This window comes from Centrocercus urophasianus, unplaced genomic scaffold, assembly GCF_019232065.1.
Source record: "Centrocercus urophasianus isolate 14NV4802_14NV808 unplaced genomic scaffold, USGS_Curo_1.0 seq_11, whole genome shotgun sequence".
NCBI classification, from domain to species: Eukaryota; Metazoa; Chordata; class Aves; order Galliformes; family Phasianidae; genus Centrocercus; species Centrocercus urophasianus.
The window spans coordinates 21554868-21618404 of NW_024884253.1; the positions used below are offsets into that span (position 1 = coordinate 21554868).

The 63537-nt window shown below is 43.6% G+C and overlaps 2 protein-coding genes across 6 annotated transcripts; both read right to left on the bottom strand.

Moving 5' to 3' along the window:
- Positions 1-17240: 17240 nt before the first annotated feature.
- On the bottom strand, positions 17241-35106 carry PLEKHF2 (pleckstrin homology and FYVE domain containing 2). 3 transcript variants are annotated; one of them, XM_042808776.1, is made up of 2 exons: positions 35086-35106; positions 17241-20585 (listed from the first exon to the last, which is right to left on the bottom strand). In XM_042808776.1, the coding sequence occupies exon 2, from the start codon at positions 20569-20571 to the stop codon at positions 19822-19824; it is 750 nt and encodes a 249-aa protein (XP_042664710.1). In that variant the 5' UTR covers positions 20572-20585; positions 35086-35106; the 3' UTR covers positions 17241-19821. The 3 variants fall into 3 exon arrangements, with proteins under 3 accessions (XP_042664710.1, XP_042664708.1, XP_042664709.1); XM_042808774.1 differs by lacking the exon at positions 35086-35106 and adding an exon at positions 34442-34529; XM_042808775.1 differs by lacking the exon at positions 35086-35106 and adding an exon at positions 34096-34177.
- Positions 35107-41780: 6674 nt separating this feature from the next.
- On the bottom strand, positions 41781-60732 carry NDUFAF6 (NADH:ubiquinone oxidoreductase complex assembly factor 6). 3 transcript variants are annotated; one of them, XM_042808686.1, is made up of 9 exons: positions 60560-60732; positions 58618-58717; positions 57615-57737; positions 53079-53135; positions 51501-51603; positions 49164-49297; positions 47541-47642; positions 44015-44071; positions 41781-43523 (listed from the first exon to the last, which is right to left on the bottom strand). In XM_042808686.1, exons 1-9 carry the CDS (start codon positions 60730-60732, stop codon positions 43395-43397), a joined length of 978 nt encoding a protein of 325 aa, XP_042664620.1. In that variant the 3' UTR covers positions 41781-43394. The 3 variants fall into 3 exon arrangements, with proteins under 3 accessions (XP_042664620.1, XP_042664621.1, XP_042664622.1); XM_042808687.1 differs by lacking the exon at positions 60560-60732 and having other exon boundaries at positions 58614-58712; XM_042808688.1 differs by lacking the exons at positions 58618-58717; positions 60560-60732 and adding an exon at positions 57969-57993.
- Between the last annotated feature and the right edge of the window lie 2805 nt (positions 60733-63537).

Consider the following 63537-nt stretch of genomic DNA (forward strand, 5'->3'; position numbering starts at 1 on the left):
GAACTCACAGGAAGCACTGTCTCACAAATACCCCCAACTTACCTTACTCATGCTTTGCAGTGTCACAGTGTGTGGTTAGAGGGTAGTTCCTATGCTATACCCTATACCCTAGAGGGTAGTTCCTATGCGTGTTCAATTCACTTTGACAGCTTTAATTCTGCTGTTTTAGACATACTTTAAAAGCGTCTTTGGGAGTAAGATGTGATTACACCATGTCGTCTGTAGAGGGCAGAGCAACACCGCTGAGTGTTGCAGTCCAGGCTTCTGCTTAACTGTACAACCACAGCCTTTTTTTCTAGAGTAATCAAGGTTTACCTATTTTTGTATTTGTCTCCCATTGGTGTAATTATAGACGGGGCAGCCAGATCTGTGGCAACTCCACTTGATTTTTGCATGACTTCATCCAAACTACTCAAGTGGTCCTTGACCTGTACTGAAGCTGATTATCTTTTAGCCCTCAGCTAAAGAATCATAGTAAAAATATGTGTGCATATACATAAACATACACACATACATACATACACACACATGTGTATGTATCTTCTAGCAACATCAGAGGAAGAACTGAGTCTCCTTTGGGATTTACCTTTCACCCTGCCCCAATTAATTTCCTCTGAAAATGCTGTTAAGCAATTCTGGCAAGCAGAGGTTGTGTAATTCAGAATCTCATGATGTCCAGTACAAAGTTGATATAGTTTATATACTCTGGGCCGCCTGGTCTGGTGGTTGGCAACCCTGCTCATGGCAGGGGGGTTGAGACTAGATGATCTTTGAGGTCCTTTTCAAGCTAGGCCGTTCTTTGATTCTATGAAAGCACACTGCCCAAGTTGTGACAAGATGGCAAAACTTACAAAGAAACTGGCATAAGATCAAGGTTCTAGAAATGCCAAAATATTGTTTCTGTCTATGAAGAAAAGCAATATGGAAGATGGGAGCTGCTCCATAGCATGTGACTGCTGGCAGTGAGAATCTTCCAAGGACCTGTATCTTGCAGTACATCAGCCGTTAGCCATGGTTAAGGTTTTGGTGAACAGCAAGATGTAAAATGTTGTATCCACTTGAACTCTCTTCAGTAAATCCTTCAGTCCTTCAGTAAATCAGCAGGTGGAAGTTAAGTACTAAACACAGTCTCTATTAACCTGTGAGGTCGTGCTTCTTTCTGTAGTTTCAAGGCTAACTTCTGCACGCAAAGCAATAACGTGCCTTTAACCAGGAGCACAGATATATCTCACCCATAAAATCAAAAGTTGCTTATTTTGCTGGTGAAGAGTATCATCTGAATTTAGCCTAGTTACACCATAGATGAGTGATCTCAGTAGCTTTTTTTCCTTATTTATTTCCCTTTAATAGGAGAAACAGTTGGCAAGAAGTTTTACTCGGGAACAGAACAGCAAGCAAGGCCAAGTAGTATCCTGCAGAAAACTGATGTAAAAAGGCTTTGTGGATACATTTTTCAGGCGATAAATAAACCTTATCTTTGCTTTGGATTTTGTTTGTTTAGTTCTGAAGTAATGCAGACACACCTAAATAACAGAGATAAAAGCAGCGTGCTGTAGGGGGAAGTTCAGATGTCCTCAAAACATTTATCAAAAGGAAGGACAAAAGGACCACCACAGGAAGTGTCCCCTCTAGGAGATCTTTAGGATGACTGCAATCTCATAGGTCTGGCCCAGAAGACAGGGCTGGATCTGCCTCACATTGCTGCCCCCCAGTCACTTCCACGCTGGGCCCCTGAGCTGCACTGTGAAGTGATGTGCAGAAGAAAGGAGCTGCACCTCCAGAGGGTACCGTTGTGTTTCACAAACATGTCCACAAGGAGAAGTGAGCTGAAGGCAACTCATTTGGGTTGGGGTTTTTCCTCTAATATTTGTGCTATGGGCTTCTTGCAGTACTTTTCAAGCTGTTTCCAGGTGATAGACTTCAGATACATTCATTCAGGTGAAAAGCCTCTAAGCCAGTGGTTTATAACTGTCACTCAAATACAAGAATATCGTTAAAGTTTTTCATGAGCATTTAATGAAACTGAAACGCTTACAGCCTTGGAGCTTACACTGAAGAATTGGGAGAAAGAAGAGATGTTTTCATACTGGACAAACAGACATGATATTTCAGCCTCAGGTACCCTAAATACATCTATTTTAAAATGTGATTGTCTACAGAGGGGGGAAAATGCTAACTAGCTATTGAAAACTGGTGGGATTTATAAGGTGCCTATTGAATTTTTCAGTCTCTAATTGAAGGGGAGCAGTATGGCCTTACTATAAGATAATGCAATGCTTGTGATAGCAAATAGAGTGTATGTTTTTCAGCTAATGCAGAGGAGCATTGGGATAGTCAGCAATCTGTGCTTGGAAGACTGTGTCCTGCCTGCACTGATGTAAACAGCGTTGACAGGAAGGGGGGAAGCAGCTACCCTAGACAGGAAGATTGAATTTAGTATCCAGCTCCTTATCTTGGCAGAGCGGGCTGCTCAGGATGCCGGTAAGGAGTGTACAGATTGCTCCAGCAGACTGCTGCCTGTCCCTTCCTGGGAAGACCTTCATGTCAATGTAATCGGGGTATGATCTCAAGCATGCAGAAGGCTTTAGGAAGAGATTATATCTGGAGGCTGGTTATCCAAAATAATGCTTACTGTAGTATAGTTCAATCTCATTCCGTCCCTGCTACTGACACTTGCAGGAAGAGATTGACTTGCGTGGTGAAGAAGGAGGGTATGCGGCTTTTAACAGGAAAAGCTTTTATCATACTGTTACCATTAATCTTATTGCCTCTAAAGAAATCAGAGACTTTCCTGAATCCTAATGCACAACACAGTATCTAGTTTAATTTTTGGATGAGGGGTTTGGTAAGAGCTGATGCAGACCAGCTCCAGCCCTTCAGAGGTATAAGCAGCATTGCTACAGCATTGTTTTATGTGCTTTGAATCAGGAAGGCACCTGGTTCACAAGTGAAAGATGGATGGCCTCAAAACTCTCTTTACAGTTGCTCAATAATATTTGACATGAGTTTCTTTCTTATTTCTGTGTGTATCTTGGGAAATCCATCTGCCCTGAACCTACAGCAAAGCAAGGCACCATTCAGTCAATGCACTGGTGGATGAAATGAAGAGTTCAACACAAAATCGTAACATCCTCAGCGCTGACTTTTCTATGAATGATGATTTCTGTTCCTCCCTTCTTCCCCCAAGTATGCCCCAAAGTCGTTTCAGATTTTTCTAAAAACTTTATTCAAGCTAAAATTGAGACCTGGAAACACTTCAAGGCAGTTTTTCAGCTGCATCTGCCCACATATGTCTGAAACACCTCTTTTCACATTTTTTTTTCCATGCTAGATATATATTTAGTTCGATTCTGGTGAGGAAGGCTGGAAACAATCAAACTATGAAAAATGAGAGTGGTATAAAAGAGTCTACCAATGCTTGTGAGGAGCAGTGACATATATCTGTCTTGGGGAATCATGAAGAGAACGTTCTGGAACCGAATTACTAAGGCAACTTAAGCCAAGGAGAAACCAGGTCCATCTGCTCAGCACACAGTGGGTTGGGCACATCTCCTGCTGTGCCTGGGATCGCTGCTGACACAGCTGGCAGCAGCCAGCACCCAGTGCCCAGCCAGGTGCTTCACACACAGCTGCTGGGGTAAGCGAAAATCCTTCGTCTCTGTTTTTGCAAAATAGTTCCTTTTCCCCTGCAGTACTTTGGAAATGGCTCCCGAAGCCTGAAGAGCATTAGTTCTTTATAAAGGATGTGTTTGTAAAGCGGATCATTTCCAGATGTCCAATGGTTTTGCAGACCTTGCAATAACAATTCGCTACTGAGTTCTCAGCCAGCTCTGGGCATTTGGTTACCTGGAGTATTTCTAGCGTCCATCACAAGGCAAAGGACACCTTTAAGCAGGGAAAAAGCAAACAGCCTAACAGCACCCGACAGTACCAGCACCTCATCAGGTCCGCCCCAGCACATTCTCACTTCATTGTCCCATACCTGACAGGCCATAAAAGAGCAAAACAGCCACTTTCCTTTTCTGTCTGATGCTGCAAGTTACTCACATTTCCTGTCCTGCTATTTCAAGGACTAAGGTCTCAAAATGGGAGCCCATAGACTTGTCTGAAATGACATATTGTCCTCTTTTCCTACAGCCATATCCAAGTGAACTGTATCAACACTGCCTGAGAGGCATCACCAGAGTTGGGGCACACTATGCTGAGCCCATACAGGTGCCACCAGTTGTGCAGGGGCTCTGGTGGCTGCTGCATGCCATCAGTGGCCAAGGAAAGACAGTGAGGGTTCCTCTGCCTGGAGAAGCACAAGGGATATCCCTCTCTCATGCTACCCAGTGGTTTGGGCTGTATTTTAGCCCAGAGAGGATGGACATGGGAGAAGAGGACAGGAACTCAACACTTTTGACAGTCTTCCCTTAACTTAGCACATTTACACTTAAACCATTTTAACCATTGCTTCCCCTGTGCCCTACCCTGCTGCACTGACCAGTTCTGGCCTGGGAGGTCACACAGCACATCTGAGAGGCTGAGAAGTGGAGCTAATAAAAGTAGATCTGTTGTCAGCAGCCTTGCATTTGCTTTGCAGGTGTATGTGCTGCTGGAAGAAAAACTAGTGCTTGCAGATAGAAAGCAAGATCCGTAAGCAAGGCCATAAGCTGAGCAGCAGCTGACTTCGGCTTTCAAAACCCAGAGGCAAATTCTTACCGAAATGCAAAGTGTGTTTGTAGGGAAATCTTCTCACTCCAACATAGTCTGACTCAGCACTGGTACGTAGATTACAGCTCATTAACACACTCATGTGCAGATATCCTCATTGAGCTCATGCCACTGGGTTACATGCAGGAGTGTGTAAAGGGTTGCATCCCTGCCATGCTCCAGGCAGGATCCCACCAGCTGCCAGCATTGCTTGTACTTCCATGTACAGTGCCTGGGCACAAAGGCAAAGCCAAGGGCTCCAGCAGAGCTTATATTATTGTAAAAGTTTGGGAAATTTCAGACATTTGCATTGCTTGGAGCATCTGAAAAAAAATGAGCCCTGTGTAAAGCATCATATCTTTAAAAACCCCACACATCACAGCCCTAGTGAAGTAAGCACAAAAAGGTAACGCAACTTAGAAGTAGAAAAGCTACAGCCACAGACTTAGAAGTGTAAATAAAATGAGGCCACGGCCCACAGATTTCTACTTCTTATAACCTTGAGAAATTATCTCCACTCGATTTGTAAATTGAATCAATATGACAGTGTTGGGAACGTAGCGGTTTCATGAGCAGCTGATGCTAAAATAAGGTCCACAGGCACCGAAATGTCTCTGCGCTACGCAGTCTGAAGTGTGGTTATGCAACGGGGATAAGCACAGCATTTCTTTGGAGCATTAACCTGAATTAAAGGATGAAACGGTTGTGCAGGGATCAAGCCCCCCCCCGGTCACCACTGAGGGCTCCATCAGTGCTGGTCAGTGCTGCTGCTCAGTAACAGTAAGAAGAGAACAAACATGTGGTAACTCACACAGCTGGGCCCCTGCAAGGGGGTTCTCTTCCCCACAGCGTCCCACTTTATGTCTGGGAAGTGGCACTGCTACCATCAGTGTGCAATCTCTGTGACAAGTGCTGGGTAGGCTCATGCAAAGGACGCTCAGCTGGGTGGTGCCACTTGGCACTAAAGGGAAGAGAAGTCCCTGGGTGTCATCATTAAATGTCTTAGAATTTGAAACTACGGGAGAATGAAAGTCAGAGGCCTTGACCACGAGATGAAGATTTTAAGGCTCTTAAATGTTTGTTCCCTATTTCCTTTCTACAAGTAACCATGGGCATTCCTGGCTCCCTGTGATGCTGACAGTGATGCAGCTCGATGCTTTGGGTGATGTTCATGTTTGTAACTTACTAATGGGATGAACAGGGCTGCAGACACGCACACAAAAGCAGCACTGCTGATGACTTTATGGGGCTTCTGCTCTCAAAGTCAGCTCTCCCTTACAGCAGAACACGTCCCTAGCCAAGTGGTGTTAGCCTCTAATTGCATGCCAACAGTCCTCTTTTGCCACTGATTAAAGGCAAACCGAAGGCAGTTGGCTGATGTATTTCCCTATACTGATTTTGTGTCTGAGCTCTGCAGCATCCTGTAACTAGGCATGGCTGCTGGCTCTAGGACAGCTTCCCAGTAGGACCAGTTTGGTGTTTTGCTGTTACGTCAAACCGGCTGAGGTGGTTTTGTATCATTCCTTTATCTCTGTCCAGGCCTATGAAGCCAGAAATAAGAACAGTCCTCCTGATACTCTCCTAGGGAAACCAGTTTAAAAATCATACCTTAGGAGCTTATCTAACTACGGATTACATCAGTTCAACAGAGCCAATTAAATTCATTTAAGCATTCACAAAACACTGTGTGCGTACTCTCGCTTGCACTTCAAACAGGCTTATTGCATACCTGCTTTTATCATCACTTGCTCAGTGACTTTCGGTGTGTGCTTCCTACACCTGCAGGTAGGTCACAAAAAATGTTTAAGGGATTTGTCACCTCTGAGGAGAACATTGTGTCTCCATTTCTAGTTAGAAAATTTTACATGCCAGACCCACTCTAGGGTGAAATCTAGGGTGGTGACATGCTATGGGAAAGAGGAAGGCTGGGACTTTGTCCCTTTTCATTTTTAACTCAGAGAGCAGTGAAGCACTGACACAAGTTGCCCAGAGCAGCTATGGTACCCCATCCATGGAGCAGTTCAAGGCCAGGTTGGATGGAGCCCTGGGCAGCCTGAGCTGGTGGGGGGCAGCCCTGCCCATGGCAGGGGGTCGGAGCTAGGCAGGCTTTCAGATGCCTTCTAAGCCAAACCACTCTGTGATTCTATGACTTCATGATTTTCTTAAACCACATTTTCAAAATTATAGCAACATTGCACACATAGTTGGCTGCCAGGTTGGCAGAACTATTGCAAACAAAGCTGCTCTCCTTAAAGTGCTTAACATTAGAAACAAATAAAGATACATTACAGTTTGACAAAGCCTTTTTAGGAACACTTTTTGTAGAGGCAGACATGTACAAAAAGAATCGAGTCATTGTCTTTAGTTCCTTGTAAATTCTTAAGTGTTTAACTAACTGCTCAGCAACCATCACTCCTAGATACACCAGTTATTGCTGATATTTAACATAATTGTTAATAATTAACAATTGACATGTTAAATGTTGATAAGGAATATAGGAAATAATAGAAGGAAAAATCTACCAAGGAGGAACTTTAGGAGGGTTGTGTATAGATGCCCTTGTGTATATATGTCCTTTAGCAAACTGTTATTTAGCTAGCACATAGAGACTGGGGCAAGAAGCACAGCTATTTTTGCAGCTGTTTTACATCTATCTAAAGCATAGTGCAAGGGGACCACCTCTCTAATTGCAAACATCAACATGCAGATGTTTCCTCTGGCCAGTGAAAGCAGCTGAACCTCACATGGGCTGGTGCTGTCAGAGCAGGAAGGCGTTAAGGCAGCTGGGAGACTGCTGGCTGACACAGAGCTGATGTTCTCAGAGCTCCATCACTGCCACCCCATGTCACCAACAGGCCTCACTGAGGGAAACGAGGGATGCTGTAGTGACAAGCAGTGACAGGGAGGAGCACAGGACACCATGAGCAGTAGAGAAGTGAGTAGAAGGCTGAAAGTAAGTCATAAAGTGAAGGGCACAGCACAAGATGCCTTTGGCAAGAACAAAATAGGTCTCTCCAGATATGATGCAGAGAGGGATGGGGCTGAAGACATTTGTGCAGAGGAAGCTACACAACCTACACAAGCAAGAGAAAATGTTCATTCTTTTGCTTTCCTTCCTTACTCAAGAAAACTTTTTGCATCTTTCAGGTGTAGCTCCTGAAGTTGCTGATGCACACCATGATAAAACCACAATGCTGGTGGGTGCAGAGGGAATGCATGAAGACTCGAGCTGTTGTTTTCTGGGTGAGGACATGGCCAATAAGAGGCCTTCCTCTGAGCCTGCAAGACAGCAATCTGAGAGCTATGCAGGGGCACATGTGGCATTTCATGTTGCTTATTTTGCCTATGTACTTTATGCAACATGGTACAGCTTAGCATTGGTGTGTTTTGCATGCATCTCAGGGTCTCTGGGAGCTAATATTACTTGGAAAAGGGGATATGCTGCATTTGGAGAGAAGTAAAACTCTCAGAAGTGCCTTTGATCAATAATCAAAGTGAGTATGGTCCAGAGACCTGAAATCCCAAGTTTAATATCATCCCACACGGCTGGCTCAATGGCCAGGCAATGATATTCAAAATGGCAGCAGTCTTCCTACTGAGAGCACAAGACCTTCCCTGAGGCCCAGCAGTGTCCCCTGCCTCCAGCTCCAGCAGGCCTGCATGGTGCCAATTAGTGCTAATTAGTGCTAACTTGTGCTTGCTCTCGCAGCTGTCCCCACCTGCCAGCTTGCAACAGGTTAAAATAAATGAATAATATTTAAATGAAGAGAATGTTTGAGATTCCCAGCCAACTGCCCCAGAGCAGTTATGACCAGCAGGTTACCTGGCAGTGCTCCATCACGCTCCTTGTGATGCCTGTAAACAAATACCTGCGTGCAGCTTTTCTCCCCAGGCAGAAGCCATGAGCAGCTTCAGCAGGCACAGGCACTGGGCAGGAGTGAGGACAAGGTGAACGTGAGGCCAACCTGCTGTGACTAGGCCCAACAGGGCTGGCTGGCTGTGACTCAGCCCCAAGCACCACAAGTAGGATTTCTGGTTCTTCAGAGCGGAGCAAAACCCAGCCAGTGCTGCATCCCATGGACCAAACAGGGCCTGAGGCCTGGGGGGGACCCATGGGCCCTGCCCCACATCTGAGTACACATGCTCAGGGAGCCAGGTGATGACAGGACCTCACTGATGAACATGTTGCTGTTCTAAATCTTGTCAGGCAGCTGTGCAATACAAGCCTCAGACCCTCAGAGGGATGCTGCAGGGCTGGTGTTTGGCCAGACACCAACTTGCCCCTGGAAATCCCAGTTGCCTACCAACATGGCTGAATCAGACCTGGGTGTTAGGAGCTTTGGTTTGATTCCCTGCATGCTTCACTGCACCATCAGAAAACATGCCCTTATTATAAAGAAAAAGTAAAAGCAAACCACAAGCATGACTGCTATGCTTTAATGTGAGTGGAGGTTTTTATCACCCAGCAGTGAGAGCTCAGGTTGGGTCTCTGAAATGCAGCCAACTTCACATTAACCACACTTGGACATCCTCCCCTTTTCAGCTCCATCTGAGGCCCTGTTGTTTTTGTGAGCAGCAGTGCTGAGGAAGATCAGATCCCAGCACATTTCTTTCAAGCTGACTGGAGAGGAAAGAGCTCCTCCAGGCTGGATGTTTGTCTTTTGATATGAGTGACATCAACAGTTGGTTTCACTCAAGTGTTGTGACAGAAAGTTGCATGCCAGAACCAGCATGGCCAGAGCAGGACCAGTGGTGCCAGCAGGGACACACAGGACACAGCAGGGACACGGCAGGGACTGTATCAGCATTAGCACCAAGGGGAGCCCCTGAATTTACCTGCTGGCTCCTGGCAGCACAAATGATGCTCTCCTTGCCCCCATGTAACTGTAAGCACAGCTCTGTTTCAGGCACACGGCTCTTCCCCACTTACACTGGAGCAAGCAGGAGGCAAAAAAAAAAAAAAAAAAAATTCCTAGGCCTCTCCAAAGGCAGATTATGCCCCCTGAGCTGGTACAAAAGCTGCCCTTAAATTATTAAGCAAGAAAAGTGGCCTGCTTTGCTTAAAAGGTTTGTGCTTTCAGGCTATCATGCCATTTACTGCAGAAGCCAAAGGAGAACAGTTGATGCAAGCGAGTGAGAGCATGGAGATGCACCCAGGACTGCAGGATCTGGCTGTGGAAAGAGCTTCGGAGTCCTCAGATACACTGTGGCTTAGCCAGGAGAGGCACCCAAGCTATCAAACAAAGAATGCAAAACAGGAGCACAACAATGCCTTTCTCAGAGCTTCCTTCTCTCAGCAATTCAAAGATAAGAAGTCAGCACTTCCAAAGAAAGAATTTACATATAATACATTCAGGCTCTTTATTTCACTTTCAGATTAGGAACCTTCAGGGTTCATGTTTTCAGTTTTCCTCCAAAAGACCTGCTGCATAATGAAACTTGATGTTTTGATGTTGCTCTGGGGAGGTGGAGCAGTAGGAAAACAGCTGGTGCATCAGCAGCCAGCAGCATTGCTCCAGCAGCCCTCTGCACGGCCCTGGAGCTGAATCAACAAGAGAATGCTGCAGGGCTGCTGGAGCAAACTCAGCATGCCCACTGCTCTGCTGGAAGGAAACTAGCAGCATCACCTGTCCACCTGCAGGAGCTGCTCTGTGGGTTGAAACGCCCTGTGGACTACTTACCAGTGCAAAGTGCACACTGTTTGGGTGCCAGAGGTTCCACGTGATCATAGAATCATGGAATCATAAAATCATAGAATGGCCTGGGTTGAAAAGAACCACAGTGATCATCTAGTTTCAACCCCCAGCTACATGCAGGACTGTCAACCACTAGACGCCCAGACCCAGATCCAGCCTGGCCTTGAATGCCTCTAGGAACTGGGGCATCCACAACCTCCTTGGGCAGTCACCAGTCCAGTGCATCACCACCTTCTGTGTGAAAAACTTCCTCCTAATAGCTAACTTAAATCTCCCCGTCTTAGTTTCCTCAATTTAAAACCATTCTCCCTTGTCCTATCGCTATCCACCCTCATAAACAGCCATTCCTCCTCCTGCTTATACACTTCCCTCAGGTATTGGAAGTCCACAATGAGGTCTCCCCAGAGCTTTCTCTTCTCCAAGCTTAACAAACCCAGTTATCTGAACCTTCCCTCACAGAAAGGTGCTCCAGCCCTCTGATCATCTTAGTAGCTTTCCTCTGAACACGTTCCAAGAGCTCCATGTCCTTTCTGTACTGGGAGCCCCAGGCCTGGATGCAGTACTGCAGATGGGTCCTCCCAAGAGCTGAGTAGAGAGGGACCTCCCTCTCCCTGCTGGTCACCCCTTTTTTAATGCAATCCAGAACACAGTTGGCCTTTCAGGCTACAAGTGCACACTGCTGGCTTGTGTCGAGCTTCTTGTCTACCAGGACCCCCAAGTCCTTCTCCGCAGGGCTGCTCTCAAGGAGATCTTCCCGAGTTTGTATAAATACCTGGGATTGCCGTGACCCAAGTGCAGCACCTTGTAGCTGGCCTTGTTGAACTTCATTAGGTTTTCATGAGCCCACTTCTCTATCCTGTCCAGGTCCCTCTGGATGTCTTCCCTTCCTTCCAGTGTATCAACTGCACCACACAGCATGGTGTCATCTGCAAATTCTCTGAGGATACACTCAGTGCAATTATCTATGTCATTGATGAAGATGTTGAAGAGCACCGGTCCCAAGACTGACCCCTGAGGAACATCGCTTGTGACCAGCCTCCACCCAGGCACAGAACCATTGATCACAACCCTTTGGCCAAGGAAAAAGCATCGTGATCAGGGAGTCCCTACTACCAGGCTCCTCTGTCTCCTCACACCGTGCTCTGCTCAGGGTGCCTGCTCAGTTGGATCATGTTCCTCCTCCCTGATTGCCTCCCACGCCATGGCTCTTGATAACACAGCATGGTAAGTGTTCAGCTGCCTCACAGTGAGATTACAGATCAAATGTCTGCTGTATCTTCAATTTTTTTTCTTTCCTTTTGAAAACAAAAATCCACACTTGCAGCCAGCAGGATTGCTCACTTTGCACCTCTCTCACATCATCAGATAATCGACTACAAATTCTGTGCTTTAAACAAAACAGGGGAGCCAGATACTTCACAGTGTGCCACAGTGACATTGGGCAAGGTGTTGGGTCTGTGCTGGAACCTGGTTCCCTTTCCACGATGGCTTTTGGCCCTGTCTTCCATGCCACACACTGCTGTGCCAGCACATACTGCCATTGCTCCAAAGAAGGCTGATGGTACCCTTGACTGTGTTAGGCAATATGTTGCCATCAGATCAAAGGAGGCAATCCCTCATCTCTCCTCAGCACTGGTGAGGCCACATCTGGAGTGCTGGGTCCAGTTCTCAGTACAAGAAAGACATGGACATACTGGAGAGTCCAGCAGAGGGGCCACGAAAATGATGCTTTGTAGAACAGAAGCTGCACCTTGCATCCACTGCAGGAACAGCCCTGACCCCTCTTCTCCTCTCCACCACCACTCCTTTCCCTGTCGCTCCCTGCAGCTCCAGCGCAGGTGCTCACATGGACTATAGCAGGAAATTCCCATCTGTGATGTTACTTCATATTTTAAACAAAACACTGGTCCAGCTACCAGGAAAATGTGCCTGCAAGTCTGCTTTGGCATCTGCGTGTGTAAACAGAGCCCCAGTTGCTTAGCCACTGATGGCTGTGCTTTACCTGTCACACAGCGTTCTCCCCATCTCCCAGTGCTCACAAAATCCAGCTCTCAGCATCCAGAGCTGCAGCCCCTGACACTCATTGGCTCCAGGAAGAGCAGACAGCAGGAAGGAGCACACCAACCCTGCCCCGAAAGTGTTGTTCCTCTGTGACTCACTTTCCTTTTTCCTTGATCTGAGGTTTTCCCTTTGAAACCTATTGCAGGAGGCAGGTTCAGACATGTCATAGAGTGAAGCAATTGAGAAGCCCTTATTCGAGCAGGGATGCACAACAGTTTCTATAATAACAAGGGTGTTGCCTTATGGAGCCATGGTTGTAACCATATGCTTTCTCTGCATGGTAAACACAGAATGATTTAACGCTGAAGCACACCATAGGACATTCCCAGAGTTACTGTCTGAAGTGCCCTGAACATTGAGGAAAGCATATGCAACACTGAGCAGGAGTCCTATCTTGCTACAGCACAGAGCATTGCCAGTGGAAGCTATGCTGCTTTAGGAGTAGGTAGGCCTGTGGCTGGTGATGCCCAGGGCAGTGTGACTGCTGGAATGATAGCACTACAGGTGTCAGCCCACAGCAAGAGGTTTAAAGCCTGGACGATGGGAAGGAGCACAGCAAAGCAATGTGCTGTGCTGGCATTCCAAACCTAGACAAATGTCAGCACTTATGCTAGGGAGCAGAAAATAAAGTATTGAGGTAGGATAGTTCTCCTCTGAAAGAACTACATATGGGTGAAAATGGGGAACAGAAGAAAGGGATGACAGCAGCAGCAGAAAAACATCTTGTGTGAAACACCTGGATACAAATAAAATACCAACAACTCTTAGATGTTCTTCCATCTTCCTGCTTCAAGAAGAGGCTGGGAAACAAGGCTGAAATAAGGAATCAAGTTCCCAAAAAAATCCAGTACATATACATACACACAGCCCTGTAGTGGACAGGACAAGCAGCAGTGGTTTTAAACTAAAAAGAAAGGAGATTCAGATTGGATATAGGAGAACTCTTGTCACTGTGAGGGCAGTGAGGCTCTGGCACAGGTGGCCCAGAGAAGCTATGGATGCCCCATCCCTAGAGATGCTTAAGGTCAGGTTGGATGGGACCATGAACAGCCTGATCTGGAGGTGCCTATGGTGGAGGGGTTGGAACTGGGTGATCTCTTAGGTTCTTCCAATCCAAGCCATTCTGTGATTCTATGTAAATCCTGCATACCAACCTTCCCTTTACCCGGTGTAGGTTGCACTGCACACTGCAACAAATAGCATCCACCACCAAAACAGCAGGGACAGACACCTCAGACACCTCTGTCCACATGCACTCATGCTCGCACAAGTGGAAGGACAACTAAGGATACTTTTAACACCTCCAAACAGCACAAGATCCAACACAGAAACTGCAGATAAAAGCCACAGGCAGCAGCACTGGAGCCAGGAGCTCATAGCCAAGCCCCACCTGTCAGACCCAAACTAGGCGACACACACCAGGCGTGCTGACGCTTGCTGCCGCCAGCAGATTGCAACCTCTGTGCTTGCTTTGCTCAGGAATTTCCACATTCATTCAACCCTCCCCGCACCCTGAATAAGCATTCAGAGTAAGTGTAGCTCCATCCCCATTCCTGCTTATGGGGTGCCACAGCTGGCAGTACTGGGAGTTACCTCTCCCAACAGCTACACAAGAGGACTCTGCCATCAGTAGCCACTAAGGATCGCACTCTACCCTTGAGCAGGACTCTTCGTTTGTGTGTGCTGAGCAGCTTAGCAGTTAACTGCTTTTCATGGTATCATCCAAGTTGGAAAAGGCCTTCAAGATCACCAGTCCAACCACCAACTGGATCAACCAGTCCAACCACTGACCACATTGCTTAGTGCCATGTCTAAACCTTCCCAAGCAGCTGACCTGTAACACAAAGTGATAAGCATCAGAAAGCAAGCACCTAGAAGGCAACTTCTCTCTGCTTCCAGAGAGCTCGTGCAGGAACTTAAACACCACAAACAGCAAAGTTGAATCAGATTCAAAATGAGCTTGGGGGGCATTCCTCCTTGCATACATTACTCTCAATTCTGATGAACTAAATCAACATGTAGGATCACTACTCAAAAGACTGTGTTATGCATAACAAGGGTCAGGTCAGATGCACACCACGAGTAACACTACTACAGACTTAAATATATATACTACAGACTTATATATATATATATATATATATATATATATATAGTAACTTTCACTTCAGAAAAAGAGCCAAGAGAAGACTAAGCTCCACAGCCTCTTCTCACCACAGCTGGTTTCTTTTCCTACTACAGCAAGCCCCACAGCACTTCAGATGCTCATGATGGACTGAAAGGCTTCCTGACTATGTTAATTTATTAATGCGTTCATTTTCTCAACATAGCCATTACCTCTGTTGCCTTCCTTCTTCCTCACATGCAAACCTCGGAGCTCCCACGGCCCAGCCTAACTGCATTCACATCGCCTGTGTCAGGCAGGAGAGGCGGGCTCAGCCCACAGTTGTTATCTTCATGATAGGACTGGTATGAAGCAAGCCAGGTGGATCAGGAAGGAAGTGGTTGCACATATCTCTGTATCTGTACACAAGGAAGCACGTGCCCATCTCATGCTGGAAAGGGACTTCACAGAAGCCTGCACAGGACCGGGCTGGGGACACACCAATGGAATTGACCAATATTCAGAACAAGCAGCTCCCCATCCCCAGCTGTTTTCTTGGAGATTGCTGTAACTTGGCGTAGAACACTTCCCAAAGGCTAATATTAGATACATTCATATCATTTCATCCAGTTACTCCCTGTATAACCAAGAATAATCTTTTCACTGATGAGGCCATACCTGGAGTGTCAAGTCCAGTTTTGGGGCCCCAGTACAAGAGAGAGACAGCGGACGGAGAGAGTCCAGCAAAGAGCCATGAAGATTCTGCAGGGCCTGGAGCCCCTCACCTGCAAGAAGAGAGCTGGGCCTGCTCAGCATGGAGAAGAGGGGGCTCTGGGTCTACATAAACACCTGAAGGGAAGATGTTAAGAAGACAGAGCCAGGCTCTATTCAGTGGTGCCCAATGCCAGGACAAGAGGCCGCGGGCACAGACTGGAGCACAGGGGCTCCCTCTGAGCAGCAGGCAGCACTGCTGTGCTGTGTGGTGCTGAAGCACCAGAGACCCTGAGGTCTCCTCCCTGGGTCCTGGGCCCTGCTCTGGGTGTCCCTCCTGGAGCAGGGTGGGCCAGAGGGCCGTGCCAGCCTCAGCCATCCTGGGGTTCTGTGGAAGTACAAAAATCCCAAAGCCTGCTTTCATCACATTCTCGGTTCTGTTGCTACCCTGTAATCTCTTAGGCTGCAGGAAGTTGACCTGAGACAGCTTCTTAAAGTACTGGGTACAAGTAACACTAAAAATCCTGCTCCTCGCATACCATCTCATTGTCAAACCAATCCCATCTCACTTTTCTTTGTTTTCATCCTAAATGTGCCAAAACATACATTCAGTGCAGTGTTCCAATTTTTACTCAGGTCACGAGTAGCGTTTTATGGATAATTAAAAAGTAGTTCAGAAAACACTTCTCTGGAGACTGAGATTCAGATTGCTTATTCCCAGGGCTGCTTTAGGACTCTTTCAGACCCATACAGGGTAACAGAGCCATCTCACTGCACGGCAGGCCCATCTGTCACTGCACTGCGCTCCCCAGCAACCCCAAACTTCAGCACAACAAGGGAACAGAGCGGAGATTCTCCGCACCCAGCGCTGCCCAGAAGCACAGCAGTCAGCTCTGGCAAAGGCAGTCCTGAGGCACAAACAAGGATCTCACATTTCATCCAACACAAGGCAGTTCGTAGCCAAGACGATTTCTAATATTTACCACAATAATTTGCTGCTGCTAAAAAAATAAAAATAAAAAAATCAGCGTTCAGACACTGGAAGATCTGTGCCCTTCTGTAGCATTATCTGCTAACAGAACCAGGCGGTCTTCTAGTCTTCTATCAGTCCATAGCAATTAGAGGAAAACACAAAATGACGGTAACACAATCCCTAATCTGCTTCCATTTAAACATTAACCAGTAACAACGATAACCCCTATTTCATTTGCACCGGGAGATTAACTCAAGCCTATTCCCAGGGGAAAGCCCCCTGATAAGCAGAATGTTTCTGCACGTCATCTTCATAATCTGCCTATTAGAGGAGGGACACTAAAAGCCCCTCTCAGCTTTCACTAAATCCACCCACCTGCTTTGGTTTGGTTTTTAAAACTTTCTTTTAAGCAGAGCAGCAGCGCTCAGTCCTTGCAGGTTACTCACTAGATGCAGGAAATTCACATGTATCAGATGCAAAACAGTCTCGCTTACCTCGAGATAACAGCACTGATTAAGAGCACAAGCTGAAGTTGTGGGCTTCAATTAAAAACCTACAGAAGCCACCTCCCTGTCACAGCATCATAGAATGGCCTAGGTTGAAAAGGACCTCAAAGATCAACTAGTTTCAATCCCCCGCATCTATCTTTTAGCATCTCCAACAAATGAAGTACAGGCTCCTGGGCAAGGTGCAGAGCATGCAATATCTGAACTCACAGAAGCAGAGCAGGATTTGTTCCTTCAGTGTGGCTGCCTCTACAGAGCAGATGCTGAATGCAGAGCGTTGCCAAAGAGATGCTGCAGGCAACTGCTGAAGTTGCTTCTAAATCCATAACTGCATTCATTCCAAGAGTAATTGTTCATCTCACCCCACATGCACATTTATCCCCAGTTTTATTAAATGGTCTTGAAAACGAACGCACCTGCTGTTCATCTGGGGGCAGTTGTTTTTTCCTGTCACCTTCCAAGGCCCACAGTTAAAGAAAAGCGACCACGTAGGCTTGAAGCTACACCATATATTTGTAAATAAAACAATCTGACAGAACAAGATTACAAAGAACAAAACAAGCCCTTTCCGGAGTTTGTAAGTAACAAGAGGAGTTGATGGCAAGTCCGTTTGGTGAAGTTTTAAGCAAACTGATGGTTATGGCTATTACCACAGAACACTGCTTTTTTAATACTTCCTCACAAAGTTTGGACCACATACACCAATCTCAAATGAAAAATGAAAAAAAACCCTCCCCCCCAAAAAAGCATTGGTTTGGTTACAGCTTCAGGGATCAGTGCAAGTTTCATTCACAGAGAAAAGGTACTTGAAGTAGACACAAGAACATTCTGCAGAATATAGGATGTGACCCAACTCCTTTTCCCCACAAAGCGCTGGACAGTAAGCACAACATATACGAACACACACACACACAAAAAATACACAGAAAGATTGAACCTTCAACAAGGTCTGATAGCGTAGAAAAGGAAAACAATCGTATCAGGAAGAGCATTTCTGTTAGCCATTAGAACATATGTACAAGGGAAGTTTGCATTCTGAATCCATACAGAAACTGAAGCAAACAAGTCTCTGTTCCTGAAACTTTTTAACATTCCGATTAAGACAGATACAGAAAGTAATCACAAAGTGTCTTCTCAGAATAGCCCATTTTCCCATTCCCCTGCCTTTCAAGGAGTGAACATGTGTAATTATTTATTTCAGTCTTTAAATACATACAGCTGTACATTGCTTATCTGGCAAACTTACATAACCTTTCTGGTCCCCAGCATCTATCAACGTGTTTTCTCCTTTTTGTGTCTATTGCAAAGCAGATCAAATGCTCTTCAGTGCTTTTAAAGAGTTATTTGCAGAAACTGCCCAAGCTAAAACCATCCCTTTACTTTCACCTGAAGTACTGCAGACAATTAACGCAGAGTGCCTCCCTGAAGATGCAGAGCGCATCGTTAGCTACCAGGAATCTCACTGAGTGAGATGGCTTTGAAGAGCTTTGCTAATTTGTTTTTTTAACTGACATACAGTGTACAAAAATGGGAGACTAGTGCAATATGCAGCATTGATTGTTTATTCAATAAATATATAACCCAATTATTGCCAGCCAAGGCAAACAGTGCAGAAACTGTCACTTAAAGATACACAAAAGTTTAACCTTTTTTTTGTATAAAGTCAGTTGCTATTATATTCATACATCTATTTCAAAGATATTTTACCCCTTCAAAATTGACATTACCTTTATAAAAATATAAAAACATAGAATTTGGGGGAGAGGGGCTAACATGTTTTTACAAGTCTAACCTTTACATATACATAGGAACATGACATTTATAATTAAGAATAAAAATGAATACTATGGTAGAGACATTTTCTGCACTATTATAGTTCTTAAATACATCTTTCTTGGTCCTTGGGTACACATTTAGAAGGAAACAACTTGCATCTCACATGTATCCTGAGGTCAGCTGTGTACAAAGGAAAGCCAATTTCATATGCAGATTTGCAGGCTGCTTGTTCAAGATTTGACGTTATTCTTATACAAAGCCAGTAAGATTTGGGAAGAAAGTGGAAAAAAAAAAAAACCCTCTCATCAATGTTTTAAGAAACAAGTTAGTGTCGCATTTGGGAAATAACTCCAAAAATATAAGTTATCACAGCAAAATGCTATATCGCCCCACTAAAATTTCAGTATGCATTTGCCAGATTTTAAACTTCTAACCTGCTCTGAGAAGAAAGAGTGTGGATGTCCCTGTGAAAAGTCACTCTCAGCTTCTCATCCCCAAGTCCCAGCCCACAGCACAGCTCCTATGGAGAGAACCCCATCGAAGCCCACAGGGTTGGGCAGCTTTGGGGCTGCCTGAGCAGTGAGGGCGTGGGGTCCGGTTCCCCTCAGCCAGTTCCGGTTCCCCTCAGGCATGCAGCTGAGAGCTCTGCTTTGAACACAGCAGTTATTCTCTATAGCACCAACAATCTCTCAGACACCAGCATCAGGTGAATACAGACAACACCAAATAGGATTGTTTCTTCCTGAATCAGCACAAGTGTTACAAGGCACTGCTTGGCATAGGAGGTCATAAATAAGAGCAAAACAAGAAAGTTCCCAAGTTCTGTGACACTGAGGTTTGTAATCATGTCACATTTCAACTCATCACATACCATATTTAGAAAGAACAGATGGTTTGCAGGATTAACCAAAACATCACTGTTCTAAGCATGCTTACAGTTTCCCTCTCCATACCAAAAAAAAAAGAAAACCAACCCCACATAACATATTGATATGAAACATTAGGAAGCGTGGGTTGTGAAATTAAGAAAGTACTTTCTATTTTCCAATCTTCCACAGAAGTCTAACCTAGACATAACTCAAGTATAAGAAACTGGAAAACAATCTGATAACATTTACAACAGTCTATCCCTGCAGAGGAGTGAAAAATCTATTGTCTAGAGAACTCATAGATCGAGGCACATCGCAATTGAAGATATTCAGGCATATTTTATGGCTAGAACAGGATTTTTTCAGGGAATCTTGCTACAAGCTTCCCCAAAAGCAGCTCCATACGGTCTGAAACACAAACGTTTGGTCTTTAATCACTACTGTCTTCTTCATCATCATCATCAGATGCATCATTTAAAGAAGACTTAGGCGACTGGCTGTAGGAGTCTGATCTTGTGGACTGACAAGCAGTCATCTCCCCAGTAGAAAGAAGATCATAGCAGAAGTCGCAAATCCTCACGGGCTTGGAAGACTGGCTGGGGAGAAGGAACCTCTTCTCAGAGCAAGGCCCACAGACGACAAAGCCGCACTTGCGACAGTGGTGACGACGGTTGACGGGGGTAAATTTTGCTTTCTGACAGCGCATGCAGACAGTGGCTTCTGAGTCTGGCACCCAGACAGCCGCATGCTCATTGCTAGGAGTCTTCCCACTCTTGGAAAGCAAATCAGAAACGCACTTATTTATATGGTTCATCCATTCAGACTTCTCTGTAGCAGTGGCAGCATAAACTGCAAAAGACTTAGTAGGCGTCTTGATGAGCCACCCATTCCGCAAGTCTCCCTCATCCTGGATGGAATCGATGGTGACATTTTCCAGTGGGATTATGTGCTGTTTATTGTATTTCTTCTTCTGGATGACAATATTACCATAAACAAGAATGTCATTGAACAGGAAGAACTGCCTCGCTTTGGGCTTCTTCCTACACAGCTTCGTTAGTACTCCCTCTCCGATGAGAACGCGACCAGGGATAGTCAAGGGCTGACCAGCTGCTCCAAAGCAGTTTTCCACTATACTTATTCTTCTGGTATTTGCCTCGCTGTTTGCCAAGCGATCCACCATCTTTCACAAGTATCCTAAAAGTAGGAAAAAAACAAGTTTGTAATTAGAACAGAACTGATTCAACAGCAGACTTCCAGAAGGAAGGCACCATTTCTGAAAATATCCAACAGAACCTGGTGGCTCAGAAGTGCCAACTTGGACTAGATTTCAATAAGTGTTAACTCCTGAGAATTTTTAGCAACTGATTAGTCTTTTTTAGAAGCATAAATGTTCCATTCAGCTGACAGCTGCTATCTTTATCATACACACAGCACCTACAGTGCTGTTTCTGAGAGCTTCAGGCAACAGACTAGGAGGCTTCCCCTCTAGTAATGTTATTACATACATCTTGAACACATCTACATCCATCCCAATTACATAATGCACACAGGCACCCCGCCACAGAGGAAAGGTCACACAATTCCCCACTGCTCCTGAGAAACAGTGAATGATCTGCACTGGCTAAAAGTTCAGACAGAAAGGCTTTGCATGTCAGGAAATGCTGATAAAATAACTACAGAATAATATGTTCCAGTTATGGATTAAATCATCCCTTTTTTCTTCTCCTAACAGCAAATAAGATCTTCTCATGAAAGGGCAAGACACTAAAGCACCCGAAGGTTAGCTGAAAATAAGTTCCTGCAGAGATTCACCTGCCTTTAAGTCAGAGCTTCCCATGCAGAGGTCAAAAAAGCAAACTTTGCCAGGCAGTTTCAGACATGCTCCTACCAAGATCTTTGTGAGTATGCCACAAACCCAGCTGTGCACTCCATGGAGCTGTAGGAGAGCTGGCAGGGACAAGCACTAACTCCACACCTTTCCCCATACAGGCAGAAGACCGCTCTCTTGCCATGTGATTTAGCTACCACAGGGGTGATGCTCAGGACACCCTTTTAGCAGGATCCATGTCTTTACACACAGGCTTGAAGGAAAGAGCAGTAGGAAACACCCCAGTATCTATAACCTGTGTTTCCCAGCACAAATCCATTGCAGGGACCTCTATATTCACTTCTCTGTTCTTCCAGATTTACACTGCCTGCTTCCAGTATGGGATCATCCTTTAAATGAAACAGGGCTGGAGCAAGGCCTCACTGCTGCTCAGACCAGCATAAACACTGAGCACACCAATCTGCTTCCTACAAACTCAGATACTTCCCTACAGAACAGCAACAGAACTCCTGTACAGAAGTTCATTTGCAGACACATCTCTCACCAGGCCTCACCTAGACAAGTATGCTGCATTTACTCAGATTACATGAACCCACAGTTAAATGTGACTAAAAAGTTACCTCTAAGTAACTGCTTTAAAAGCTGTACTACTGCAATGAAAAACACTTCCAATGAACATACCAAAACAGTTTCAACAAACAGACTTACTCAACTATAACTAAGTCAACCATTTTAAAACTGTGTACAACATATTCAACTATGTTCATTGTATTTGTTCAAGAGGTGTCAGGATGAGGAGCTATGAGATGCTTTAGTAGCTTAGTGGTAATAATGGTGATAGGAGGATGGCTAGACTAGATGATCTTTGTAGGTCCTTTCCAACCTTGCCATTCTATGATTCTATATGATCTCGTACCTACGCCTCACACTGAAGACAGAAGAATAGTTTCTCAGAGGTACTGTCCAGCATTTCTTCTGAATTCTCATTACATGCCTCATGGCATGAGTTAAGCTATTTCAATACAGCAATAATCAGGTTCACAGCCTGATAGTGGAAGTACAAAGCTCCCCAAAATGAAGTCATTTTGATCCGCAGTCAGTCAGAATAAATCACAAACAGGTTGATAAAAGAATGAAATGAATCAAGAAATGCAACTGTGCTGCATCAACGCACACAGGTAAGTGCACCCAGACTACTTCCACCAGGTATCAGTCAAACCTAAAAACTGAATGAGAGAAAAAAGAAGAGGGGGGGGGAGAAAAAAAAAAAAAAGAAAGAAAAAAAAAAAGCCTGTCCTCCTCTCTGCCTCGCCTACTGCCTTCCTATTTGATCAGATAAAAGTATTTCCCCAGCAGAACGCTTAAGTCAGCTTTGCAGCAAATGATACATTTGTTTCTGGCCTGCAACCAGAATAACCACCACTATCTTCACTAAGTTCCCGAGTGCTTGAAATGCTTGTTGCTTATCTCTGAAGAGAAGACACGGATTCCAAGTGGAAGGAAAAAAAAACAAAAAACTAAAACAAGCAACCCCCATTGATATTCATCCCTTTTCCCTGGCCAGATGTTCCAAACTGGTTTTTCCTGTTCCTATTCTTGCCAAGGTCCGCTAAGTTTTGCCCATCACTCTCTTAAAGAGAGATGCCCAAGAATGGCACTACTGAATACCTACACCACACAGCACCAAACTTAAAAGATAGAGCCCCACCCTCCTCATGCGGCGATGCTCATTTATGGTGAGGAGATGCTCTGCCAGGGCTGGGCACAGAAAGCAGGCTGGCTTCAACCCATGAGCAAACACGAATATTACAGTAAACACTGGGAGATTTTCCTTCCCCCGCCCAGAGAATAGCAACAGATTCAAGTTACATCAACATGACTCATTCTATTGTGTTTCTTTTTTTAATGACATTATTCAGGCATACCCCAAATACACCTACCAACAGAACCTCAGTTCTTTGAAGCACTCCAAGTCCCAAAGCAAACACAAGCACACATGGGTGTGCACACAACCTACATTTACCTGCTTTTTTCAGCATTAACATCTAGGCATGCTGTTATCACTTTTTAAATCTCTACAGCCACCTACCACTGCCTGCACTGGGGAAGAAGCTTAAATGAGGTTTTAGGAGAGCAACCATCTTCACCTCTACTACAGCACGACTGGAAGAAATGCTGCTGGAGGCCCCAGCTCCCTCTACCAAGCCCTCAGCCCCCAGCCCTCCCTCTACCAAGGAGAAAGCACTAAGGAGGGAATGCAGATGAGATTACACAAGGCTTCCCGATTTGTTTGCTGCTGTCCTAGGCTCAAAAAAAATCAAATTCAAAGAGCAAGGCTAGCAGTGAGGGCTAACAGCAACCACTGCTATCTCACAACACACAGGCAGCACACAGCCCTCCTGAGCAACTTGGTGCCACGTCCCAATGAAGGGTGGCCTTGGGCTGCCACAGCGAGGGGTCACTCACAGCATCACCCAGCAACCCCTCATCCTCTGCAAGGAGGGGAAGGAAACTGAGCAGCAGAGCAGAGGGATGCTGAGCGAGCAATGTGCTTCTCTGCTAACCCTACCAGCACGCACTGCTCCTAAGCCTATCACCAATTTGTAAATCACAACAAGCTGAGTGATTCTGCTAGTTCACAGGGCATAAAAAAAATAAAACGAAACTAAAAACTACCCATAACCATACGTGTCAGCGCAGCAAGCTCTTGGTGTGAGATGACAGCAACCCTCAAGCTGCACTCCTGCTCCTGCTGCCAGCAAAGAGCGAACTCGGCCCAAGGTCACTGCGTGAGCTTTCAAAATACAAGTCCCTACCAGGAGAAAAAGGGGGGAGAAGAGGCTAAAGGTTTTAATTAAATTTCTCTAGGGCGACCTAAGAGAAAACAGCTCTAACAGGGAGTTTTTAATCATCACTGGAGCTAAAACTGAGGCACATGACTCCAGAACTTGGGCAAGGCTGTTCTTTCAGCTGGTTGTTAATGCAACTGCTCACGGGACTCCATGCAAGAATTTTGGACAAGTTAAGGACCATCAAGACAGACAAAAAGATAAAAACAGGAATAGCACCTCTTCCACATTGAAGCTTATGTCTGTAATACCCAACAAATCCTTGCTCAGCAGTCTCAGCTAAGGTCATAAAAGCCACAGGCTGCAGATGAATCCCTCCACCTTCTTTCAAGGCAAAACATCTGCTTTTTCACAGTAACAGAACTTGTGAAATAAGCAATCTGATGTTTTTCTCACAATGTCTTTAAATACAAGCTTTTAAATCTTTCTGAACTCCCATGCGATGCTCATTTACTCTGACCAGCATTTTTTGAGAAAGGAAGTCAGTTGAGAAGTAGACAAAAATCCTGAAGGAGAATAACTACTAGAAATAACCGAAGTCAGAAAATATTAGACTAGCAATAGAAAAAGGAGAAGCTATCTGACATTAGAAGCGTTGCCCCCTCTTCTTCCCACAGGAACACAAACCTAAGAGATGTGAAACCAGAAGGCACCACAGACTTTCTATTCTCCTGGTAAGTAAAACAATGGAGCTTTTGACTGCAAGAAGTCACAGTTCAAACCTATGCAAAAATTATCCTTTACCAGCCTTTTGCAATTACTGTCTTCTCTTAACGCATATTCAGATATGTGCCTGCAAAAGATTACAGATTACCCACTGGGGCTGGGTGGCAACACCTCCTACACTTTCTCCTGAGGTTTCCTCTGCTGGTCACTATGAGAAGCAGATACTGGATTACTGCTCTTCAGAAGCTAAATTTCAAGATCCGATCAAACAAAACAATCCCCAAGTGATGGCAAACTGCTGGAAATATTCCCCAAAGCAAACAGGGAATAAGAAAGAACCACGGGTTTCAAAATGGCAGACTAGACAAATGCACTTAAGGAGATCAGAATTGTTTTACACATAGTATCAGTTTGTGGATGCTATGAAATCAAAACTCTCAAGCACAGTTGTTAAGACTTCTATCACGTTTGTCTCATTTCCCACTTCTGGCATCCACACTCCCAGAATCATAGAATCATAGAATGGCCTGGGTTGAAAAGGACCACAGTGATCATCCAGTTTCAACCCCCTGCTGTGTGCAGGGTTACCAACCACCAGACCAGCTGCCCAGAGCCACATCCAGCCTGGCCTTGAATGCCTCCAGGGATGGGGCATCCACAACCTCCTTGGGCAACATGTTCCAGTGCTTCACCACCCTCTGTGTGAAAAACTTCCCCCTAATATCCAACCTAAACCTCCCCATCTCAGTTTAAAACCATTCCCCCTTGTCCTACCACTATCCATCTTCATAAACAGTTGTTCCCAAGCCCCTCTGCAAGAAGGGCTGTTTGTCTGAGAGGACCTCTCAGACCAGCCCATCACATCAGCCCCCATTTCTGCATACAGGGTGCAGCGTGGTGCTAGTTGCTAGTCGGAACAGCACAGAAATAAACAGATCATCATCTGAGAAAGATTAGCTACATACAGCTGCACCACAAGTAAGTCTGCCAGCCTTTCCAAACAAAGAAATAGCAATTCTCAGGATGCTGCAATACTCTCTGTTCCCCCTCCTTCTGACATTTGCTCTCAGGAAACCCATTTCAAGATAGGGATGCTGGGCAAAGGCTTTCTTCCCTGTAGAATAGTAGACAATTTAAAGATGATACATTATTTCATGACACGAAGTCCCCACTCCATTACCCTATGTAGAACTGTCTGACATAAGGTATTTTTACTTTTACTCACAAGAAATTTCACTTATCCACAACAAAACACACATTCAGGAAGTCAGAAACTTCAGCAAACACATGGCACCCCTGGCCACTAGACCGATAACATCCTTGAAGTGACTGCATATGAAACCAGTCACTTGGCACATGAGTGTTTCTTTTTGCTGCAGCATCCTGATGATTAAACTAGCCTTTCCAAACCGAATACCTCTAGAGAAGTTGCTTAAAAGAGAAGAATGCTTATCCTATGTCTCAGTGACGCAGGCTGCATGCAGCTCAGCACAGCCTCGCTTCCTTACCCCGCACAGTGTGCAGCACTTCCATGAGCAGGGCTCCCTGCCAGACAGGCACAGAAGGCATGTATGAGAAGGACACAACCCCAACTCTTTGACTCCTTCAGCAAAGCAACAGCACCAGCACAGCTCTATTACTTTCTGACTGGGCAAGAACCAGCCTCATCCAGTGCACAGCCCCGTCATTGAGTGTCAATTAATAAGCACCTGATTTTTAACATTATTGTGCTTCAGCATTCCTTGAAGGGAGGAAAGTGCTACCAGCCTTGCCTTAATTGCCTGTTCATCCATCATCTTCATCACAATGAGCAATTAAGTTGCTAACAATTATGTTTAACACGTTATATTTACATAGACCAGGCAAGCTGGATTTTTCAGAGTCACAGTATCAGGAAGCAGGCAGCTCATTCATTACCACATGCATTTACAACTCAGGTTAAAAAAAAAAGTGTATCTGAGGTGCTGGAAAGCATACAAAGGCTCAAAATCAACAGCACAAAGGGTCCATCTTGTCCTAAAGCAGCAATGGAGCTTGGATGTTTCCAAGTCAGATTCAATAACACAAGTCCAATAAATAAATGTCAGTAACCACAGTACCTGGTCACACCGCCTGAACGGGTGAAACGGGACCAGCACAAACCTGACTGCAACCTGTGAAGCAAATGAGAACTGGAAAAAAAACAAAACAAAAACAGAAGAATGCTGAAGGAACAGAATGAAGAAAGGAGGTACAAACAGCAGATCTAAGTGAAAGCACATAATATGTCACTGGATTGTCCAAGTGTCATAAACAGCCCTTTTTCTTGCACCTGCATTTGTGCATACAGGCAGCATCAGAACTTACATTCCTGTATGTTCAGAACTAACCTACTTTCCTTCTTGCCTGTGGAGAACATATTTTATAATGAAAGATTATAATGAAAGATTCTGCTTTCTGGAGCCTTTCAATACAAATGAGAGTCAAACAATTTAAAGTTTCATCAAGTCTGATCCCACACCTGAAAGCTTCTGATAAACCAATTTCAAGCAGAACTCCATCCTGCTTTATTACAATTAGTTACACAAGCTGAATACCCATGAAAGGTACAGAAGCTCCATAAGTCCTGTATAAACTCGAAGCAAGTAAACTGTAAAGGCAGACAAGGACCATCTGCAAAGCAGATACCTAATCGGCATTAAGTGACTGATCTGTAAGGGAACTCCTCTCTGGGATCAGAGGAAGAGCTCACCCCTCCCAGAGGACGGCCCATCAGTGCAGCCACTTAGCACACATTCCTGTTACATATGCTTTTTAGTAATAGGCTTCAAGTAATGGTTATACTCCGTATTCTCAGGTCACACGCTTTCAGCTTTCCTCCTGCATTTTGTCTACGCAAGGAGGACACACTAATTTGACTTACTGGGGAATAAACATGAATACAAAGGATTGTTACCCAAAACCCTCATACAACCCTGTGATTTAAGGCTGTGACACAGTAATTCTCTGCCTTTTTGTGGAGGAACTCAGCTATGAAGGCACACATCAGTGCAACAGTACTTTAATCTCTACCAGCATTACAAGTAGCGTTCTTAAGTGCAACACTTGACCTTCCCCATTATTGCCAAACAAAACAGCGTGAATTTTTCATGTGCGATCTCTAATGCTTTAAAAATATTTCCATTGGGGAAAACTGCTGAACTAAACACAAGCACAGCAGATAGTCCACATTTCTGAAGCAGGTTAGGAGATAAATCAGCACAAGTCTTCAATCTCACCAATTCCACCTCCTACACAGGCTCCATCAACACATACAAAAAGGGACGATGCCATCACTTGTCCCAAATGCTTCACCACGTCATCTTTGCTGGCAAAATGAGGCGTGCTGTGCGCTCAGCTCTGAGAGCTGCAAGCAGAAGCCAGGCGCTCGTGCACAAACCAGCACTGCCTGTCATGAGCCACCAAGAGACAACAAGGGCTGGATGAAAGATGAGACAGGACAACTCTACTTGTAAAGCAGTGCAGCCTCCTAACAAGCAGTTCTCCGGTTACTCTGCTTGCAAAATATTCCTTAAAGCGCTTCACAAACTGCCTTGCTATTGGTACTGTAACCAGCTGGTAAGGATGGAGAGGATAACTGCTGACATCCAAAGGATGTTAGTAACAGGAATGACAAAAGGAGACATCATCAAGTGGAGGTGTTCAAGGCCAGGTTGATGGGGCCCTGGGCAGCCTGGTCTAGTATTAAATGTGGAGGCCTTTGGTGGGGGGTTGGAGATTCACGATCCCTGAGGTCCCTTCCAACCCTGACCATTCTGTGATCACGACGCTGCAGATAAATATGAAGCAATAGATTCAAGGTAGACAAAACAGCAGAAGTGAGGCAATGAAATCCTCTGCAGTTCCCCAGCACAATTGTTACCCAGAATTTCTTCTGACCTTCAGAGAGGTGCAGGTAGCAGGACAGAAAGTCAAACTCTCCCACAAATAGCTCTCTGAAAGCCTCACTTCAGGGCGAAGGCCATTGCAGATCCTGTTTTAACGACCTAACATCTTGCAGCTTAAGAATTCTTTGAGTACACTGTAGGGAATTTTAGAATACCCTAACTTAGAAGGAAAGACTGTCATTTCCTTTTCACTCACTGGTTGGGTAAGAATAGCTCAAGGAATGTAAATGTTTTTAAATGAAGAAAAACAAAAGCTTTATTGTCAAACCTGCAAGACAAGCCCATTACCCTTAACATCTCCCAGAGCCATTATCCAAGCCAGATAAAAATGCCTAGAAAGGCCTATTACATTTCCACTACGGAGACTGTTTCTAGGAGGATCTTTCAAACTATGTGACCTTACATTCCCCAGCCCACTCCCAAGTGGGTCTGGATACAGAAGCTATCTTTAGCAGGAGACTCCCCCCACCTGCTTAGCCCAGCAGCATGCAGGCCAGCACAGTGAGAGCAGAGAGATGCTTTTTCGCTGCCCCAGCTGCTCTGCCAGCTCCCATTTTCACAGAATGGCTCGTGTGGATTCTGCACACCGAGTTTAATACAATCAACTTCAGCAGGGAAGAAACACTGATTTAACCTCCTTGTAAACTGACAGACGTGCCAAATGAGTCATAATGCAAACTAATCATAAGGGAGACCGGAGGAAGAAGATGAGGCAAAGGGAAGCAGGCTTCAACCCATTAAAAAAAATAAATAAATAAAAAATGCAGAACTCAGGAGTGCTGACTCCCAAAACTGTTCCCACTGCTTTGTCCCTCTAAGTCACAACAGCTTGCCCCACACTACTCCCAGGAGCTGTTTATCAGCATACTTTGGTCTCAAAAAACAGAGCTTCAGCATTGCTTCTCTGTGAAACCAAGCAAGGTTCCTAGTAAGGGGACACAAAGCCTCACTGGGGAAAGCAGTGAGGCCCAGGCAGCTGGGGACTGTGCAGGATATGTGCAAGGAGCAGGGCACAGGGCCTGCCTCAGCAGCACAGGTACACTCAGCTCACAGAACTACATACCATCATGCTGGGAGAAGGTGTAGAAGCCTAGTAATGAAGTACCTGTAAGAGATCCTGCACATAATGAAATCAGCTGTTTATTGCCTCTGTCAGACTGCTATTTGTACCAAACTTTAGTAACTGATAGTGCTTTTGACTCCTGGCAGGACAAACACCTAGTTTGGAGCAGGAAGGGGAGCAGCTCCCCAAGCCCCAGCCCTCCCTGTTTTCCCTTGCTCAGAATCCTTGGTGCTCTGGAACACACCAGGATACCATTTCAAAACTAAGACATTTACACATATTTGGAGCCCCAAAAGCTCAAGCTCCCTGAAGCAACAGCACAGACAGCCAGAGATGTTTTACTTTTACATGGTGAGCATGTAACACGCCGTGCACAGGTGCTGCTGTGCTCAGATGAGCATGGGATGAGATCCGTGACAAAAGTCAACAGAAAACACCTGAACAACTGTGGCATAAGCTGATGTTGTACCAACACAGCACAGGGACAGGAATTCACAGCATGTCTTTCAAATGGGGAGATAAGTAATTTAAGTGAGTTTTCTGGGAAGGTGTGGGGAAAGAGGCGCAGCATCATTAGTACAGAACGTAACCCATCACCCAGCTACAGCAGTTTGGCATGAAGTGTCGCCAAACCCACTTCACAAGCTTCTCTTCAAAATCACATTGGTTCAGTGGTAAGCACCAATTACTGCGTTTGGAGGCACGTGTGGAGACACTCTCACACGTCACATGTCAATGTTATACACTATACAGAAGTGCTTACTTAAGGAAAAAAAGTTACTATACGCTTCAGGCCAGAAACCAGTTCCAGGGAGGCAGGCTGCCCCTCAGACTGAGCAGAACAGAGAATTTGGTCCTCTGACATAAGCAGGGTCTGCAAGCGTGCTCCCTGCAGCATTGCCAATGAGTATATCAAGCTGCCAGCATTCTCATTACTTCCATCACCATCATGAGGTAAGTTACTCAGTCTTAACAGTGGTCCAGCAAGGGCCGAACTACACATAACTGATTTAAGCATGACCACGCCACAGAAAGAATTACAGATCTCACAGAAAGTGAGAGTGAGAACAAGGCACGAGGCATTAGCTGCTAACAGGTAACTACAACAAAAGAATTTGCTTTTAACCAGCCCTATTTTGAAGCACAGCAAAAGTTTTCCCCTGCAGCCCCACAATTCACAAGTACTGAAGTATAATCACATTATCGCTATTTTGTTATTTGTTTGTTTTAATTATATAAAATATTATTTTCACGTGCATGCATCCTTTAAGAATTCAGATGCCTTATTTGGGAAATAAAGAGGTTTCTTTAAACAGCTTGGTAATAGTGGGCATTCCCACAAAGGGAAGCAGGACCCAGGCCAAGCACCAGCACAGCCTCCTGCCACCCTGACTTCTTGCTGCTCTTGAACTCCAGATAAATTCAGAAATCTCTACTGTGGGAGACATACCAAACACTACGCAGTACTGAAGAATTACAATCAGGAGACCTGTAGCTGGTACATAACACAGTCAGATGCAGCACTTCTTCAATATTATAGTGGGGAAAGCAGAACAGCCAGAATATTTTGGCAGAAGCAAGAGGCTCAGAGGCAGCTGGAACACAGCATGGTGCTCAGAGCCAAGTACACATCCTGTCACACCTTGCTTCAGGACACCTGAAGGCACCCAAGGACTGGAACTGCACACCTCTCTCCTCTGCCTCTAGCAATAATTAAACTGCTTTTCTCCAGCAATATTTAAAATACATAAGCCACGCGTTGCATTGCTCTTTCACAACCAAGTGATGGTCAGAGGGAAAAAAAAGAGAGGAAAAGAAAAATAAAGAGTCAGTTCCTGAAAGAATCCTGTAATCCTGAAAGCTGAACTACGCAGCCTTCTTGGGAAACGCACTCACCAGCCTTTGACAGCCTATCAAATGCACTTGATGCACTTTCGAGGTCTCTGGAAAGCACGTGGAGTGCTGGAGCACCCAGCACAACGCCATCCCTTGGTGCAGGAGGACTGGCAGCCCGCTGCCCCTGCTGAGCACCAAGACCCATCGCATGGCAACAGTGCAGCTCACTGCTTCCCCGGTGTCGTCTCATGTGCAGGAACAGGACTGGGGCAAGCATTACTGCATTTGAAACCCTTAAGATTCAACTGTTTCTCTTTCTTTTCCACTTATACAAGATGCCTAAATGCTGTTGAATATGCAATATGCTGAACACTGTATTACTGTAAAATATCAAAATGCGAAGGGAAAAAAATAAAAACACTTGAAAACAGATTTCAAAATCCTTAAATTATTCATGGTTGCAACAGAAGCAGGCAGAAAGTATCATTACACCCATGGTAGCAGCGTTCCTACTTATTTATGTAACATCGAGAGCCAAAACAAACATATTAGTACATTTTTGACTATGTAAAATATCAGGCTGAAAAAAAGAAATCATGAAACATACTGCTCTGTTCAGTAACACTTGCACACAATGACACTTCCTTCTGTAGAAGGAGAATCTTTGTCCAGCAGTCCAACAATTCTTCATGCACACGGACCCACTCACTGCAGCAGCACTACTGACGTGGGTAGGAATTTGCAGGACTCTACTTGCTAACACAGTTGTCATCAGGGCTTATACTTTACGACAACGCCAAAATAATGGTTTAGGTGTAAGCATGTTCTACCACACCTACCTACAGCAGCTTTAATTCCCCTCTCAACTGTAAGGAGTCCCCCCTAAATCATAAACACAACGTCATTCTACAACAACAAACCCTGTATTTCACAGTATCATAGAATGGCCTGGGTTGAAAAGGACCACAACAATCATCCAGTTTCAATCCTCCTGCTATGTGCAGGATCGCCAACCACCAGACCAGGCTGCCCAGAGCCACAGAGTATTTGCTGCACAAAGTTTTAAATACATGATTCTACTTCAAAAGTCTGCTTTTACACTTGTTTATTTGCTTTCAGCACAATCCCTGGGTCGGCAGATTTCCATCAAATTACTGAATTAATCCCTGTGAGCTGTAACACACGTATACAAGCACCATCCATCATTAAAAAGCCACATAAAGCTAATGGAAAGGTAAGCCTGAATATTAAGAGAGTCTGGAATAAGTCACAAGCATACCTGTAGCACTTAGGCAGTAAGAACAAGCTTTAATTTCTTAATGCAGAAATTAAAAGCAAGCCAACAACTTCCTTGCCTACTAAAATCTAAGCAGCTCACCCACAGTTAACATCCGAGTCTCCTGATTTGACATCTCCTGATAAGTGGTCTTCATATATAAATAATCAGTGCAGTTAATGAAAACTTGTGTCTTGGTGAAAAGACACTGCTCAGTTTCTGGATAAGACGGAGTAAGCCAATCCAGCTCTGAGCTCCCACACTCCGGTTTTCATTTAATGTTTCAGGGATTTCCTCTGTGTGGTTTTCTCTGCAGAGCAGAACTCAACTGCTGCAGAAGCCACACGGGCTATTTACGTGCAGAAGAATTTGGGACTCATGCTTACAGTGCTTCACTTTCGCTGTGTTTTGGACACACAGCCTGGATGTCATTTTGAACATAAGCACAGCCCTAAACACCAGGAAAAGAATTATTTAATGACTTGAGCTGATAGACATATGGATAGGGTTGGAATTCGATGATCCCTGAGGTCCAATCCAAGCTTTCTATATCCCAAACCAGCCCTTCTACGAGCTTGTATTGAGGGATGCAGGGATTCCTCACTGGATTAGTCAACATCATTGGGGTCTCCGCACTGACAGCATTAAGCCTTTAAACGCTTTCCTTCTTTCAGAGAGCCTCAACCAAACCAAAACACACCATTCCGAACCGAAAGCTGGAGCGCTCAATTATGCCGGGAGTGAAAGAGGAACCTTACTCAGGGAGTGAAAGAGGAACAGGCAATCGCGCTTCTGAAATCCGCCCCGGCTTCGGGGTTCGGTATCAGGCCCGCCCTGTGCCGGCACAGCCCGTCCCGGAGCACGGCGGTACTGAGGCAGCCGAGAGAACCTGGGCAGTCTCGAGGGCCGCTCCGCTCGCTGACAACTGCGGCACCCGGGGACAGCCGGCACACAGCGCCGCTGCACAGCCAGCTCCCCGCCGCGCCGCACGCGTTCGCCGCCCGTAAGCCCTCGGACGAGCGGCAGGCAGCGCTCCGCGGGAGGCGCGAGGAGCCGCGCCCCGCCGTCGGGCAGCACGCATCGCAGCGGCGCTCCCCTCGGAAACGCACACCCAACCGACGCGCTGACAGATGCTCCTCTGCAATTCCACCTCCTTCCCGCTGCTGCTTGTTTAATTATTTCTTAATTTGGGATCCAACTCACGCACTCCTCGAACCCGCGGACACCGGAGAACCCCGATCGAGGGTTCCACGCACTTACGTAACGCCCGAGGCTGGCAGCGGCAGGGCTTTTGAGCCCCGTTAAAGCCCAACTGTTCTCGGACTGGACAAACGTGCGCCCGCCGCCGCCCCTTCGCTTCCCGACAGCCGCCCGCTCCCCCCGCAGCGCCTCCCGGCGAGCAGCGGCAGCTCCCGACTCCGCGCCGCGCCCCCTCCCGCGGGGCAGCTCCCCGCCCGCAGCCCCCGGCTCCCAACATGGCCGCGGCAGAGCGGCCGGAGCCCCAACGGGGACGCGCTCCGTCAGAAAAGTTTCTTTCTCTGCCTCCCCGTCCCGCTCCGGCGGCCTGAACGCGAGCGGAAAGCCGCCCGTTTCGCGCTGCCCTCACCGCGCTACTCGCCCGGCGCTCCGCACTCCGGCAGCCGCCCCAACCCCGCCGCGCTCTCCCCGCTCGGCCGCGGTCATGCACCCGCCGGGGCCGGGCTCCGGGACACCGCCCGCGTGGGGCGGGACCGCCGCCATCTTGGGCGGAGCCAGGCGGGCGGGAAGCGCTGAGGGGCGGCGGGGCGCTGGCGGCGCGCGGAGAGGGATTCTCGGTGTTCGGAAACATCGCCTCGGTTTGGGGATTTGTTCGAAAACGCCTTTCCATTCTTTGCACGCCATCCAAAGTCAGCTGTCTGTCGCTTCAAACACCGGTTTCTTGAAGCGAACGAAAAGGACTGTCATGTTCTTTTTTTAAATCAATCTCTGTGTAAACGTTTTGTAGCACACAGAAGGCAGTCACTGACTTGTTTGAGTTTGAATAGCTGCCAGTCAGCTTGGAGAAACACGCCCCGGTCTGATAGTACAAACTGTACCAGAAACGCCGTAGAACTCATAAATACAGAGAGGCAGTAGCACAACTCCAACACTTGGGCATTAATCTGGCCCTCTGTAGAGGAAAGACTCAGGGCCTGCTGTGACATCGCTCCAGTGCAATGCCCGTGCTTTGAAAACCAGCCTAAGGGTCTGCTTGAGGAAAGTCTCACTTACAGGAAACACTGTGGGTTTCGCTTTCCCCACTTCACACTGCAGCCAATTGTTGGGCAACAAGGCAGGATGACAGTTTTTCCCCATTTTCTAAAGGGAAAAAAAAAAATGGTTAGAAAGTGGGGCTTTCCTGTGGTAGCAACAAACCATTGAAATTTCCTAATTTCAACTGAATTTGTAAAACTGGGACTTTTCTCTGCTATTACTTCCTCACCGCCATTTGGAATTTGTTCATTTTGATACAGTCAAAAAAATAGAAGGGAAAATAATAATTTTTTAAAAGTCACGTAATGCCCCAAACAGATTTGCACATTCTTGGATCTTAGGAGCGTAAGGAGTCCTGTTTGGCACCCGTTAACTTCACCCTGTCCCCAGCAGTGACTGCTAGTGGAGACTGAGGAAAAACACATAAAAATAGAGCAATTTCCTATTTATCTCATGAACTGAGCTTCTAAGAGGGTTTTTTTTTTTTTTTTTTGAGGTGTGGACCTCAGTGTTAAAGAGGCTGCTGTTAATGCACTCCTCTAAGAGACACCAACTGATAATATTTCACACAGGATCACAGGGGTTGGAAGGGACCTCTGGAGCTCATCTAGTCCAACCTCCTGCTAAAGCAGGTTCCCTACAGCAGCTCACACAGGGAGGCATCCAGATTGGTTCTTAGTATCTCTAGAGGAGACTCCATAATTTCTTTGGGCTCTCTCACCCTCATGTTTATCTAATTTATTTAATTCCTTTTTTTCACCTTCATAACATCACATGCAAATGTAATTATTCTTTTAAAATTCATTATTTGATGATAGAAGGATTCCATTCAAAATAAAATACATATTATCTAGGAAACATATGCTACTATAATTTTGCTCCCATCTACTTCTGTTCATTCTGTAACAGCCGGCAGTGTTTGTATTGTGAAAACTACCACACTGCTTGCTAACCTTTGATCAGTACTTCATGGCAAACTCACCACGGCCAATTAATGGGCTGACCAGAGCCAGGGATGAACCACGGAAACCTGTGTTAATCAGTGCTGAACACCTTGATCCTCTGAAGATTCAGGTCAGCAAGCATTCTAACTCAGTCAGGTCAAGGTGGGATTAGAATTATACTCTTGCCATTAAAGAAAAAAAAAAGTTCATTGTAAAATAACCACAGGAAATACCTGAGTGATAAATAAGGATGCTCAAACTATTTTAATGGAGCTGTATTTAACATAAAGTTGATAAACAGTGGTTATTTTTTGCATGTAACATTAATGAGAAGAGGCATTTAAAAGAAAATCTGATCTACTTGGATACAATTCTTCTTATACATTCCATCTTTTAAATAAAAGCATGTACATGAATGTATGGGCTCTCTTTTTTCCTGTGAAAAGACACAACTTTCATCTCTTTCGTATGATAAAAAGACCAGTAAAACATGACCATCTGTAATTTTCGATAATTGTAAAATAATTTCTGTGAGGTCACATTAATCACATGGATTTTTCTACATTATAAATCTTCAAGTTTTTTTTCCAAAGCTCTGAGAGTTACATAAGCTACCGTTGCTCAGTGAAGACCTTGTGCCAGTGTATTACTGTGAGAGCCAGTATCTTTATGTGTACAACAGAAACTAAACTTCAGGAATCAAATTCAAGACCTCAGACTGATTCCCAACTTCCCTGTTAAAATTGCTTAAACATGTTTATACATGTAGACCCTAGTCATGGACTATAGCTCAGAAGGTATTTGTAATTTTTGTCTCAGGTTTTTGGTTGAGCTACTGCCATTTATAAACATTACAAGACTTTAACACCTTAGCCTACCCTAAAAGCCAAAAATCGCAAACTGATCTGTTATTTCTCAGCTGAGATCAAGATACACTCAATGCAGGATTCTTCCTTCTTCTCCTGTTGTACTTACCACACAGATGAGACACAGCAAACACTATTTGGCACCAAATCTTAACAAATAACACGAAGGCTCGAGCCATGTTCGTCTTCTGATGTATTGTCTTTCCGGCACTGTTAACAGGAAAGGATCACTGTTTTTGAAAGAATAGTTTCTCACCATTGCTAACCATCTGTATATTCAAAATCTCTTTAGAACCTGAGGACAACTTCCTATCAGCCAAGGGAAAATCCACCATCTGTGCTGCATTTTCGTATGCTGAACAGTCCGTCATAATCAAGAGAACGCCCTCATGTTGAAGGTACGAAAAAATTTGGCAGAGAAGTAGCAATAACAAGCAAGGCCTTTCTCTAAAAATAATATTTATAATAGAAAATAATGTAAACAAAGAACAACCTTTCATTCATTTAGTGTTCATCCCATCTCTTCCGAACAGCGTTCTTTTTCCTCAGTTTACATAGCCAAAGTGCTAGCCAACAGCCTGAGAAGGAAGGGCTCAGGAGCTGAATCAGAAATAACTCTTTGTTTCCTAAGGATCAGCATGTCTCACTGTGACTCTTCAAATATTCACGTTATTCCTGGTGTCCACTTTCATTAGCTAACCCATAATGACTGATTCTAAACTTGCTCTGTTGAAATCAGAATATGATTCTTCATCATTAATTTCTTCCAAGAAATTAATCTGATAAGATAGATTTCTTAAGCAGAAAGCTTCACTGGTCCTGAGTTTTGTACTTTCTGGCTTTCCAAGTCTCCTATAAAAGCAGTGTTTTTACAGTTCAATGTGTATTGTTTTACTAAAAGCTTAAACTATATGATTTGTAAATATACAAATCATATAAATTTGTCAGGAGTCTGGCATTATGAAGCATTCTGCAAAACACTGAAGGAATCTGGTCCCATGTGTTTGTTTCTGAATAAACCATATGCTGAAATCTGGAACTCCATCCTTAAAGTGTTCTGTTCAGGGCTATGGTTTAAGAGGATGAACACTTCTTCGTGTTTCATTTGGACAGAGATGGGCAATAACTCAATTAAAAAAGTGTAGATGGCCTGTAGGGTGCTTTTACATCTCCTGACATTAGAAGACAACAAACAGATGTATTTGCTGTATTTGAACTTTTGGGGGTTTTGAGCAATGATAGCAATGTCTGACTGTGGGTTGGCAGGAAAGGATTTTCAGACCTTTATCCCTCCAGCAACGATTTGCAGTAATGTTTTCCAGCAGACTGAGATCCAGATCTCAGAAGCACATAAACACCCAACTCCCAGTCTCAGAACAGGACACAAGAGCTCCATGCTCTCCTTTCAGAAGTGGCGAATCCAACCACCAGCCCTGTACGCTCATCTCCCTCTTTCCAAATGAGCTGCAAATCCTGTGTTGCACTGTGGAGTAACACCAGTACAAAAAGCTATCATGCTTTTTGAGAGGCCTATTTACATTGCCAACAGCTTCATACTAGCTGTCTCCTGGCAGATATGGCATCCTCTGGCATAGTGAGGGCTTGAAAGGGCTCCAAGCTAGGAGGGAAACTGATGGGGATCTTTGCTGCTGAAATGCCTCTGAAGGAGCGTAGCCACAGCTGTGCGCTGTGCTCTTAGGTCCTCAGTAGTAGTATGCCTTATATCCAGATCCTGCATGACGTGCTAATGAGATAAACAGTGTACTACTGAGACTGGGACAGCTCTGAGCCCACCCAGAGACACAGCTCCAGGCACCTTCACAGACAGGGTCTGCAAAGATTAGCAGCAGCTGTTATGCAGCAGATATTTGCATTGTGGTTTCAGATATATGGGGTGAATTGCTGCTCTGCCGTGCTCTAGTTGCTCGTGTCCTTCACCTGCACTACACAAAAAGCTGTATTATTTGCATGCAGGCAGACCTCACAAAACTTTCACAGCTACGGTTCAGATCTCTAATTTCTGAAAATTGCAGCCATTATTAAACCCCTTACACACCGCCACATGAGCTCAGCTCCCCTAAAGGGGCTTTTGCACATTTGTTTCTTTGAAGCTGGAGTGAAAATAACTGAGGAGGCTGATTGAGGCTGGGAATCTCGCAGACTTGTGCAGAGTGAAAATATCAGCTCACCTTTACTGCAGCTGTTTTGGTCAGGAGGGACACTGGACCTCTAAACCAGAATGCCATACATGAGCACTTTGAAGGAACGAGGTCCTTGTGACACTGGAGAAGCCTGACAGTGACAGCTCAACTGTTCTTCCCTCCCCCTCATTTAATTTTATGCTTATTTAAGCATGGCAATCTAAATAGCCACGGATGCCCTAAACCCCAGTGTTCTGCTCTGCCTGGGGTAACTAAAGAAGGTGTGAAATTACAAAATCTAAGCTTTCACGCTTCAGCCTTAACTGATTACATGCAGTAATAAGTCAAGAAACAGCATATAAACACACTCTGGTAAAACTAAATACGTGCTCTGAATTTTTAACAGTTTGGAGGAGTTTGTTTTGTTTTGTTTCTTAAACTACAAACTCAATGAAGTCCAAACAATCCCCCCACCCTGGCCCCAACATTTTGGCTTTGATTCCCCAGAGTACTGTGATGCTAATTTAATACAAGGACAACTCAATTAGAGCAAAAGTAAAGAAAATGTAAAGTCTGAACAGCCTGAATAGGAAAGAGTTGTGCTCAGCATAGGACACACAGGGTAAAATCATCCTTAGCTCAGCCTGCAGTACACAGACAGCTGCTCCTAGACCTTACAGCACATTCATTACACATGAGCAGCTACCATTTACAAGTTGCTTTCTGCTGCCAACTTGCAAAAGAAAGATCTTACAGCACTTATTATTTCACAATTTAAAGTTTCACAACTGACAGCCACATTGTTAAAAAATCTGCACTTAGAGCAAGATTCACAAAAGCTGAAAAAAGGTGGAAATGCTTGGGAAAGGACAGGTGTAAATTTTAGGAACACACAACTGCCATCAGGAAATGGAATTCTGAGAACATTCAGCATAATGCTTTTTTGTAGTTCAGGTCTTAACCTGGCATGACAACAATATGAAAACAAAATCCTCACTATTTTGGCACAGATTGCTCATAGTCATCTAATTGGCTCCTGTGGCACCAGAGAGGATCACAACAAGATGCAAATATTCACACGCAAAGTTCTGAATGTCTGAGTGAAGTGGGTGCAGTCCGGTGGATGTAAATCTCAATTGTGATGAGATTTTAGCATTTTTCCCTGAAATCTTTTGTTCTTTACTCAGGTTAAGGTGGAAACAAACTCAACTGCAAACTCGAGATCATCGGTCAAGTGATATCTGATGTCAATTTGTTTGTTCAGAACTTTTGACTGCATAGTTTTTACACGTTGCAGATAAGATGCAATCTGTTACAAGAACAGTACAATTACATTTTACAATCTTAAACCTGCAAGTCTAAGGAAAGAGACTCTGGAACACTCCAGTAAGCTACTTTGAAAAGAAAGATGAAAACAAAATTCAGTGCTTAACCGAGAGAAAACAGGACCTTAATGGTCAAATAGATGCGCAAGGCGTCACGTAAAGCTAGAGGAGTACACCAGCAGCTGGACTGCTATTTTACACGAGCTAAATTAATTACACATTATTTAATTAGGCACGGAAATTATTTTCAGGCATGTAATTAGCAGCTAGCAACATGCTAGTTTTCTTCTGATATGAATGACTAGTAGATTAACACCACTGTAAGAAGATATTTTGTCAGATCTAACAAAAAAAGCAGAAGTAAGAGGATGTTTTTGTAGGATGCCAAATTACAAACTATCAGAACTGACAAGCAGAGTTTCTCCTAAGGCACCAATTAATAGGAAGAAATAAAAAGGGATAGCACTTAGTGAAAGCACGCATACTACAGCTACCTTGTTCGACAGGTGTTCAACGCTCCCACTCACAGCTCAGTTTCTAAGGGCCAAATTTGGAACGACCATCCAGAAAAGAAAACTGTTCCTTGAAGGATACAAATGAGATCGGCCGCTTATTCAGGTCAGTCTCCTATCACTTGCATTTCAAACTATTTTACTTTCTCAAGTCACAACTCTCTTGTGATGAAATCATAACTTGAATTCCGTTACTCCATATCTTGTTTACTAATTCCCTGATAAGCTCCTCTCACCACACTTACCATTCAGTGCATCACACAGTCTCTTTTCCACATTACAACCAATCAGTTCTTCCACTGCTTCCTTTGTAAGTGCCCTGTCAAGATTTGTTCCACTTCAACACCAAAGCAAAGCACTGGCCTTGTGGCTTGGAAGCAAGATATCACTGTAGCAACTCAATGTACTTGTTATACTGCATGTTTTTTCTTCTTTTCCTCCTCCTCCATAGATGTTGAGTTACTGTACCAAGTTCCTGCCAAAAGTTAACTTTACAGGAGAGCGATTCCTTTTGAAAGGAAAGACAGGGCTGCCTCTTTTGTCCTGACTCAGCATGCTGGGAACAAAATGAGGACCAACTGCAGAAAGAGACATTTGTAATGCCTTCTCCAGAACATAAACAGAGTGAATGTGCAGCTGGCCTGCTAGTAGCAACAGAGCCTAAGCCTTTGCTCTTAATTTGGCAGAAAGGGCTGTGGTGCCTGCAATGGGAGAGAGGATTTTCTTTTCGCCACACCCCTTTGCCCAATTCAAGAACACCAATGCTAAGATACAGCAGCTGAGTTGAGGACAGAACCAATTAAAATTTTACTTTCAGAAAATATCCAGAGGACTCTTGATGCAGTATATGCAGACTTTTATAGGTTCATCTCAACCGTGACCATTACACTTCTAATACAGAAAGCAAGACCATGAGCTGAACAAATTCAAAGAGAAATGTTTTACTGAGGCATAGGAAAATACAGAATTAACTAAGATCTACATCACAAACCAACTTCAAACATATATAACAAAACCACTGAATGAAGGACTTAACACTGGGTTCCTGAGACTTCCACCACGCTTGCAGATTCTGTGGTTAAAAAAGCCACCAATCTTCTCAGAAACGTGCTGTGCAGCATTGTACACCAAAATACAGGATGCTGTTATACAACCAAGCATCTGGAGAGATTAATTCTGATGAAAAAAATCTCTAGGATAAAAGCTATTTAATAGAATGAGGATGATGGCAGAGGAGACTGCTGGATTTGTGCAACTGAATCAAGCTAGATGTTAGGAAGTATTATTTTGCTAAAAAACAAGTATTTTGCACTTAAAGTTTGATCTTAAGAGATGCTGAGTACAAAGCTCCCCACCAAAAAAACAGAGCAGTACATTTGCAAAGAGGGAGGACTAAAATGACCCAGCACCATCCAAGAATGCATCTCTTAATAGTATTAAAGAGAAAGAATTCAGTGAAGTTACATTGGAGGGTGTCCTAAGAGATACAGTGAATGTGAATAAAGGGGCTCTCAGACCCCCATGGCAGTGACAGCTGTGGCCGGTAACAGAGAGAGCAGGAGGAAGACAATGCCAAGCTCAGAGCACAGCGAAAGTGCTTGGCTGAGTTAGAAATAATAACCATGTAAGAGTTCTATCTGTTGGAAAGCCATTCTCCTACTACTCAGAGTCACTTCAGGTTGGATATTAGGAAAAACTTCTTTACAGAAAGGTTGTTAAGCACTGCAATAGGCTCCCCAGGGAGGTGGTTGAGCTGCCATCCCTGAATGCGCTTCAAATCTGCCTGGATGTGGTGCTCAGGGACAAGATTTAGCAGAGGGCTGATAGTTAGGGTAGTATGGTCAGGTTGTGGTTGGACTTGATGATCTTCAAGGTCTTTTCCAACCTGGAGCTTTTCTAGGATTCTAAAGCTCAACTTCAACATTTAGTTAAATAATTTCTCTACTACAGGTCTAATTTTATCATTTTGAAATGCTACATAAACACTAGGTAATTAAGGAAGCTGAAGCTTTTCCTGACAGTTTTCTTACATCCAAATATATGCAGTCATTCTTTTAGCTATGAGGCATCATAGCACAAAAAGTTTGCACTTTGCCCTAAACAGAATTGCTTAATTGATACACAATGTATTTGCTGAAATGACTTTACTGCTTTGGAGTACAAAGGTTTTTTTGGGAGTTGGTTTTGGATTTTTGTCACTAAGGTATAAAGCCTTACAAGTATCCATTAGCACAGAATTTGTCCGAGAAGAACTCTACCACACTACTGTTATTACAAAAAAAGAGACAAGGAAAGTAATCTCAGACAAGGACAGATGACTTGGCAGATGTGTGAAGCAGAGTTATCAGCCTAGTATTCCAAGAACAAATTTCACTACTGCCAGCAAGCTGACAGCTACAGTTCGTGCACATCCGCTACTTCCCATGAACAGCAGTTTGTACAGTTTGCAGAAGTGTGAAGGCAGACACTTCACAATTCTACCAAGTCATTAAAGAGAGGAAAAAAAAAGCAGCAATCCAAACTTCATGCTAAGAAAATTTTAATATGTTTTTTTCCAAGTTCTAATATATAAATACAACGGTAATAATGTATTCCTCTTTTGTAAGCTCGGGTGAAATATATTGAAGTCCACTTTCCGTATGTTATATAAATAATCATCTAAAGCAACCTAGAAAAGAAAAGAAAAAAAGGCTTAGTCCGTGTGGTGCACGCAGCTAATTGGGCATTAAATTTAAAGTGATACATGCAACCAGATTAGGGATTCAAGAAGGCTTGACAGTATGTCTGTTTCAGCATGTGTAGTGTAGCCATCACATTCGAAGAAAACACAAAAAACAACTTTTGAGAAGACAAGCATTACCTTTCACTAGACAAGATTTTGGCCCCTTACATTAGAAAGATTGTCTAAGAGTACAGACAGCACTAGAGAAATTCTGTAGTTAAAAGAGTAAAAGTTTTGCTCAAATTACAAGGTTCCACAGTAGTATCTACATAAAGTCTTGAATAAGTTTCAGGTATTACGCTTTCCTGTGAACGTATAAAGTATTAGTTAACAATTTTAATTAATTAGTTTAAGCTTCATTTGAGCCTCTACTTTTCACAAACGTATCAGCACAAAAGCAAGGTCATCATTTCAACACTGCATGATATCACACCCACCGTATGGTAGAAAGCAGGATATGCCTTCACAGGAACCTTCTTACTGAAAGATCTAGCCTGAAAGTAAATGGGATAAGATGGAAAGGAACTTAAAAAAAAAAAAAAAAAAAAAAAAAAGTACTTATCAGAAGAGTTTAATGTTTCAGACTAAATATAAAGTCCTATATATAATGCTTAGAGCCAACAAAATGTGCTGTTCTCTGACATACAGAAACTACTGTGGGTAAACCAGCACCATCCCTCAATGTACACAAAGTAATTATGCAAAAAAGTGTACTACGTTGGGAGATCCTTCCTAGAATTCTTTAACCTTCTGACAACCTTACAGCTTGCATAATAATATAACAATGTAAATTAGCATCCCTCGGTTCCTGCAAAGTTCCAAGTTGCATCTGTTTTAATAAATATGGCATCATCTTTATTAAAATATGGCACTATATCAAATAGTTCTTTGCATCCCAAGAGACAGAACCGATGGACCAGAAATGCATTTCTCTGAGTGGATCTTTTTGGGTCAGTCTTACCATCAGTTCCAGAAGTCCAATTATGCTCTACGTTCATGAGACTCTGCAAGTATCTCAGTGCCTCAGGCCCTCAGTGTCTGTGTGCAAACACTGCACACTAAATCACGGCTGAATCAACTCCACAGTTTAAATGCACATGCAAGTCAGCTACAGCAAATCTTCCTGTAGGGCTTAATTATAAATATAGAATCCCTCCTTGTTTCATCTCTTCTTACATGCTAAAACAACAAGCAAACAAAAATACTCTTCACAAATACTGGTGAGCATTTATGAGTCTCTGTTAGTTTTCCATGGTTCCTCCCATATAACTGAGAAAACATGGCTAAAACTTTAGGAGGGAAAAATACTGAATCTTTTCAGATGGCAAATTATTTTAAAAATCTAAGATGAAATTAACGTGCATACGTGTAAAAGGAAACTTACCTTCTCTGATCTAGCTTACTATTGCTATTTGTAAGAGCAAAGGAAAAAAGTAATCTTGCTTGTCTTAACTCAGAATGGGTCTGCATGACTGCCATTTAGAAAGCATCTTATCTTCCCTGGCAAACTGATGTGCCATAATTGAGATAAAGGCAAAAGGCCAAAAGGAGTCCTCTTGGGAAAATGCAGAAGATAGTACTGAAGAGAAAGATGGGGAACAAGTGAAGACTGCTGACACATTTCAAAGGGCTGTGTGGGACTGACACAGCACCTTCATCATATGCTTTTATTCTGATAAAACACAACGTTCCTAAAGAAAACCACAACCTTCGTTGTCTTACTTTGCCCTCTGCTGGTCAGCGGTATCAACAGCATCAAAAAGAGCTGACCATGCTTCAGAAACTTCTCTCACAAGATTAAGTGCCACTTTACTACAATATATTTCACATAATATCCCTGAGATTTATTTAGCGTTTTCAGATTGTTCCTTCTGACTGTGAAATAGGCATAACAACTGTTATCCTTATCCTCCAAAGCACGTGTGGCTCATGTAAGTCCTGTGACTGTTAAAACCTCTGCAGGTTTAAACTTCACCACTCCCTGTAACTCCAAGTCAGAGGGCGAGTGGCTGATAACATGCTTAAGCAAAACAAAATGGCAATTTTATACAGGAGAACTGGTGCATTTAAAGGCACTAAGTCACTACATCTACCTGAAGTCTTGAGATATCATCCATTAGGGAAAAAGCATCTGTATCTTACACAAAGACTCTCTGATGATTAAGGAGGCTAATACCCTATTATACTGCCAATTTCAAGCGGTTTGAACACTTCAGAAACTCTCTACTGCCCGTTATTCTTCACGGATGATGATGGAGTTTGGTAGTGTGTATTAAGAGATCTTTTTAAATTAAGATTACTGAATAATATGCTAGCGTTGCTCCAACTTGGCTTCCTTCTGTTCATGTTTTCTGCACAGCCTCCAATGATGTAATCACATCCACAGAGCCCTCCTTGCATAACATGGGCAAGGAATGGGGTAGGGAGGAAAAGGAGTAAGGTTCTGACTGCTCACTTCAGCAGCAGTTTGACATGGAGGGATGGGGGACCATCACAGTGAGAATGGTCACACAGTCACATTATTTGAAAAGCTCTGAAGAGGTGAATTTTCTTTGCTTCTTTCCCAAAGCTTTTGTGCAATATCAGCAACAAAATTTTAAACAGCTGCACAATAAATGCACACTGCTCGTTTTTTCTACACCTGCTGTCACTGATTTGAGGCATTGCAGGCCAAACTCTTAGCATTTTTGTAATGACAACTGCAACCCAACAGGTTTCAGGCCCTGTACACTGCAGGTGGTACAGTAGGGAAAAAAGAAGAAAAAAAAAGAAAAAAGAGGTTTCTGCTTGAACACTGATGTGGGCAGTTTTGACCTTCCATTTTCTTTGCCTCTTTTTCAAACTTTTCAATTAACAGCTTCCTTGGGAACAGGACAACAAAAGCTGAGACATCAGGTGAAACAGCATGAAGACAAACACATCTAATACAGGTTATAAATAGTCTGTATTAAAAATAAAGCCTGAAGCTACATATTTTTGACCCCTAAAAATTAATCAGCTAACCAACAACACAAAGAACAAACCAGGGATGCCTTATTTTACCTTCAGAAAAATGAAAATTAAGAAGGGCTCTCCTGCCTATATTGCAGAAGATACTTTGTGATTGGCCAACATTGTAATTGAGGATTATATTTGTGATGCAAATGCAGAGAACTTCAACATTTCCTTACTTTGAAGCAGTATCTTTTCAGACTCCTTGTGTTTGATGCGATACTTGAAGTACATGTGTACACGTACTGCTGACAAAGAAAACTCTTTGCAGTGCTTCCTGCAAGTTTTATTTTCCAGATAAAGGCAGACTAACAGTGCACTGCTGATGAAGCATTCTTTTGCTTTTTGCATCAGGTTCTGAGTGCAGCTAAAGTAACAGCAATTATTATTTAAAAAAAAAAGAAAAAAAAAAAAGACTATGCAGGTCTTCAGAATTCATTATCTACTGCTCCAAGCAAGAAGCACCCTTCCTAATGCACCTGGCTATGAGCCTAAAAAGAAATAAACAGAATACACATTTCCCAACACAGTTCTGTGCACGTCTGGTCACACTGAGAAATGAAACCCCCTCTCCCAAATACTAACCCAGCAGTCAGAGCCAAAATGTCACAGCTCTCCCGCTGTGCTGTGAGGTACCATATGTGCAAGTCCTTCCTATGGTGCTGATACCATTCTGGCTCGTTCTTGCACTTACAATAGTCTGCTCAAAGTTTCTCTCCCAGTAATAAGGCTGTTAGGCAGTACTTATATACATGCAACTGCACCTGGCTGTGAGAAAACTGCCTCCTGTACCTACAGATAAATATAATATCCTTACAGAAGTAGCTGTAAAATACTTAAAGGTTTGAAACTTCTCTCAAAGTAATTTAGGTTAAAATATCTGAAGACTTCTAACAATACATTCACAGTGCTTTGCAAAGGACAGCATCAACTATGTTTTTCAAAAGAAAGAAAAGGGGGAAGGAATCTCACGTGTTCTAGGTGAACATGGGCCTGGCTGGCAATGTCATAGATTACATCTCTCACATTTTTCTCTTGCTTGCATCTTATGAAATCCTCTTGTGAAACTCCATGCTAGACACAGGAAGGAAAAGCAAGTAGTAAAAAAAACTCTCAACAAATATCACGTTTCCATTTTAGCTTCACAAAAGATAGGAAAATTCAAAAGCCTGTCCCAGCAACCAAACTACTGACCTAAGCCTGAAAAAGCCCAAGTGTGTTCTGCTGCTGCCCCTCCCTGCAACTCCTCTAATTTTTTTTGTCACTTACTTGGAAAACAATTCAAGAGAATAAAAGAACATTTGAAACTGACCCTCTCTCTGCATGGACTTGTTCCCTAAATACACTGCGGTCAGACAGACAACCGTGTTAAGCTTTAAAGTTTTGGGAAGTTACATCAACTTAAACATACTCCAGAAAACCATAGAAAGTGCAACAAAGCCAGCAACAGTTAACACAGAAGCCATGTTTACTTCGGGATTGGCAATGCCAGATGTGCAAAATACAAACATTTTAAAAAGCATTCTCTGACTGCAGTAACCAGGAAGATAAAATACAGTACATTCAGAACTGCACCAGTTTCCTGTTCTCAACAACGTTCAGACATGAAAACTGTATAAAGTAGGCAAGTGAGCCTCCAGAAGTACAGATTCAAGTACAACCCCGCAATACTTGCCTGCAGCTGAAATGCTGACACAGAAGGGACACAAGCTGTTAGCCTGTCCCCTGATCTTTGACTACACAGTTTCACTGTACAACACCTTCCACAGCAGGGATGACTGAATTTTTAGCCTACAGACTTCTTCCTGCAGTCCCAGAAACCTGACCTACATTAGTGACTGCGCCTTTCGCAGACTACTTAAGTGACTAAACTTCAAATCAAAACTTTCAACTGTACTGAAATTACATACAGTAAAGACCAGAAGTGCCTTAAGCATCACCATAATGACATAAACTTCGCTCAAGCACAAGAATGGCATTAACATTTAAAAATACAGAGTGGAGATAAAGGAGTAACTGCTGCCATGGCTACAAATGGCTCCAAAACATTAATGAAAAAATATAAGCTTTAATTCCAGTTTACCCAAATTGCAAGAGCTACTAGGTTCCAATGCAAACTAGGTGTACAGTTCAAACTGGAGAACCATATGCCATCTCATACAGCAATATATGGAAGGTATGGTTATAGCTATCAAGTGTGTAAGGCCAAAAAAAGAAAGGAACACCAGAACATTTATAAAAAGGTAATGTAAAGAGAAACTTGAGAAGATTGGCAGAAGTCCCCAATCTGCATGAGTATTTCTACATTTTAACAGAAAAGTTCCTGAAAGATGAAATACTACCAGATTTAACAAAAGACTAGAAAATGGGGAAACAAAAAAAAAAAAACCCAACAACATTCTGATGCTTCCTGAAGCTCATTCCTCTCACTTCATATCTACAAAACCACTGGGCTGCAGCAGAAACCACACCACGAAGAAAAAAGAAAAAAAAAGCCTGCTGTTTCTGTGCTAATAAATTACAAACTCCTATCTAGTGTTGAGAGATGCAGTTAGATACAACATTGTTCAGTTCCAGGTAACTTGTTTCTCTTACCAACATACAAATGTCCATGGGCAGAAAGACCTTTCGTCTTGTACAGTGATACGGAGTAGCTCTCAAACAGGTAACGATGCCTTGTGCTTTCCCAATGTGACTGGCTGCGTGGTCAGCATGGATGTCCTTCACACCTGAAATGGCACAAACAGCAATTCTTACTGTCAGACCTCTTGAGGAGTCTTCTTCAGTCATTTTTAAGGAAAGCTAACAAGTGCACTGATGCATTACAGAGCTGCTTATGTTCATAACCTGCCTTGAGACCTCACCTCAGAGGTGCAAAGCAGTAGGGAATGCACTGATTCCTGTCCAGATGCTATCCATTGCTACACAGAGCCATTTACACTGGCATACCTTCTTTCAGGATAGCAACATTCCAAGAACAGTTTGCCCTGCCAGAGAAATCATTCAAGTGTGAGATTCCTGACCAGCATTATGCTTACAGCGCGGTTTCACCCATTAGCTGCAGCTGATTCAGCAGTGTCCCAAAGCTAAGGAGAATGGCCATATGCTTCCCCCATATGTCTGCCACCTCCCTCGTGCTGCCAGGGGTAATGAGATAGCAGCAGGGTAAACCAGTACAGCTAACTTTGGTTCCTGCCTGGCTACTAAATGAGACAAGAGGATGGTGACTGGGGTAAAGCAGCATCATCCTTCTTCATGGCAAGACCATATAATATTGGCTTATACTGATCACAGGGCTGAACCAGATAAAATGAAAATTTAAAGGAAAATAAGGAAAACTGAAATTCACGAGAGTTCTAACAGAAGCAACATTCCACAAAGACAGAAATGAGGATACCAGATCAGTGAGCCTACCTGACAGATGGAAAGGATACCAGATATAGCGGATTCATTGCCTGAGCCTTGCCTGAGTTTCAACCCTTTGGAAATAGTGTGTACAGGCAGACTATGTGGAGTTACTATGGCAATGGTGGTAGAGAGCAGACTTTGGAAGATAAGTTTATAAGTCAAAATGAGCCTGAGAAGAGAAGTAACCCAAAATCAGTAGAACGAAGCAGCACTACTACAAGAAAGATACACACCACCTGGAGATGGCAGGAGTAAAGAAGCTAAAAAAGCACGAGAAATTTAGCAAAGAAGACTTGGTCTATGTAGTATAGAAAAGACTGCTGATGAGAAATATCTAGACTATGTTCAGTTAATTTCACCATTTTTGAAAGAATACACAGGATAATTGCTTAACGTACAGCGAAGGAGATTCTTGCTAAGATATTTTGTTAAATTGTCACACTTAAGAGAAGTTAAACATGACAGGAAGCCACAGAAAATGTGGAATCCCCACTTCAGATTTCAAGAACAGGATCATCTGACTTTCAACAGAAGTGAGCCAAACATCCTTCAGTATTAAAGACATTTCTCAGCAGGAAGACGATGATATTTTCCATAGTCCTACATTTCTACAATCAAAAGCTCAAAGACATTTGCAAGATTTCACTGAATCCCTACTGAGAAAGCAAATATTAGATGTTAAGATGTGGGTTCTTCATTTCCTCCTGAAAAGAATGTGCTCTTTCTACTACTCTTTTTTCCGTTCTTTCAACGTCAGCTTTGACATCCCATCAGATGACTCTGATGTTGCGACTACAACATTCATGCTAAATATTATGCTACTAATAAATAAACACCAGCTTTCTCACATCTGAGCTCACACAGGCAACAGTGCCATGATGCAGTGCACAATCTCAAAGAAAATCGTCCTCTTCTTCACCTCAAGTGAGCAGTTCTTTTCCAATCTGTGAGTATTCTACTACGCAACATTAGCTTTAAACCACAAGGATCATATTGTCTTCGTTGCCTTTTTTCCTAGCTATTCATTTATTGATAGTGAATCTGCTTTTAGGAAGGAGAGAGGATTCAAGCCCAAGTTAGCAACCAAGGGAAGCTTATAGGTTTGGAACTGGAAGTGTTTCAGAATAGCCAGTGTATATCACTGCAGTAGAGAACAATAGCTGCTGATTAACTACAGTGCTCTGTGTTCTACCAAGTGGAACAAACAGAAAACACAGTAAAGAGCTGAATTTACCACACCCCATAGTAGGGGCAAGAAGAACAGAACAGTAGAAAACTACTGTGAACTTTCCACTGAGTTATCTTCTAAGGAGTGTATGTAGTTTTAAGAGCTGCACTAAGATTCCAGGTTTATGGTTGAGCGTCCAGAAAAAAACTCATGTGAGAACTTCTACCGAAATGAAAATTGGGTGGAAAAAGAGTTGTTTTTAGGGTTATTTTTTTGTTTGTTTGTTTTTTGCAACAGTGTATGCATACCAGCATTAATGAGTCATCAACGAAATCTAAAAATGGGGAAGCACCTACCCAGCATTTCCAACATGAGGTATAAGAGAGCACTCTGAGTGTTCTCAGCATATGCTTCAAGCTCCTGGATGTTACGGTATGCTCTATCATCCAAATTCTTCTCCTGTAATTTGAACACAGAACTTCAGTAAAAAGTAAGTATAACTGCTATTCGTGCCAGCTACTTGTTCACATTAGCCTAATCCTCTATTAGCAAGAACAGGTAACATTAAGAGAGATGAAAGGAGTATATACTGATAGAAACAGGCACTGAAGCCCATAGCAACTCTGCGACTGTACAGATAAGTAGATATAACCACAACTAAGTCTTGTAACTGGAGCAATTACAACCTCTTGCAATGACAAATCAAAATTTTTCAGAAAAAAGTGATACTGCCAATAAAAACCATTTTATTGTATTCTTAACTATTGAATTGCTAATTTTAATACTTTGTTAGCATCTGAAGAATGGAAAATAAACAGGAATATATACTTTAGAACACACACACAAAACAAGACAAAATAAATCAATCCATCACACATGAGTTTCAAAGTCACATGCAAGCACTCCCCAGTACAGAATTTCTGACATTATTCTTCCTGTCCTAGTGGCTTTTGTGGCTAAAATCTACCAGTTTTAACATTTAAAACTCTCAAGTCTTTCATAGCAATGACACTGAAAGTAAGTGACCATCAATTTGCTCACAGTGTAACTTCACAAGATACCAGCTTCAGCAGCAAAGCTACTTCAAGGAATTCCTGCCCTCAGTCTTGCCCTCGTGCCCGAGTTGGTAGCAGCATCACTGTATCTGTGAAATTCTCTCTCTTTTTCTCCTCCTATAGGGTGGGTATTTTTAGATTCACATTATCTTACAGCTCGGACTTAGAGCACGCAAGGGAGAAAGACAGCAAAGTATGGCAGCAAAGTTCAGACAGGTTTCAGCCAATTTTGAGGTTTTATACCTGTGACTCTTCACAAGATAAGGCAATTTAGGGGCAAAACTGACATGGTAATATAAGAGATGAAAAAGAACACAAAGATGCCAAGAGCAGGACTGGAATGGCATGAAAAGAGGCTGTGAATGAGGTTTGCTTCTTACACAACTTCATTTCCATTTCTGTTCAAACGCAGTTTTCCAGAATTTTTAATAGTTGTACATAGAGACCTTAACATTTAATATCACCAGACAGGACTTCCCTCAGTTACAAACAGAAAGGCCAGGTGTAACTCACCACGGATTACTACTACAGGAAACTACTTTAAATCAGAAACTAAGGTCTGCAGTATAAAAATGGGAGCACAGATACATTATCAGAGCAGAGAACAAAAAAGATTCACACTCACAAGCTCTGCTTTAAATTCTGAAGGGATTCTATTACCTTTTTGGCCAAGAAGAGCAGAAATTGTAAGAATTGTAAGAAATTGTAAGAATCAAGGGAGAATTAAAAGGAAATTAAAAGTGTTCTTCGCAGGAGAAATACCATTGTCTGAAACAGATGAATTACTTATCCTTTGGTTTTACACACAAACATGAAATTATGGGGAAAAAGTCTAATATGATTGAAAAGAGAATGAGACTTTGAATGGTAAATACTTACTCTTTCATCAATGATCTTCGTGAACCACATTTTAGACAAGTTATGCCTCTTAACTGCCTGAAAATTATATTAAAAAAATGCTGTTAGTGTATAAAAAATGATGGCACTATTGCATTATGACAGCTGAAAACTATTTTTGATAGTACTTTTTCACAAGGCCTGTATTCACTGAATCAAACTGGTAAGTTAATGAAAAAAGGAGAATCTTCAAATATAAAAATTGTCTAATTGGCATTTGCTTCGACTTCATACACACAAGAAAATGAAATCTTGGATATTAATTAACTAAAAGCATTTCTGTAACAAAATACATAACTTATTGCATATTACAGTTTAGGGATACTTAAGTGGGTTTTGTTTTTTTGCTTTTATTAAAGCATTTCATATTCACACATCTTATTTTGGCTCTTAACTTGCACTTGCCTTGCTTAATACAACTCTTCAACTTCTCTTCAGTCCTCTGACTTACACCCATCCATCCATCCATGCACACACACTCCTCCAAACCTACATGGATTCTGCAGACCACACTGTCAGCAAGACTATAATCATACATATTTATATTTAAAACCAAAACTTATGGGGCAGATTTCTCAATCTTCACCCTTACAGTTCACTACCTACTTCTGTACACACATTATATTTGTAAGTATCTTTCCAAGTTTGGTAAAACTAGGTCTTATTGCTGATTCAGCTAACTGTGCTTTGGGGAAACACCAGGTGTGCAAAAAAGTGAGTTCTAAGTTACACCTACGCATCAGTTTGGCTTCTCACTTATTCATCTGAGGAGTGAGCTGGCAAATAAAGTCCCTGTAACAGTCCAAGCTCTGCTGAATTACCCTACGTGTGTGTTACATCCATTTTAAGCTACCATCATTCAACTAAGTTCTCATTTTTCAAATTCTCATTTTGCCCAGAAATAAGCAGAGGACCAGAGCTCACTTTGCATTGGTTCAAAATGGATATACATGTAAGAACAAATAGAACAAGGTTGCCACCTAAATTTATATTCAAGTTGCTAAGAGTTGAGCCATTCACAGTTCTAGAAATATTTTTACAGACTATTTATTCTTCACTAGCATGCACAATCCAGAATTGAGAATACTCTCAGAATCCAAATTTGGGTATTCTGCAATACACAAAACTTTTTGAAAAGTTTAACATAATGAATCAGTATTTCTGGAAAATCAGAACTGTCTGCATTCAAACTCAACAGTGGGAACAGAGTGTACTCAAAATATACTGTGTGAAAGGCATGCTAGTTCTGTTAACAGCTCTGCAATACCTAACAGCCCAGATGTCTTAATCTTACTTTCTCAGAACTGCAACGATACTCATAAAGATTTGCAAAGTTACACTCCTCAAATAAGTCATTCTTGGGGTATTTGCTGAAATACAGAAGCTAAATCGTATCTAGAGTGCAGAGGTCTCCAGGACAGGCTGTGCTGCAGCCCATTACAGTGCTCTGCAGCAGTCAGAGGTAGCAGAGCTCCCAGAAATACTTTCAGACCTTTTCCCAACACCTTACTTCACAACCTATTCTATTTGGATTGTCTTCTATCAGAGAAGCCACACGTAAGGTCAAGACTTACTATACAGATAGGCCAATTCTTTCTTCTACTACAAAAACAACTTCCTGTGTGAGAACAGAGCATGACTAGCACTCCTAGCTGGTGGCAAAGGCTGCAATTTATATCTGAACTATGTTTGTTGAAAGTTAATCTTTAGCCAACAAACATTTCTGCCCCACGCTGATATACACATAAGCAGCCTGAAATTAGAAGTAGTGGAAAGAATACATACAATCATATCCAAAACCAATTTGTACCTACTCTACTCAGACAATTAAAATTGAGGATGTTTTCAGAAACAAAAATAAACTTGACAAAAAAAGCAAGTTCCTCCTTGGAAAGGAGACAAGCATTTGGGGAGAAAACAATCCATTTCTGGGCAGTTTGCCATACACTGAAACAGAAAGAATAAAAAAAAAATATTCAAAGGCACAGACAGATTGACACGCAGAACTATCAATACTGCATTCTAATGTTTGTATTAAAGATGGAGCACTGGTGATATTTTAATACCCATAATTCAGCAAAAAAGGCTTGCAACATTTGCCAGTCTTCATTCTAACTGTATGGACACCTGGTTGTGGCAGTGGCACACTTTATAAGAGCTAAAGACACCCATGGATAGCTCTGCACCTCCTAAAAATGACTGACTGGAAGGTGTTCTTCCTTTATTTTACTTCCTGGCTTCACCTGTGTTTTCCCTTGCTTAAGCAAACAGTATCTTGTTTAAATCCAATTTTAACCCACGTATTGACAGAGGAACAAATGTTGACTTATGCTTTATTTCACACTTGAGGGAAGAACAACCAGGGACAGGCCACAGTTTCAGCACTTTCAACAGTCATTCAAAGAAGATTTGAAAAGAACTCATTTTTGTGCTCTCAGAGGTGCAACAGAGAACTAACGTTAAAACACTCCAGTCCCACAGGATCTGCATTGTTCCAACCCAGCATTACAGTGGGAGTCAGGGATTTTTAATGCAAAGAAAGCAAATGAATACTTGGATGAAGAGTCCATATTTGTCTGTCTGCTTTTCAACTGGTCATACAACTACCTACCTAAGGGATCTACGTTAAAAGTGTATTCAGCTATGGAGACCTAGACAAACTGCAGCTTCTCTGTCCAGGAGCCCAGAGAGCCCCAGTTTAAACACAAGATCTGATCTTACAGAACCTTTCAAAAAAGCACCTGCTGTAAGGCTTAAGACTTGATGTGACCTGTGGCCCTAAGATGACCAGCTAGCACCATACAGAGTTGCTATCTCTGAAGAAACTCAACTCAACGTGACTCTGAAAATCTGATCTACTAGCTCTGAAGTTCAACCTGCTCTAAGTAGGAACATGGTCTAGACGACGACCCGAGGCCCATGCCAATTAAATTATTCTGTGACTCTAAATCATGATCACGGAGAGATCAATTTATAACGCCTTCAGTTATCTGATGAACTTCCCAATGGCAGCTCTACTTAGAAATAAAAAATTTGTACAGAAATTTTCTTCTTCAGCCGTGACTCGAAGAGGAACAGGTCTGTGGGCGTACTTTGTGAGTAATGTTCTGGTGCTTGCTAGAATTCACATACAGATGTCTTGGTAAAAATAAACTTTTAAGTTCACAAGTACATTTCCTGTTACTCAACAGACACAAAAGGATCTGCACAGATTATCATATGAATAGAAGTCATCAAGCAACCCTTTAGCAAGCAGAGAGGCAGTATGAAGATTCTCTCTGTTACCCAGTAACTGGGTATGAAGGTCTTGGGCTTTTCCTCATACACAATTTGCTGGATTAATCCCTGTGCTTTGCCTCCTGTCTTTTTGTAAAACTTGCTCTTCAGGCAGGACCAGCACTCGCTTAGGAAAGATACATCTGACAGTGGGATTGTGTGCACACTCAGTAAGTTGCCAACAGCATCACACTGTGTGGTGAGGTCAACATACTGGAGGGAAGTGACAATCCAGGATGACCTCAACAGACTCAAGAGATGGACCCATGCGAACCTCATGGAGTTCAGAAGGGCCAAATGATAGGCCAAACAAATGGACTGGGACAATCCCAAACACAATACTGGCTGGGCAGAAAACTGATTGAGAGCAACAGTGCAGAGAAGGACTTGTGAGTTTTGGTCAATGAGAAACCCAGTATGAGTCAACAGCGTGCACCTGTAGCCCAGAAAGCCACCTGCACTGCATTAAAAGCAGCATGGCCAGCAGGGTAAGGGAGCTGATAGTCCTGCTCCACTTCGTTCTCACTAGAACCCACCTGCAGTACTGCATCCAGGCCTGGGACCCCTAGCATAAGAAAGATGTGGAGCCACTGGAGTGGGCTCAGAGGAGCCTATGAGGACTCTGCAAGGTCTGGAGCACCTCTCCTACCAGAAAGCTGAGTAAGCTGGGCTTCTTCACTCCTTCAGAAGCATTCCAGAGACACATTACAGTGGCCTTGCAGTACCTAAAGGAGGCCTTATGGGAAAGATAGCGAGAGGCTTTTTATCAGAGAAATGTAACAAGGGGTAATGGTTTTAAACTAAAAAAAGGAACATTTAGATTAGACTATAGGAAGTTCTCTACTATGAGAATAGTGAGACACTGGAAAAGGCTGCCCACAGAAGCTGTGGATATCTCATTGCTGCACTGTTTAAGCAACCTGGCCTAGTGGAAGACGTCCCTGCACGTAAGCAGCAGGGTTGGAACTGGATCCTATCCAACTCAAGCCATTCTGTGATTCCATGATTTCAACTAGGTCACACCTAAATATCCTCCTTCTCTGATTCTATTCTGTAATTGTAGGTGAGAAGGTACCATACAGACATGCACACCCTTTACATTAACTGTAAAATAATTACATTAAATAATTTACATTAACTGTAAAATAATAGTTAATAATGCAACACAATACATAGAAAACATTTTTTCTCACAGCAGTATTTTCATCAAGTGAACTTCAGGATAACAAAGATGTATCTTACCCTCCACAGTGCTACAGCAACTGGCTGATGTGGTGGGTTATTGCTGTATATATCTTCTACAGCTTTCCTCCAGAACTGCATTCGCATCAAACCTGTAGTCTTCTGAGTTATGGAGTCTTTAATCTGGAAAGGATACATCTGGAGTGAAATTCACAGTCTCCTTAAGGCACTATGGTCTGCCTCTACTGAAAACTCAGACAGAGAAACAGACTAACTCACTAGGAAAAGGGCTCTGTTCTCAGTTTGCTCACTCCTAATGAAACTTACAACCACTACAGAGAATAAATAAAAATGAAATATTCACCACAAGGTGACTTTGGAACACACAGAGTTTAAGTCCAAGACAATTCCCACCTTGGCGTTCTTCTCAGGATAAGAAGCAGTGGTAACAGCAGTGAGGGAGGGAAGCACTATAGGCTGCCAGAAGCACAGCCCACAGAGGCTTATCACAGGGTTTGCTGAGTAAGCACATATCTTCAACTGCTCTGCTTCCTTCTGGCAAGTGCCACAAACTTCTGTGGTTGCATTAGAAGTTTCTGGCTATCCAGCAAAGGTGAGAGACTGCAGCCACTCCCATACCACAAATCTAACTTCTCTCTTAGTATTTCCTTTACTTTGCTTTTACCAGCATCTGACTCCTTCACTCAAAATTTTGATGGGCGTTTTACAAATAGGGGTTAGCTACACTTTTCTAATGCACTCAGTGCTTTTGAAGCCAGCACAGATGCAATCACATACCAGTACCACAGCCTGTTTGTTATCACATAATTTTGAAAATACATAGCATAAAGAAGAGTCACAACATCTATACACATGAACAAAATAAAGTGGGGGGACAATTTTCCAAGGGCCACTCAAAACTAGAGGTTTGTACTGACTTTTTTCATTGCCCTTTATAGTATGAAAAGTTAATCTCAGCAAAACACCAGCTGCTTGTTAAATAACAGTTCTGAAACTCTAAATTACACATTCCCAGAGTTCACAAGTATATTTTAATACCTGCCTGAGCCAGTTCCACATTGAATGCTCTCAAGGCAAAAGCAGAGGTTCGAGATTCTGCAGGCAACAGCAGAGAACACAGAAACCCTTCATAGTCACGCTTTCTATAAAAGGACAAAAAGAATGGATATATTATTTATAGCTCCATGCAAATCAGGCATGCTGTTGCTTAGTTTAGGGCTCCTAAAATAGTAGCAGCGAGTTACAGTTCAAAAGTCCAATTTTTTGCAAAAGCAGCACCTTTTAAGCTTATTTTGAAATAAGGCAGGCTCCAAGAGGGGGGAATGCAATCTGAACTCTCAATGCACTGCCCAAATCCAGATCTCAAGATATTCGGCTAAAGGCATGGAACAAGCTTGTAGAAGAACTGCAAACAGAATCCAGACTCTCTGATTTCCAGACTTCTGTTCTAAATATGAAACCACATTTTGTTGAAAGACCACACGTTGAAGCTCAACAGAAGAGCAATGGATTAACCATTACATTTTGGTTTATTGACAACTATACTAAAAGTATAAGAACTCTGGCACTTGCTGTCAATCTAAACTGGTATACTTTTGTTTGGCCGCTTGGGAGCGCCATTAAATGAAGAACAATCAGAGCACAGGGAGAATGATTATGAACTGCAAAATCATACGTAGGTGTAACTACCAGAAACACTTGGTCACCTCAGAAATGCTCACTTCCCTGATTTGAGCAATGGTTTGTGTACTTTTGATAAGCTAGGAACGTGATTCTTCAAGAGAACAAAAGTAGTAACTCCGAGTTATGCCTTAAGAGCAGAGCAGCAAGCGTCTAGTTAAATATTTACTCATTTTCATGAAGTTTGTCCTTAAATGTACTCCTATTTCTTTTGAATGTGAGCTTAAGATAGCAAAACCAAACCGGGGGTAGTACTGGGGTTGCTATTTTAGCATGAAACAAAAAGGAAATGAAATTTAACAGCTGTTCTTACCCTCTAAACACACAACAGCTGATAACAAGCAAATACTTAAGAATTCTCATAATACTTCTGGAACTTGTGTTAGAGCCTGAAGCCACAAATATCAACCAAAAAAGGCATTTCTGGCTTTCAGCCACATTCGTAATAGAATCACAGAGTCATAGAATGGCCTGGGTCGAAAAGGACCACAAAGATCATCCAGTTTCAACCCCCTGCTATGTGCAGGGTCACCAGCCACCAGACCAGGCTGCCCAGAGCCACATCCAGCCTGGCCTTGAATGCCTCCAGGGATGGGGCATCCACAACCTCCTTGGGCAACCTGTTCCAGTGTGTCACCACCCTCTGAGTGAAAAACTTCCTCCTAATATCTAACCTAAATCTCCCCATCTCAGTTTAAAACCATTCCCCCTTGTCCTATTACTGTCCACCCTCGTAAACAGCTGTTAATTAAAAAACAAACGCATCAAACCTTCCTCAGTTTAAGACAATTTCTGCAAAGCATTATCAGCTCAAAACCAAGGAACTGTTTCTGAACAGACTGTAAAAACAGCCCGTACTGCCCAACCTGGGCAGAGCTGTAAAGCTTTCATGCCCCAGGAAGAAAGTTTTTATTGTAATAAACAAATGAGAGCTGCCTGCACCGCCCGAAGCGATTTATTTCTGTTCGACCCCCTCGGCCTTTTCATTCCCCGGAGCTGTTACGATTCCCATGCCAATCGGCGTGGGAATCAACAGCGGCGACGTCAAAAGCACAAGCACACTTCATTTCACTACCCTGAATGCTTGTGAGCTGCCATAAGTAGTCTGTTTTTAACAGAATAAAAGGGGAAAAAAAAAAAAAAAAAGAGGAGTCACATCCATCTTATCTTCCGTGACTGGGACCGACCCGCCCCCCGCAGCCCCATCCCCGGCCGGGCCGGGCCGCCCTCCCCGCGTCGCACAGCAGCTCTCCCCACCCCCGAGGCGGGCTAGGAGCGGCCCGGCCTCCCCACGCCGCACTCACCGCAGCAGCTCGGCGCAGTACTGCGCTTCTCCGCCGGGCTCCGGCCTGCTCCAGCCCGCCGCCGCCGCCCTCCCGCCTCGCGGCCACGACAGCCCGCCGCGGGCCCCCACCGCCCTCAGCACACGGGGAAACGACGCAGACCGCAGCCCGCCCGCAGCCGTGGCGGCCGCCATGCTATCCGCAGCGCCGCGTCGTTCCGCCCCTGCCGTCAGTCAGCCCCAGCCCACGGGGCGGCCCCTTCCTCACCCCGCGCCGGGGAGCGCACGGATCGAGGGGGTCGATAGGCGGCGCCCGAGAACGCGCGGTGACGGCCCGGGTGTTGGAGGGCCGCGTGGCCTTTTGTTGTCCTGCAAATGGCCTCCGCAGTTGACTGCTGTGGCGGGTCGAGCCGGGCGCCGCTGCTCCTCGCAGCGTGAGGCCTCACACAGTCACCCGCTGAGCCTGGAGGGGCGAGGTGATGAAATCTCTTCTTGCAGCAGACCCAAACTCTGACTGGAGGCGTTCACAGAAGGCCACTGCCAGGCAACGCAGCACTGGTACCACACGCGGGATGAGGCTTCAGGGGAGACCAGGCTCTACACGAGCCTTCTGCCGTCCTGGCATCCTCATAGGATGGCTTGGCTTGGAAAGAATCGCAAGCTCACCGAGTTCTTAGCTGTGGGCAGGGCTGCTGCCCACCGGATCATTGCACAGAGCCCCATGTAGCCTGGGCTTGGAACACATCCAGGAATGGGGCACCCACAGCTTCTCTGGGCAGCTGTGCCAGGCCCTCACCACCGTCACAGTGAAAATTTTCCTTGACAACTAATATAACTCTTCTGGTTTAAAACCGCCCCCTTTTCTTATCACTATCAGACCATGTAAAAAGTCGGTCTCCCCTCTGCTTATAAGCTGACCTTATGTAATGGAAGGTCACACTGAAGTCTCCCCTGTGCCTTCTCCAGGCTGAACAAGGCCAGCTCCCTCAGCCTGTCTTTGTAGAAGAGGTTCTCCAGCCCTCTCCTTGTCCTTGTGCCCTCCTCTGGACTGCGTCCATCACTTAAGGATGCAGTCACAGAGGATGACTTAAAAGCCTTTGGGTGCAGGCTGGGACACTGCTGGACCTTGTGCTGGACACAGCCTGTCTGCAGTGCTAGCTCACAGTGCAGTCATTTTAGTCCTGTAGTCACAAGCAGAGCAGCTGTGCTCTCTCCAAGTTTGGCCTAGATGAGGATGAACCAATACGTTAACATAAAGCTTGCTATGCTTAAGAACTGTCTTATCTTAAAACTACACCAAACCGAACTGTGTGTAGTTACTAGTAGAAGCAGCAGCAGCAGCTGAGCTTTCTGTCCTCAGCCTTGCCATCCTGCTTCCAGTTTCACTGCTCTGTTTTGCTGAGTTAGTCCTGTAGCAATCTGGTGGTGTGAATCAGTTCACTGTGAGAACCAGCAGGGAAAGCGAGGAGGATCTCCTGATCATGTCCAGTAATATACATGTTTGTTAGCAGAGCTAACTGAACTGGAGCCACACAGTGCATGTGGGGCAAGCTTTGAGTGGGCAGCAACATTCAAGTCACAAGACTTCTGTTTGGAAATGAGAGCAAGCTTTTATTTTGTGTCATGGCAAGACAACACAGGGGAGAGGAGGAAAGGAAGCCTGGGAATCTCACCCCAACCTTATTTATTTTATTGATTAGTGGCTCTTGTGGGTTTATGCTGAGTCTTTATTCTTCCCTTTTCCTCTGTTCTTTCCCTCGTCTCTAAAGTTCTCTTTGTCTCAAAACTCTGGACCTTGTTTTGAATCCCTGCTCTGCCTTGAGCAGGAATTATGTTTGTCAGGGCACCCAAAGGAGGTCATTTAGCTTTGGTAGATTTCTGGGTGGAGGCTGAAACTGCTGTTGTTTAAGTTTTCAGAGAGAACCCCTAGATAAATGAATCCAGCTCTTTCAGCTGCTGCCAATTCCTGGCAGAAAGGTTACATAAACATACTCTAAACCTCAAGGGTATTATAAATAAATCTTATAAAATATTAAATTTTGTTAATCTCTGAATGAACCAAAACACTGCTAAACTGATTTAAACCCTTAGTAAGAAAAGAATTAACCAGGTGTCTTATAAAAGTCCTGACCTCTTTCTCAGCGCACTGACATTTGTTTCTGGTCATTCTGCACCCTCACCGTTCTCATTAAATTACTTTTTTTTTTTCACTTTAAACAAAAACTTCACACACCATGAATAATTAACAAAAAGCTTCTTCAAGTCTGTATTGATTGTAGCACTAGCGGAACTGCTAGTGACAACAGTGACTGGTTTAGGCAGAGATAATTCACTTGCTTTAAAATGGGATTTCAGGGGGAAAAAATATCGGAAAATACCAATCAGTTATAACCAACAACTCTTATAGATATGCAGATAGTACTTGTCAGCATATAAATGGGAGAGACCCTGAGCTATCCCATGCTAGCCAAGCAGAGCCTGAAATATGAGAGGCCTACTTGTATTCAGGTGCTAGTGCCCAAAAAGTCATCATACAGAAGATAAAGGAAGAAGAGACCCACCTCAGGATATCCAACAGGCTGAGGTACTGGCTGGAAGATGAGAGACACCAGCATCCTAACCTGTAACAACAAGAGAAGAAATAAGAATGGGGACCTGCGCTTGTATGGGCAAGGATATATTCCTGCCCCATCTCATTTTCCTCTGCTGAATAATCCTGGATTCATTCCAGTATGAGAGTTGAGGAAAAAATCTTTGTGGAGTAGCCATAGTATTTCCTGTCCAGTTGCATGCCACAGGTAACAGGCATGTGGCAGTTATTTTGTACCTGAACTACAAAAAATACTCAGCCAAAAATCTTTGTTTTAAGGGAGTACACTAACAAAACATGACTAACTGCAGTCGTTCCATTCCTGGCCACAGAATAATACATTCATGCATGTGGTAACAAGCAGTGAGCTACATTAAAATGCACTTATCCCATTTTACGTGGTTTAAATA

What these genes read in the sequence shown, in the direction of transcription:
- PLEKHF2 (XM_042808776.1), bottom strand. Translation starts at nt 20,571, where the DNA reads ATGGTGGATCGCTTGGCAAACAGCGAGGCAAATACCAGAAGAATAAGT.
- NDUFAF6 (XM_042808686.1), bottom strand. Translation starts at nt 60,732, where the DNA reads ATGGCGGCCGCCACGGCTGCGGGCGGGCTGCGGTCTGCGTCGTTTCCC. An exon ending in CCTCATGTTGGAAATGCTGG is followed by an intron (nt 49,298 to 51,500) that starts GTAGGTGCTTCC and finishes GTGCCATTTCAG; the next exon opens with GTGTGAAGGACATCCATGCT. An exon ending in CCCATGTTCACCTAGAACAC is followed by an intron (nt 44,072 to 47,540) that starts GTGAGATTCCTT and finishes ATTTACTTTCAG; the next exon opens with GCTAGATCTTTCAGTAAGAA.